Genomic DNA, 72,089 nt, shown 5'->3' on the forward strand with positions numbered 1-72,089 from the left:
ATAGGATGCTAAGGATCTTTACTGAACACAAGAGAGAGAATTAACTCATCTGCACACACATCGGTAAAAGAAGATCAAAGTTTCAAGAACCAATGGGGAAGTTTTCTGCGTCTCCATTTGTAAATCCTAGTCACTAAGTGTGTTGAGATGAAAGTTCTGAAGGGCCTTAGAGATCGATTGACCGCTTATCTATGAAATGTTTTGCACCTCCATTTCAATTGGTGTATTCAAATGTAAAAACAAACAAAGTCAATCTTGTTCGAATGGGAAATGCATCTTCATCCTGCATGTTGCATTCACATAGGTCATGTCTAAAATTCATTTGTCTCCATATGCATTCTATAGATCATCATGTCATACAGGTTTGCACACTGGGGGCATAACTGAAAAAATCCAAAAAAAAAAAAAGAAGATAAACTCCTGAAAAAATACAAAAAATTAGATAAACTCCTGAAAAAATCCTAAAAACCATATAAGTCCTGAAAAAATCCTAAAAAAAGTATAAAGTCCTGAAAAAATATCCAAAAACATTGAAAAACTCAAAATCCAAAATCAACCAAAAAACATTCAAATACGATCCTGAAAAAATACCCAAAACATTCATATAATGTCTTGAAAAGATCAACCAAAAACATCCATATACGATCCTGAAAAAACTTAAAATCCAAAAACATTCAAATATGATCCTGAAAAAAAAATCAACCAAAAACATTCAAATACGATCCTAAAAATCATACAATCAAAAACATTCAAATATCGATCTACATAATCCAAAAACATCAAAAACGCTCTTGGAAAAGAAGTAAAAGTAAAAAATCAATCAAATCAGAAAAACTTGCAATAAAATGTCTTGTGAGAAACAAATACCCTACCAGATATCCAGTAAACACTTCGCACAAAGTTAACAAAGGATACAACCATCCAGTCAAACATCTGCAATCAACTGATCAAATTGTCTTATCAATTGTATCATATTTATATCAACGTGATCATTATCTTGTCTTAAACAGAAGAGGATACACTCGAAATCAGACAGGTTAGTCTTAAACGGGGTCCGCAACTTTCTGAGATCAGACATTATCAACCATCACATCAAACAACTGAGAACAAAGGCACAAGGTCAGTATAGCTGCTGAATTTTGTTTAGGCTAATCTTTATCTTTTTATCATTTGGCAACAGATATTGTTCCTATGCTACTCAAGGATGTCCACAAGTGACTAGAGGAGCTATGATGGGCATTATCTTTTTCTTTGTTTGCTGTTTGTGGTGTGAACTGATGAAATTCTAGAGAAATTGCTCTAGTGGGTGTCTGTGATAAGAGCCTTCACATCAAGGTGAAATCGCCACACATACCTCAACCCCTAACGCAATTCCCAGAATGGAGGGTTCACTCCTTGTCTACTACATGTTTGTTTCTTCAATGAGATATCTTTACATCTTGGTTCCTTATACCTTGATGTGCTAAGCTTCATTGTTCAATAATAAGGCTCAGTGATGAATATATATTGATGCAATTAAATATGTGACATAGGTTCATGATTCATTCAATTTCATTCTTATTTTCATCTCATTTGCTTATTGATAGTTTGTTGGCTTCTGATTGCATTATTTCTAACATTCTTTCTATCATCAATTTTTCTCTCTATCATATGACTAACATTTCTTCAAAGTTTATCTGAGTTAAAATTGGTTCTACCATTATCATACAAAAAAAGATTCATTTGCATTGCATTATAGATTCATTTGCATTGCATTATAGATTCATTTGCATTTATAATAAGATTCATTTGCATTCATAATATATTCATTTGCATTTCATTATAGATTCATTTGCATTCATCTTTCATACACATGTTACCATTACACTTAGAATCATATAAAATTCAAATAGATATGCATCATAGAACTCATAAGCATACATGGAAAGCAAAACAATACATAGATCATTACCAAAACCCACATGCTATATATATAACTCAAAAATGATAATGTGTGTGAATACAATAAATAAGTCCAAAGGCTTAGATAACATGATCATCCAACACTGCCTCTATTAGCAGGTGGATCCTGTCCACTAGATCCTGCCCCAGGATGTCGAGGTGGTCCCATAACACCACCAGTGCTAGTCTGTCATGAAGTAGATCTACTCGATCTCCTCCCCATGTATGCACTAAAGATAGGCTCTCTCTGATCCTAAGGGATGACTCTCTGATATGCCTGCCGATAATAAATAGACTCCTGTGCAGTAGTGAAATACCTATTTGCCTGGTCATGCGCATCTGTACCTGCTCTTAAAAGCTAATCGAAGGCATCCATAGTAATCTGACATCTTCGCATTGCCTCATCTCTCTCCCTCTTGAGACGATCTTGCTCGATATCTCATCTAGCGACCTCTTCCTCCAAATTATGAACCCATTCTCTAAGAGTCTCCAACTCATCATCAACCTGTCCTATCCCACTCTCTACGGCAAGCACATCCTCCAACTTTGGCATATCCTCATCATCATCCCCACCATCGCTGCTCGATGACTCTGAAGAATCATCACTGTCCTCACTACTAATAGACTCGATGTCTCCGCCAATGTCTATGTCCTCTTCTCGTTCTCCTCCCTCACCACCTTGCTCATCTCCACCATGTCCACCAACTCTCTCCCCTGCGTCTATCCTCAACCGCTGTCTTGGATGGCGAATCTGTTGTGCTATAATCAAAACATCATGATCAGTCAAATGCACTGGCCTGTGCCTAGAAAAACACGTATCGTACTCTATTGTCATCCCCGGATATGCTCCACCTCTGCCTCAACCCCAAAGTAATGTCTGCAGAGAATCAAACTCCGCAGAAACAACATGTGGCTGAATGCATACACCCCAATAAGATACCTCTCATGAAACACGAGCAAAATATGCAATAACCACAAGTGTCACTTGTACCTCACCTAACTATCTGAGAACCCTCCTAAGAAGATACATCTCTATGATCTGCTGAGTCTCAAAGGTTCTCCCAATGAGATATCTCTGCTATCAGTAGCAAGACAAGTGCACTACATCATCAGGCCAACTGGGGCAATCTAAGTAAGGTCTCCAAATTAATGTTGCAATATATCAAACTGATGTCTCCAGTACAAGGTGTTCCCCAAACCCCTATGTCTGATACTTGCTATATACCTGAAAGCATAAGGCTCACCCAACTACAAGTCTACATCAATAACATGCCTAGAAATAGAAATGTGTTCCCATGCCCATGTCTGAAGCAAAGTAACACCACAACTGATAGAATGGTATCCTAGATACACAATACCATGCATCTGATAATACAACATGGCAAGTAGACAAAGACCCCAAGCATACAATCAACAATGCACAATCATATCATGAAGCACTCTGCCCCATCCAATGGCAAACCCATGACCTCCTCTGTGAGGTATTAGTAAACCACCGACAATACCGCATAATACAACGGTCGAGTCATCATAATCTATTCGGGCCCAATGGATCTCATAAAGGCCACTGATTTGCAAATCCTAAATCTCACACTCAAAAGTGCACATAGTCCAGCAATACAATCATCATGGTCATATACAACTCTCTCACCATGAATGGGAATACATAATATACGCTATACATCCTCTAAGGTAATGGATGCCTCACTAGTCGGAAGATGAAACAAACAAGTCTCAGAGTGCCACCACTCTATCAAAGCTGTAATCATGGCGCTGTTGGCCATAATCTCTGGCAAATGCAAAACAAGTTATAGACCAAGCTGACGGATATGCTCGATCTCATCATTCGGTAAGGCAGCTCGAAGATCAAGATCACTGGGTCTACTCTGGCGACAGTATAACACTCCAATGTTCTCCTACAACGAGAAAATGATCACAATATCAGATATCAGATCCAGAAAAAACCTAAAAATTTTCAAATGCATGACAAAAAGTTACATATACAACGAATGCGTGATAGTTATGACTTATGCGATATAGAAATCACTCATGCGTGATGATTAAAGCTAATGTGTGACATAATGAGCACATGCATAACAAAAAACACTTACGTGTGAAGCTATAAATGAATGCAGCATGTTAACACTATTGCGTGACACTTACAGTGCATGCGTAGCATTTATAGCAAATGAGGTACACTTAATACTATTACGTAAAAATTGATAAGCGATTGCGTAAGGGAAAGCAAAAAATGATCAAGGATTTTTTTTGAAAAAATAGGTATAAAACAGGCAAAAAAAAGGAAAAAATTGGAAAAGTACCATGCCACTTGTCCCAACAGGTCTCTGATATGAACGTACTCGGTCCGACAAGTGCAATCGAGTTCTATAACCAGCCATGATGATCAAAATACTCAGAAACATGCACAAAAATTACAAAGAAACCAAGGAACTACCAAATCACAAATGAGCAAATGAAAACCTAGAATTCTCTATTTATAGCTCAAAATTTAGGGTTTTACGACACCTTGATGCCCGTGGTCCCCGCCAGCTTCAAAAAACTTGTAGCCTACTCAAACGATCTTAAAATAATAGGAAATTTCACACACTTGCTCTTTAAACTGGTATCGAAAACGTGGTCTCAATTTTTGAATTTTTCGACCACTTTTTCTGAGGGGGCATATTTACACTATACAACAATACCAAGGCATACTGGGGCAGGATTTTTCGTTTTCTTTGAAACAATATTGTTCCGACTTTGTCTCAAAGAGGGGTAAATGTAGACAACCTAAAAATGTCTCATTGATCATGTACTAATTATTCCTCTAATTGATTAAATAATCTTTATTATTTAATTAAGTCAATTAAACTTATTCTTCTAAGTTCTTCTAATTTCATATTTCTTCATTATCTTACTAATTATTCTATTTCCTATTCTATCATCATTCTAGTCATTTAAACCATTTTCTAAATGTTAATGAAATATTTATTATTTAATTAATTATGGTTAATTCCCCAATTTAAATAATCTTTATTATTTAAAGAAATTAATTTTCAATTTCTATCTCTAATCATCTAATCATTCAACCCTCTTCTAAATATTAATTAAATATTTGTTATTTAATTAATTATGATTTTATCCTTTAAATTAAATAATCTTTATTATTTAATTAAATTCTATTTCTAAAATAATTAAATATTTTCTTTAAATTATTTAATTACCTAATTAATTCTTCCATTTCCAAATCCCCAAATTCTAATTTCATTTAATTTCATATTCTTCTAATTTCTTCCAAATTCAATTACATGTGCATGATTTCAAAAACCAAATTGAAAATCAAAGTTAAGTTCTAAATATATTCAAGTATTAAATTGAATTAATAAATTCAATTATTTGAATAATATCTCATGCAAATATTAAATTAATAATCTAAATCTAAATGCAAGCACATGCTAAATTAATTAATTAAATCATTTATCTCTTCAACTTCTATTTTCATCTTTCAGTTAGCTTTTTCTAAATTAAGCTCTCTGTGTCATCTTCTTTATTTCCTCCAATCATTCTTTTTCTTTCTTCAGTCAGCTTTTTCTCAATCAGTTGACTTGATTAATCTATTCAATCTATTGAGTTTCACTCCTACAATCAACAGTTCAACTATCAACTTGCATTTGATCTCACCTCAGTTCACACCTCTTGATCAATATGTTCCACCTTTCAATCAATCTTCTCCAATTTTCTATAAATTGAGCATCCAATCCTCACAATTCCTCTGAATCACGAACTTCAAATCTCTGTGTCACTTGCAGGTTACCAGCACAATATCTGAGAGCCATCATACCACGAAGAGGAGAAGAGAAATGGAAGCGATATGCCATCTTGGGATACGGAGTTTTATTGAATGATTTTAATTCCTATTTCTTAATTGCATTCTTTCATTGGTTTTATGTTTGAATTGCTTAGATAGTTAAGGATTTCGTGATTGTCCTTTTTCCCTTTTTAGCATTGATATCTTTGAGCATAGCACATTTTGGTGAACCCAGCGTGAACTGACAACAATTTAACCTTTTTCTGTGTTCTGTGTGATTTTTGCAGATTGTATGGATTGTTCATTTTTTTTGTAGGTTGCACTAATTTCAAGGAAAGATTTTCCATCATGCAATCACATAGACAAAATTATGCATTTGACCCTTCGGGGTCACACATTCTCCCTAAGAAGGTCACGCAATCGCCTTGTCCAGATCACGCAATCACCTTTTCTGGGTCACGCATCCGTAGGGTTAATTGCTGTTTTATTTTTCTTCTGTCTGTTATTAATTCTATATAATTCTATCCTAAATTTGGTTAATCCGGGATCAAAATTTCTTTTTACTTCAAGATTTGATTAACAAATTTTATGGCAAGAAAATTTTAGTTCAAAATTTCAGGTGCGAGAAGGACGAAACAACAAAGGAGGGAAACTAAACGATATCAAAAATTTCTCCAAGTAGAAAAATTGATACAAGATTCAGAAGACCAACTGGCCTTAGACAGATATAATAGCCTAGTTCTTTCTTATATAGTTAAATATGATCTAATCAATATTGAATGGATGATGAGGGATTTGGCTAGGGCTTCACAATTGGTTTCATAGGCTCCTGATCGGGTTTAGTTTTCTTGTATTTTTTTGATTTTTTTGTTGTTTGCATTCTGTCACGCAATCGACCTGTTAGTGCTATGCAATTGAGCAGATAAAGTCACGCATTTGCTGTGTCAAATTTACACATTCACTCTGTCAGATTCACGCATTCACTCAGTAAGTATCACACAATTGCTCAGGTAATATTACGCAGTCACCTCTATCAAGTTCTTAGTTTCTCTTTTTTGTTGGTTTATTTTGCTACTAATCTTCTGTTTGCAGCCTGTGGCGGATTCACAAAGAGGATTAGATTAGTAATTTTGCATGCACATCTCACAACAGTTAAAATTGACATGCATGGATAATCTCACACTTCAATTTTTAGTGCTTAAAATCAACAACAGTTAAAAAGGACATGCATGGATAATCTCACACTTCGTTGTTGGTGTTTAAAATAAACATGGGCTAAAATTGACATGCATGTATCTCACACTTGGTTTTTAGTGCTTAAAAATCAAACAAATGGTTAAAATTGACATGTATGCCTTCATTCTTGGATTTGGTGTTTAAAATTGACATGTACATGCGGATCTAACACCTAAATTTGGGCTATAAAATGAACGTGAATCAGGCTGCATTAGATTAAATCATTTTCCTTTTTTAAAGGTAAAGAACTTTTCATTGTGTCTAGGGTGGACCTACAGTTGCACTAACTGACTTTCTACCGACCATCGGGCTCCTGGAAGAAAGAAGGAAGGTGACAACAACATCCAAATTTTCTTTTATTCTACATAGTGAGGGGTATCTTTGACTGGGGATTTCATCACCCCATAAAGGTACTTCAAATTGGGATGTGTTGGGGATATCATCTCTCCCAGCGTACTCTCGAGCGGGTTTTTTGAGCCACTATATAAATATATTGGTCAGGCGGCTAGAGTTTTGAGTGAATTCAATGTATGTGGGGGCCTTACCTACACCGATAAGCTCAACTAAAGCCTTAAGTGGCTTGCTTTGAGAATCCGTCGTTGGATCATGACCCCTCGAAACCTAATACGAAGAACCACATTAGTTGCCAAAAATCCTACATTCAGTGGTTCCAGGAGTGCAGATCGTACCCCATAGATACCCCTCATGTAACTTACATTATGAGATAGAAAGCCCTCGGTGATAGGAAGTTTGGATCTTCGAGGTAAGAGAGACTGGCATGCCCTTGAAGTGTGTGCCGTGGAGTGGAGCCAGTACTGCCAAACTCTCTATTTGTCCATCTTGTTTCGGTATTTTGGTGTAGGGGCCTCGCTGAATGGTGTCCACTATCCAGCCTACGATTATATTCCATGCTTTTTTATGTATCATTGTGATAGACCAGTATTGAGTTAGTTCCTTGGGCTATTTCAGGCCCTATCCCACGTATCTCTGAATTTTTTGAGATTGTATGAAAATTGAGTCAGTCAGCTATACATACCTACCAACCATTGTTCTTAGACTTGGAAAACTGCAAAACATTGTCCTACACATGAAGTTACCAAAAACAAAGTCCATTTTGAAACTGATTCTCAAAAAAACATCCTTACATACTTGTGACTATAGGTAGTCCCATTTACGTCCTCATTATCGTCCATAGTCTTTTGCATAGTCCCATTTACGTCCTCATTATCGTCCATAGTCTTCTACATAGCCCCTTTTACGTCCTCATTTATATTAGTTGCATAGTCCACCATTTATCATATACGTCTTCACCTAGGTCTCATACACGTCTAAGTCCATTACTAGTTATAGGTTCATAGCATGTGCCTTCATGGGTCTCCCAGATGATGGTTTGCTCCCCTTTGAGCAACCTAATCTAGTTCCAAATGGCGGTCAATGAGAAATCATTGATGGTCTAGCTAACTTAGCTTGGGATTTAAGAAGAAGCACACCCCAGTATATGGGAGTTATATATGAGATAGATATTGATTCTAGGATTGCCCATACGATTGATAGAGAGATTGAGGCCGAACAACTTCGTCAACAAATGGAAAGACTTGCATTAGAGAAAGTAAGAAAGGCTAAAAAGGTCTTAAATCAAAATCCTCAATAGAGCGTCTAGTGTAGTATTGCATACCTCATATTTACATGTACTGTGTAGTATTAGGTCATCATCTTGTATAGAACCATCATCATATAGGCAATTTTAGATTCCCATCACAAGGTCCCAGAAAGCAAAAGGAATAATGGACCCAAACAACATATAGTCTATAAACCCTACTTGGAATATGGATATGTCAATATGTCAACACTCAGGTACATAGACAATGTCCACCATAAACAAATCACAACAACATCTGACAAAGGAAGAAATTGAGTCCACACAGCAAGACATGCATGTCCTCATGATCCTAGATGCACTTATACATAGCGATAGGGACAAGTACCTTTCGTTATTAATACAAAATGGGGCAAAATTACCTGAGGATTTTGATGTCACAAAGATTTTACCATGAGGAAAAACTTTAGGTCAGGATAATAGTCAAACACCACCCTTGATGCAAATACAAGCAACGACCTCCAGTCTTCCTCAAAACATATCTCTCCCAACAAATGTCAATACAAATGCAAACTTTCAAAGAAGCATGTCATCTTCAATGACCAATGCTAGTATACAATCACAGAGCATACCAATAATTTCAAGTGTCTTAGCACCTATTCAAACGCAATCAACGAGTGTAACCCAACCTCTAGTTTCATATTCTATGAGATCCATATATGGTTATCAAAATGAAAATCTAGGTATTACTAATACAATAGGAACAACTCAACCAAACATGTGTTCACATATCACCTATTTCATAGTACCTACTGGAACACACAACACACAAGGTTATAATCTTGGTACCTTTCCGCAACCTCCTACTTATACAAGCACGAATCCTTTTGTGGGACATACATATACACAAGGTATACCTTTGACATCAACAGATATTCTGACACATCAAGTACAAAGTTGGAAGCATTAAAGATGACATAAATGCAAAAAGATATGCCTACGACATCCTCCTTACGAATAAAGGATATGGGTTGTGGAGAGTACTCTATTGCAAATACTTTAAATGGGAAACAATTGTCTATTTCTCCTAAGTCCTTTGGGAAACCTCACACTATAGTACAACAGAAAGACAAAGGAAAAGAAATTGTTAGATACTCAGACTCATGCTCTTTCATTAGATGAGGAGACTTAGAGGAAGAATCCTTGAATGAAGATGTAAACCATTGGACATATAGAGAAGAAGATCATATGACAACACCCAGAATACACACAGATTAGTATGGAAATGGATTCAAAATACTCCAAAGAGATGTATATGATGGTACCATAGGCCTAGGGTTACAAAAGCAAGGAAGACTAGAACCTATTGTTCCTAATGATAATCCAGGAAATCAAGGATTGGGATACAAACATGTACAACATATCAGACAAGCCAGACAATGTACCCTTGATATACTAAATCAACCAAGCAAACCATCAAATTACATATCACAAAGGAATTGGTCCACACAGGCTCTTCCATCTTCATCTCAAACAAGCAATTAGGTACCTACATCACCATGCACAGAATTAGATGGGGAAGACATGAGACAACTCTTGCAAGAACCCACCACGGAGTTACAAAATGATGCAATTATTGACACAATAGTACAGGCTAATGTGGCAATAGATGCAGGATTACCGCCACCACCTGAATCCCACCCATGGTTATTGTCACTACTTCTACCATGAGAGGCAACTCAGGCTCAACCTAATGAAACAAATGAAGAAAGATTACAAAGACTTATACCTGGCTTAAGAAGAGTCACTAATGTACAAAGAAGACCAGTCAATCTACAACAGAATCAGGGATAGGAACAAGAAGAAATAAGTGATGATAGCCCATATGATGAAACATATATTGATAGTGAGACAGATTCGCATGACTAGGAATTCTTATCACTCCATGATTCTAGCCCACCAGAAAGTGTAATATTAAGGAATCAAATAAGGCTTATACAAGATGAAGATACACAAAGGCAGTCAAACAATCAAGTCTTCATGTTATCTGAGTCTACTAAAAAAGGGAGTAATGATTTACCCCTAGAATATTCACACTTGATTGATTGGGGGCAAGAAGGAAAACCAACGCTAGATTGTTTTGAAAATGACAAAGCAATTTCAGAATTTCTAGGAGTCAGAAAGGGATTTCCTCAAGGTGATCATAAAGAAAGGTTTTCTATAGACCTAAATAGAACAACATACTTTGGAGAAGAAAGTACTTCTCAAACAGAAGATAAGGATCAAACTACCCCTAATGACTTGGGAAGTCTTCCTATGGAAAGAGAAAGTTCAACATTACTTACAGAGGAAACAAAAGAAGTAAATATAACAGAAGGGGAAGTTGTACATAACATCCATCTGGAAAAATCACTGAGCAAAAAAGAAAAAGACAGATTCATTCATTTTTGCAAGCAATGACCTATCAACTTTGCTTGGTCATATTCAGACATGTCGGGCTTAGATTCTAAATTAGTGTTGCATCACTTACCATTGATACAAGGAGTTAAACCTTACAAGCAAGAATTAAGAAATATGCATCCAAGTATTGCATTGTTGGTTAAAATAGAATTACAAAAGTTGTTGGATGTAGGTTTTATTAGACCTATTGACTACGTGGAATGGATATCCAACCTGGTACCTGTGACTAAGCCCACGGGAGGCATCAGAATCTGTACGGATTTTCAAGATCTAAATAAAGCTTTCCCTAAGGATGACATCCCACTACCTAATATTGACATGATAGTTGACCTCACAGTTGGAAATGAGATGCTATCCTTAATGAATGGTTTTTCAGGATACAACCAGATTAAAATTCCACCAGAAGATCAACATAAAATGGCCTTTACATGCCCATGGGGAACATACTGCTGGAATGTGATTCCATTTGGTCGTAAAAATGCCGGAGCAACATACCAAAGAGCCATGACAACATTATTTCATGACATGATCCATAACATAATGGAATATTATGTGGATGACATATTGGCTAAATCACAAACTAGAGAAAGTCACCTTGCAGTTCTTACACAGATATTTGATCAGTTGGAATAGTATAATGTCAAATTAAATCCAAAAAAATGTGTGTTTGGCATAACAACAGGTAAACTATTAGGGTTTATAGTATCAAACAGAGGAATTGAAATAGACCCTGCTAAGGTCAAGGCAATCATTGATATGCAACCTCCATCAACACTTAAACAACTCAGAGGGTTACAAGGAAGATTGCAATCCATAAGGAGATTCATAGCACAATTGGTAGATAAGTGTCACCCATTCCAGCATTTACTCAGGAAAGGAGTTACTTTAACATGGACAAAACAATGCCAGGAAGCTTTCCAAGCTTTAAAAGATTATCTTTTGAACACACCAGTGTTAATATCTCCTACTCCAGGACAACCTCTATTGTTATACATATCAGCAACGAACTCAACTCTAGGAGCTCTATTGCCACAACATGACAAAAATGGAAAAGAAAGAGCCATTTATTATATAAGTAGGACTCTGATTGGCTATGAGCTTAATTATATCCCCATAGAGAGAGCATGCTTAGTAGTAATCTTTGCATACCAAAAGCTCAGACACTACATGTTGAGTCATAAGGTACAGCTCATTGCATGGTTTGACCCACTTGAATACCTATTGAGCAGAGCAACATTGACTGGGCGATTGGCCAAGTGGGTTATGATCTTGAGCGAGTTTGATATAGAATACATAGATAGAAAAGCTATCAAAGGATAAATCATAGTTGATCAATTAGCAGAGGCTCCTATACAAGACAATCACCCATTGCTGATAGACTTTCTAGAAGAATCCGTGTTTACACTAACTGCCTCAGTAATGTGGAAGTTATACTTTGATGGGTCATATACCAATCATGGATCTGAAGCAGGTATTCTCTTCATTACTCCTTAAGGAGATGTTATACCCAAGTCATTTAGGATCAATTTCCCATGCACCAACAATATGGCAGAATGTGAAGCTCTCCTCATAGGGCTTCGTACAATGGTGCAATGGAAAATACAAGAGTGATAGGTTTATGGTGATTCGCAGTTAATTGTAAACCAGGTCAATGATGATTACAATATGAAGGATGACAAAATCATGCCTTATAAAAAGTTGGTCAAAGATTACAAGGAGCACTTTAGCAAAATTACCTTCGAACAAATCCCCAGAATACAAAACAAGGCAGCAGATGCAATGGCAACCATAGGATCTCTTCTGAATATGCCTGCTAATGAAACTCAGTTTGAGTTTATCATAGAATAGTTAATGCTACCTACATATGAGACTCCCTTATCAGACTATGTATGTGCAATTGTGGGTCTAGAATCACCTTGGTACAATGAAATATATACATATTTGCATACCCAATACATGTCACCAGATCTGTCCAAAAATCAAAAGAAGACCCTTATTCGTCAGACATCTAGATACACCATTATAGCTGATACTATGTATAGAAAGGGTTTTGATGGTACTCTTCTTTGATGTCTGGATGAGAATGAAGCACACCTTGCTTTAAAAGAAGTCCATGATGGAATTTGTGGGGCTCACCAAAGCGGTTTGCCATTATCAAAGAAACTACTGAGAATAGGGTATTACTGGCCAACGATGGAAAAAGATGCTTACAAGTATGTACAGAAGTGTAAACAATGCCAAATGCATGAAGACCTTATTCATGCACCAGCACAAGATCTTCAACCCATCACATTACCATGGCCATTTTCACACTGGGGATTAGATCTAGTAGGTAAAATCAACCCTACTTCGTCCAATGGGAACAAGTTTATCTTGACAACCACTGAATACTTTACAAAATGGGTTGAGGTGATTCCTTTAACATACACCACTGCAAAGCAGATAGCAAAATTCATGCTCAACAACATTATATGTAGATACAGAATTCCAATGTGCTTTGTTACATATAACAGGCATCCATTTAAAAACTAGGAAGTGAAAGAGTTGTGTGACAAATTCTACATACAACAGAGATTTGCCATGCCATATTATCCACAAAGTAATAGGCAAGCATAGGCTAGAAATAAAACAATATTGAAAATTCTTAAGAAAGTAGTCACTGACATAGTACTAGACTGGCATCTCCAGTTGTATCCCGCTCTTTGGGCCTACAAAATAGGAGTACGCACAACTATAGGATCAACACCATATTCTTTGGTCTATGGTACAAAAGCGATACTCCCCATTGAAATAGAAATACCATCTCTAAGAGTATCCTTACAGAACATTATATTAGAAGAAGACTACAGGGTAGCAAGGTTGCAAGAACTAGAGACCCTTGATGAAAAATGACAAACATCATTCAATCATTTAAAAGGATATCAAAATAGACTGAGACGAAGTTATAATAAAAGGGTCCGCCCATGAATATTTCAAGTGGGAGATCTAGTACTTAAAGAGAATCAAAGGATCTTAGGATCTTAGCAGAATGAGAAAGGCCAGGGAAATTTGCACCTAATTGGCTAGGTCCTTTCATTATAACAAGGGTCATAGGCAATGGTGCCTATCATTTTGCCACCATGAAGGGAAATCGAATCTCTGACCCTATGAACAACATGCACCTTAAGCAATATTATACCTAAGGGCTGTGTAGTTTAGGTTTTTCTTTCTGCATTGCATATCATATCATTTAAAACACTGCATAACATGTAGTTTCCTTTTTAGATGCATTGCATTCTTAAAGTTTTTCTTTCTTATATAGAACCATCAAATAAAACAAGGTGACTATTTAAGTTTATCATTCTTAGGCATCTAAAGAAAACAACGGTCATCGCCTTTCTTAGATATTTGGACATGAAGTCTTTGAGGTTCTAAAGTCATTCATTCTCAACATTACCCTGTAATGACACTTTACTTATGGTTGGGTAGTGGTTTCACTATTTGAGAATTGTTAACCTACAATCTATCAATTGCTATACCTCAAACACAATAAATCTCTAACTCATTCTAGACACCTAGTTGATCATATGACTAGTGAAAAATCTAAAATTCTACTTTAGCTCCATTGTAATTGTCACACCCATGTAAGTTTCATTACTTACAACTCAAGGCAAGAAAATAAAAATAAAAATAGCTATTCCAAATATCCATCTGAAGGCAAAAAGAGCAATGATATATAACTGAAATATCATGTATACAAATGCGATAAAAAGCTTGACTATGGGAACATACAAGTAACTCCATCAGGGCTATGAATTCCTATTGGCAATGCAACAATATTTGAGAAATTATAGTTTATAACCTCGTCAAAGCTCTCAAGGCTTGCTAGCAGTGAGGCTCTATTCAAGATGCTTTTGAAGTTAGAATAATCCATGCAGCTAGTCATATAGGATGCTAAGGATCTTTAGTGAACACAAGAGTGGGAATTAACTCATCTGCACACACATCAGGAAAAGAAGATCAAAGTTTCAAGAACTAATGGGGAATTTTTTCACGTCTCCATTTGTAAATCCTAGTCACTAAGTGTGTTGAGATGAATGTTTTGAAGGGCCTTAGAGATCTATTGATTGCTTATCTATGAAATGTTTTGCACCTCCATTTCAATTGGTGTATTCAAATGCAAAAACAAGCACAATCAAGCTTTTTCGAATAGGAAATGCATCTTCATCCTGCACGTTGCATTCACATAGGTCATTTCAAAAATTCATTTGTCTCCATATGCATTCTACAGATCATCATGTCATACAGGTCTGCACACTGGGGGCATAACTGAAAACCCCCCCCAAAAAAAATCAGATAAAGTCCTGAAAACATACAAAAATACAGGTATAGTCTTGAAAAAATCCTAAAAACCATATAAAGTCCTGAAAAAATCCTAAAATCTATATAAAGTCCTAAAAAAAATCCAAAAACATTGAAAAACTCAAAATCCAAAATCAACCAAAAAACATTCAAATACGATCCTGAAAAAATACCCAAAACATTCATATAATGTCTTGAAAAGATCAACCAAAAACATCCATATACGATCCTGAAAAAACTTAAAATCCAAAAACATTTAAATACGATCGTGAAAAAAAAAATCAACCAAAAACATTCAAATACGATCTTGAAAATCATACAATCAAAAACATTCAAATATTGATCTACATAATCCAAAAACATCGAAAAAGCTCTTGGAAAAGAAGTAAAAATCGAAAATCAATCAAATCAGAAAAACTTACAATAAAATGTCTTGTGAGAAACAAATACCCTACCAGATATCTAGTAAACACTTCGCACAAAGTTAACAAAGGATACGACTATCCAGTCAAACATCTGCAATCAACTGATCAAATTGTCTTATCAATCGTATCATATCCATATCAACGTGATCATTATCTTGTCTTAAACAGAAGAGGATACACTCGAAATCAGACAGGTTAGTCTTAAATGGGGTCTGGACCTTTCTGAGACCAGACATTATCAACCATCACATCAAACAACTGAGAACAAAGGCACAAGATCAGTATAGCTGCTGAATTTTGTCCGGATCAGTCTTTATCTTTTTATCATTTGGCGATAGATATTGTTCCTATGCTACTCAAGGATGTCCACAAGTGACTAGAGGAGCTATGATGGGCATTATCTTTTTCTTTGTTTGCTGTTTGTGGTGTGAACAGATAAAATTCTAGGGAAATTGCTCTAGTGGGTGTCTGTGATAAGAGCCTTCACATCAAGGTGAAATTGCCACACATACCTCGACCCCTAACGCAATTCCCAGAATGAAGGGTTCACTCCTGGTCTGCTACATGTTTGTTTCTTCAATGAGATATCTTTACATCTTGGTTCCTTATACCCTTATGTGCTAAGCTTCATTGTTCAATAATAAGTCTCAGTGATGAATATATATTGACGCAATAAAATATGTGACATAGGTTCGTGATTCATTCAATTTCATTCTTATTTTCATCTCATTTGCTTATTGATAGTTTGTTGGCTTCTCATTGCATTATTTCCAACATTCTTTCTATCATCAATTTTTCTCTCTATCATATGACTAACATTTCTTCAAAGTTTATCTGAGTTAAAATTGGTTCAACCATTATCATACAAAAAAAGATTCATTTGCATTGCATTATAGATTCATTTCCATTTATAATAAGATTCATTTGCATTCATAATATATTCATTTGCATTTCATTATAGATTCATTTGTATTCATCTTTCATACACATGTTACCATTACACTTAGAATCATATAAAATTCAAATAGATATGCATCATAGAACTCATAAGCATACATGGAAAGCAAAACAATACATAGATCATTACCAAAACCCGCATGCTATATATATAACTCAAAAATGATAATGTGTGTGAATACAATAAATAAGCCCGAAGGCTCAGATAACATGATCATCCAACACTGCCTCTATTAGCAGGTGGATCCTGTCCACTAGATCCTGCCCCAGGATGTCGAGGTGGTCCCATAACACCACCATTGCTAGTCTGTTGTGAAGTAGATGTACTCAATCTCCTCCCCACGTATGTACTAAAGATAGGCTCTCTTTGATCCTAAGGGACGACTCTCTGATATGCCTGCCGATAATAAATAGATTCCTGCGCAGCAGTGAAATACCTATTTGCCTGGTTGTGCACATCTGTACCTGCTCCAAAAAGCTGATCGAAGGCATCCATAGTAATCTGACATCTCCGCACTACCTCATCTCTCTCCCTTTGGAGACAATCTCGCTCGATATCTCATCTAGCGACCTCATCCTCCAAACTCCGAACCCATGCTCTAAGAGTCTCTAGCTCATCATCAACCTGTCCTATCCCACCCTCTGCGGCAGGAACATCCTCCAACTCTGGCATATCCTCATCATCATCCCCATCATCGCTGCTCGATGACTTTGAAGAATCATCACTGTCCTCACTACTAATAGACTTGGTGTCTCCACCAATGTCTATGTCCTCATCTCCCTCTCCTCCCTCACCACCTCCCCTATCTCCACCATGTCCACTGACTCTCTCCCCTAAGTCTATCCTCAACCGCTGTCTAGGATGGCGAATCTGCTATGCTATAATCAGAACAACAGGATCATTTAAAGGCACTGGCCTGTGCCTAGCAAACCATGTATTGTACTCCGCTGTCATCCCTGGATCTGCTCCACCTCTGGCCCAATGCCAAAGTAATGGTTGCAAAGAATCAAACTCTGTAGAAGCAACATGTGGCTAAATGCACACACCCCAATAAGATACCTCTCATGAAACACGAGCAAAATATGTAGTAACCACAGGTGTCACCTGTACCTCATTGAACTATCTAAGAACCCTCTGAGGAAGATACATCTCTATGATCCACTGAGTCTCAAAGGTCCTCCCAATGAGATATCCCTCCTGTTGGCAGAAAGACAAGTGCACTACATCATTAGGCCAACCGGGGCATTCTAAGTAAGGTCTCCAAATGAAATGCTGCAATATATCAAACTGATGTCTCTAGTACAAGGTGTTTCCCGAACCCCTATGTCTGATACCTGCTATATACCTGAAAGCATAAGGCTCACTCGACTGCAAGTCTACATGAATAACAGGCCTAGAAATAGAAATGTGTTCCCATACCCATGTCTGAAGCAAAGTAACACCATAGCTGATAGAATGGTATCCCAGATACACAATACCATGCATCTGATAGTACAACATGGCAAGTAGACAAGGACCCCAAGCATACAATCGACGATGCACAATCATATCATGGAGCACTCTGCCCCATCCAATGGGAAACCCATGACCTCGTCTATCAGTTATCAGTAAACCACTAACAATACCACATAATACAATGGTTGAGTCATCATAATCTAATCGGGCCCAAGGGATCTCATAATGACCACTGATCTGCAAATCCTGAATCTCACACTCAAAAAGTGCACATAGTCCAGCAATACCATCATCATGGTCATATACAACTCTCTCACCATGAATGGGAATACGTAATATATGCCATACATCCTCTAAGGTAATGGATGCCTCACTAGTCAGAAGATGAAACAAACAAGTCTCAGAGTGCCACCGCTCTATCAAAGCTGTAATCATGGCCCTGTTGACCGTAATCTCTAGCAAATGCAAAACATGGTATAGACCAAGCTGATGGATATGCTCGATCTCATCATCTGGTAAGTCAACTCGAAGATTAAGACCACTGGGTCTACTCTGGCGATAGTATAACACTCCAATGTTCTCCTACAACGAGAAAATGATCACAATATGAGATATCAGATCTAGAAAAAACCTAAAAATTTTCAAACACATGACAAAAAGTTACATATACAATGAATGCGTGACAGTTATGACTTATGCGATACAGAAATCACTCTTGCGTGACGATTAAAGCTAATGCGTGACACAATGAGTGCATGCGTAACAAAAAACACTTATGCGTGAAGCTATAAACGAATGCGACATGTTAACACTATTGCGTGACACTTACAACGCATGCGTAGCATTTACAGCAAATGAGGTACACTTAATACTATTGCGTAAAAATCGATAAGCGATTGCGTAATGGAAAGCAAAAAATGATCAAGGATTTTTTTTGAAAAAATAGGCATAAAACAAGCAAAAACCAGGAAAAAATTGGAAAAGTACCATGCCACTAGTCCCAACAGGTTTCTGATATGAACGTACTCGGTCCGACAAGTGCAATCGAGCTCTATAACCAGCCATGATGATCAAAATACTCAGAAACAGGCACAGAAATTGCAAAGAAACCAAGGAACTACCAAATCACAAATGAGCAAATGAAAACCTAGAATTCTCTATTTATAGCTAAAAAATTAGGGTTTTATGACACCCTGACGCCCGTGGTCCCTGCCAGCTTCAAACAACTTGTAGCCTACTCAAACGATCTCAAAATGACAAGAAATTTCACATGCTTGCTCTTTAAACTGGTATTGAAAACATGGTCTCAATTTTTGAATTTTTCGACCACCTTTTCCGAGGGGGCATATTTACACTATACAACAATACCAAGGCATACTAGGGCAGAATTTTTTGTTTTCTTTGAAACAATGTCATTCCAACTTTGTCTCAAAGAGGGGCAAATGTAGACACCTAAAAATGTCTCATTGATCATGTACTAATTATTCCTCTAATTGATTAAATAATCTTTATTATTTAATTAAGTCAATTAAACTTATTCTTCTAAATTCTTCTAATTTCATATTTCTTCATTATCTTACTAATTATTCTATTTCCTATTCTATCATCATTCTAGTCATTTTAACCATTTTCTAAATGTTGATTAAATATTTATTATTTAATTAATTATGGTTAATTCCCCAATTTAAATAATCTTTATTATTTAAATAAATTAATTTTCAATTTCTATCTCTAATCATCTAATTGAATTCAACCCTCTTCTAAATATTAATTAAATATTTGTTATTTAATTAATTATGATTTTATCCTTTAAATTAAATAATCTTTATTATTTAATTAAATTCTATTTCTAAAATAATTAAATAGTTTCTTTAAATTATTTAATTAGCTAATTAATTCTTCCATTTCCAAATCCCCAAATTCTAATTTCATTTAATTTCATATTCTTCTAATTTCTTCCAAATTCAATTACATGTGCATGATTTCAAAAACCAAATTGAAAATCAAAGTTAAGTTCTAAATATATTCAAGTACTAAATTGAATTAATAAATTCAATTATTTGAATAATATCTCATGCAAATATTAAATTAATAATCTAAATCTAAATGCAAGCACATGCTAAATTAATTAATTCAATCAATTAATTAATTAAATCATTTATCTCTTCAACTTCTATTTTCATCTTTTAGTTAGCTTTTTCTAAATTAAGCTCTCTGTGTCATCTTCTTTATTTCCTCCAATCATTCTTTTTCTTCCTTCAGTTAGCTTTTTCTCAATCAGTTGACTCGATTAATCTATTCAATCTATTGTGTTTCACTCCTACAATCAACAGTTCAACTATCAACTTGCATTTGAGCTCACCTCAGTCCACACCTCTTGATCAATATGTTCCACCTTTCAATCAATCTTCTGCAATTTTCTATAACTTGAGCATCCAATCCTCACAATTCCTCTAAATCACGAACTTCGAATCTCTTTGTCACTTGTAGGTTACCAGCGCAATATCTGAGAGCCATCATACCATGAAGAGGAGAAGAGAAATGGAAGCGATATGCCATCTTGGGATAGGGAGTTTTATTGAATGATTTTAATTCTTATTTCTTAATTGCATTATTTCATTGGTTTTATTTTTGAATTGCTTAGATAGTTAAGGATTTCGTGATTGTCCTTATTTCCTTTTTAGCAATAATGTCTTTGAACATAGCACATATATGTGTGTCACTTTTGGAAATGTACATCAAGTCAGGTTTTGAGATGCTTTACAAAATAATATTTTTAGTGATTAGGATACACACTACAATCATGATCCAAGTCAACATCACACAATTCAAGATGTGAAAACCAAACCACCAAATGAAGTTACCAAAAAGTCAAAGAAACTAGAGGAATCCGAAGCACAAGAATCTACTCATCATAGCACATGTGAACATACAACTAAAGCATGACATCCAAGAACATCTTTCGAAGCACAAGACCAAATGACACAACAAACACCAAAAATTCTCACATCCATACACTCATGTCCTCCTGATTCCAGAGCAATAGTAACAACAACAACAACAAGGATTTACAATTTGTAGTATTTATACCTATTTATAACTCAACATATACAACATCAATCTAGACCAATCTGGATCACCAAATTTGACATCAATGACAACTTAGATAAGTAATTCCAACAATCTCCCCCTTTGTCATTGATTGCAAAATACTTATATCAAAACTTGCAATAACTCCCCCTTAGATAATGCTTCCAAGATTCCCAAAAAGAAAAACTCAACATTTCTCCCCGATACACAATATTTCTCCCCTTTGACATCAAGGGCAAAGGGTAACAACAAAAATGGGTCACTGAAACAAAAACTATATTGCAAAAGAAAGAATGCTTCACTTACGCTTCTGAAAGATTATCTTATACTTCTCCTGCAATTTTGGAAGTAAAGTCTTCCAAGACTTTATCGCCAAATCGATACTCAAGCTCAAACTATTATTTTGCATAATTACATCAACAACATCTGATAATGAATAGAGAATAGAGATGTTCTGCTTACACTTCTCAACTTCAAAGAGAATACCAAAAATATGCTCCAATAGAGGCTCAACATTCTCTTTTACTTTCAAAAATATACTCACCACATCTTTTTGTTTCTAATAAAATATAAGATCTGATTGCAAGGAGTTTGTCTTCCTTCTCTGTGCACCATCAAGATCATTGCAAATATCAAACACCTTACCCAAGGAACACAATTTCTATTCAATAGAGTCATTTTTTTGCTTTGAATTGTTCCACAGCTGCGGGCCACTAGTGTAGACACCTAAAATTGTCCTGTCTAATTAAATAAATATTTTTATTTATTTAATTATTTTATCCTAAGTCTTCTATTAATTAAATAAATTATTATTTATTTAATTAATTCATTAATCCTCTTCTAAGCATTTCCTCATTTAAATAAATACTTTTTATTCATTTAAATTGTCCTTTTTCTAAATTAAATAAATATTTTATTTATTTTATTGACCCCACTTCCTCTATTAATTAAATAAATTTTTATTTATTTAATTAATTCATTAGCCTTTTGTGCCCATGACACATGTCACTCATCCATTAATTCTTCTCTTACCTACCTCCTTTATCATTTAATTATTTCCTCTACCTACCCTTTAATCCCAGTCGACCATTTATCTTTACACCTCTTAATCTTATCCCTCCATTTTATAAAGTGTCTTCTATATAAGAGGATACTCTCCTTCATTATCAAACATAATGAGCATATTAATGTTACAATCAAGCCTTTTTGTGATCAAGCTATCAGCCACATTTCGGTTCTTTGTTGAGCTCTTGTGCACACATAAAATCTGAGAGTAAATATATCAAACAAGATTGATGGAGATAGGAAGAGATGAAGATTGAAACCCTACTAGACATGTGAATGGTATATTTGGTTATTTGGTTTATTTGCATGGTCTTAGGTATCTTCATTTTTGTATGGTGGATTGCTTTCATTGTTAGGCTAGGGTTTTGTGGTTGGATCCTTGTTAGTCTTTTAATATTGTTGTTTTTCACTATCCATTTTCACCAATACATTTTGGCACACCCGGTGGGACTCTTGTCCCTTTATCTTGACATCTTGTTTGCAAATTTTGTGTTTTTGAAAGTTGCAGATTCAACATTGCGACGAATCTGCATTTTTTTTGTGTCTGTGACAGATCTGATCGTGTCTGCATTTTGTTTCCGTGTCTGCGACTATTATTTTTGCGTTTATGATTTTTTGCTATTTTTGCAGATTTGTCACCCTGAAATTATGTTTGTGTAGCATATTATCACTTTTTTGTTTTCTTATCATGTCTGTGTTGCATACAGCTATGTTTTTGTTTTTGGCAGGGTTTTTTTGCTCAGTTTGCAGTTTCAGTTCTCTGGAATCGCATCTGTGAACAATATTATCGTTTCTGTGTCTAGATCTTGTGTCTTTGTAGGTTTCTATCATGTCTACATTTTGTTGCTTGCTTTGCAAGTCTTGGATCTAGGAAACTGCATCTCTTTCTCATCTTTTTGCATTTGTGATATGTTCTTGCGCCTGCGTCTGTGTTTTCAGTTTTCCATTTTTGTTTTTGTTTAGGGTTTTCAGATTTGGTTTTTAGGGCTAGCTTTTTTTGATCCAAATAAAGAAGTAGTGTTGCTGTTTAAAAAGAAGAAAAATGTCTTGTCAAAGGCCCCTATTTCACAAAGTCTTTTGGATCTTAAAATGTACCTAACTTGTGTGCTTGCAAGAGGGGTATTATTTCACAACTACTAACAAGTTTGGTGCAAGACCTTTGGCAAATATTTGATTTTGAAATTTCTTACTTTGTCTTCTTTAGTTTAGCAAACACTTCAATTGGTTCTCTAAAATTAACAAGTGTCTTTTATGTCTTGAGCAATAGGCTCTTTGTGTTTTTCCTTTTAGAGGGTCTGCCTCCTGAGTAGCCCATAAGGCCAAGTGAGAGGGAATGACCCAAGTGGTAACGAGATAAGCCAAGATCTTCCAAGCCACTATAAATAAAAGTGTTTGTGACAAAATATGCAAGCAACGAGTGTTACATGTTGCTATAATAATGTTATGACTTCCAATAAACTCTATAGAGTGCAACCTCTATAGGCTGGGAGGCCTTCCATTTAATGGATTGTAACATGCTACTGATTATAGCCACTCGAATGGATGCCCTTACATCAAACCTTTTGTGTTAGAAGCCAAAAACTTTCTAGTTGTTGGCGCAAGAGCTTTGAAGCGACTCACATTCTTACGGTTTTTAGTAGAGATACAAAGTTCACCACAAGGAGTTTTCATGGGGACTGGTGCTTGGCTACCTTGGAGAAGCGAGCACTGAGGGTGGAGCTAGTGGGGTCAAGCATATAAGTATCTACTCTAAATTGCTTAGCCTCGGGGTAACCCTTCAAGTGATATTCAACAACTATTGTCTTGACCAACCATAGGATTTGTGCTTTCATGATCAAAACACTCAAAATATTTTCAAGCAAGACAAAGAAACATTATGTCTACCATGTTTTCCAATGTATGCAAAAATATTTCACATTTGGAAACGTTTTTATCCTTTGGACAAAAAACTTTCAAACATTGAGACTTTATTGTTATTGTGTCCTCTTGCCACAAAAAGAGTCAAAACATTGAGATTTGGTCACATTAAACAACTTCACAACTAGACAAAATTGCACAAAATATCATAATTTTGTTTGTGACTGGTAAAAACAGGTCTGTGTTGGGAAATCATGTATGTGCAGAGCAACATTGCATTTTTTATTTTTAGGATAAAATTGTCATTATCATTAGGAAACCACGTCTGTATTGAGAAACCATGTTTGTGCAGAGTAGCATTGCATTTTTGATTTTTAGATTAAAATTGTCATTATCACCAGAGAACTGCATTTGTGGTTACTAAAACTGCATCTGGGATCAGAAATCATGTCTCTGTTGGTTAAAACTGCGTTTTCATTTAAAGTTGAATGATTATAGAAAATTCTTGAGAACAAAATGAACTTAAGTTTTTAGATTTAAAGAGATTCTAAGGCTACTTCATATAGGGCTTCATTATTCAATCAACCTGTCTTGGTCACACATAGTCAATCATTTTCCTTCACTTGCATTTCCCTCACACATATCTTCTAAATTTTTAGTAAAATGGTTACTTTTCTTGTCCTCATCACACTTTACAAGCAAACTAAAACACAACACTAGGTGATTCCTGCATCAAGATCTATCATCTTAGGGTGTCAGTCTTCTTGAGTCAACGTCAACCTACCTCATCCAAAGATCCATCATCTCTTTGGAAGCCACACCTTACTCTCAAACATACATATCTTAAACTTACACTCTTGGACATTGCAAGTTTACCTTAGATTCATCTACACTTCATACACCTCTTGGTCTTCCATAGTCTTTGCATTTTCATACTACCTTTCATTTTGGTCAAAACTTTAGTCCATGGTTGAAACCCGCTCACAAAGGTCTAGAAGGGAAGCCGAAGAAGCTTTAAGGTCTTTAAACATGAGTACTTATGAGTTTTATGGAGATGAATTTTACAATCCATTTGACACCCACAGTAATATACTAGACAATGACAATAACAATGGAAATGATAGTGACAATGACAATGTATCCGTGGATTTTGCAGAAGTTGAGGAAACTATCATGGATTCCCATTTTAATAAACTGGTTAAAGAAATCATGAAGAGGGATAGAAAATATTTCCTACAAGTTATGGTACAAAGTGGAACAAGATTACTTCGTGATTTTTTATATGTCAAAATTTTTGGAGGATGATACAAACCAAATAAATCAAGTTAAAACAAGACAAAGGAGGCCCAATAGTGGTCGTAATAGGAGAGAGCATCTCATGCTTAAGTCACCTTCCTCCCTATTCCAAAAACCTGAAATTTGAAACATATACACTCATTCTCATGCTAGTTATGATAGAACCTCTCACGAACAACCCCATAGTGAACCTTTCCCATGGAGGAGAAGTACCACCACACATCCTCATGATGATACCCAAGATCATACCAATGCATACAATTACACTCAATCAAACATTCAAAATCATGACACGAGGAGACCCCGTGTCAGATTTGGGGGAAATATCCAAGATCATTCTTATGACACCTCCTATCCTCATGGTCATGATATGTATTGGCCTAGACCTGGTGATCCTCATTATAACACCATACCAAGTGGTCCATATGCAAGCTACAACTATGTCCCTCCTCCATATGAACACATCTATGATCAATACCATCCATACATGCATTATGTCCCTCCTCCTCTACCTGGTGGCTCAAGCGTGGGACTAGCTCAAAGAGAAAAGATACCACCCAAGAATGACTTACAACAATAGATCAAGGATTCACAAAAGCAAATGGTAGACATGAATACACCACAACAACAATATACAATGAAATATATGTCCTTACCCATTAGATAGAAGCATTCAAATGCCTCCATTCCCTCCATATTTTGTGACACTGAAGTTTGATAAGTACAAAAGAAAAGGGGACCCTAAGGCACACATAAGACAATATTTCATAGCTTGCATTGAGGTTGTAGGAGAAGAAATGTATTTGATGAGATTGTTTCCACAAAGCTTAGGCGAACAAGAAATGGAATGGTTCTCTGAACTTCCACCTGGAATTAAGTCATGGGGTGATTTAGCAGAGGATTTTATACATCACTTTTCATACAACATTGAAACAGATGTGTCCGTGGCTACATTATGCAATACTAAACAAAAAAATGGAGAATATTTCTCTTTATTTTTACAGTGATGGAGAGGTCTTGCTAGTCGATACTCTTGTGATATCCGACAAAAACAAATGGTAGAAATGTTCACTCAAAATGTCAACAAGGATATTGGATATGAGCTAAGAAAAGCTTGTTTGTCTACCTTCAAAGAGGTCATTGAGAAAGGAATGGGAACAAAAAAAGTCCTTATCGAACAAGGTGTTATTAATATATTCAAATAGAACAAAGAGGAATCAGATGGGAAAGACAAACCCTGCTTTCAAAAAAAGAATAAGAACACAGTCAATGGTGGGGTAGTAGATGCAAACATTGTGAAACCTAAGATAACTTTCCTTGGTGCAAGATTCTCTAATACAAACAATGAAGTGAACAATCAAAGGCAACCAAACTTAAAAGGAAATACAATCCATTGGGAGAACCGATTGAAACAACATTCAAGAAGTTAGTAGAAAACAAGCTCATAACACTACCAGATAATCCACCATATGAGCCAAAAGTAAAACCAAATTGGTGAAATGATGATGAATATTATAATATGATGAAACTATAAAGATCCGGTCAACTATTGAGAGGGGGGGGTGAATCAGTAAATAGAAAACTAACTAAACTTTCACCAAACTTATTTTCATCTAAGAATCAACTCACAAAGTATACCGGTTTAGATACTTTAACAAGCAGGTGCACTATTAAACCTTACCGGTTGACCTAATACTTCGATGATATAAAGGAACAGATCTCAAACTTAAATATCCTTTGACCAAAACCTTAAACCACTTCACTAATACTAGTAATAACATATTTCAGATCATTTCTAGTCATTTAAATATATCTATGCAGATTTACCAATCATTCATATTAACCATACCAAAAACACATCCACAAAATCATTCACCACTTGACAATGATTTTCACATGGAAACCCAAATGGGAAAAACCATGGTGGGGATGAATACCCACAAATATTTTGAACTCTTTTGAAGTTCGCCCTATTAGGAGCCAAGCCTTGTTAGAAGCTTATACAATAATGTTTTGTTAGGAACAGATCCAATTAAGGACCACCTGGTTAAGGGATTGACTACAAATACCCTGTTAAAGGTAACCTTAGTGGAGGATTTCAAATCCAAGCTAATGGATCACCTGGTTAGAGGATTTCAACAACAAGCCTATTAAAGCTTACCTGGTTAAGGGATTTTACTACTGTAATGGTTAGAGAACAACAGGTTCTTTGACGGGTCTGGAAATAACAATTCCTTTCCAAATCAGATCCTTTACTGCTCCTATCTTTCTTCACATCATTCTGCAGACACACCTCTTGGTTCGGCAACAATCTCTTTCACACTTAATCAAATTTTCCAAAAACTCATTGAATCAAATCATCAACCTTATAAGAAAACACATTAGGTTGGTAACACAACATAAACCCTATAGTTCTCATAGAGATTACAAAAACATCGGTTTAATCTTGACCATTAGAATACATGCAATCAACTTCACATTCTTCTAGGTATCTACAACCGCTCCTAGATTGTCACACTTTGAATCTTGTAACACATCACGCATTTGTCACTTCATACTATGCATTTGATCATTCCCAAGATAAACAATTATCTTTACATGCCAAAACCTTTTCAAAACTCATCACGTGTAACATGCTTACGTGGCATCTTCATCACCGACAATCATTCCGTCATAGATCATCACAACCGATCTCCAAGCTTCATCGGTTAGGGATCTACTTCTCAACTGATTAGGGTTACCAGTTGATCTTAATTGCTTCATTATCGGTTGCTTTATTGCTTCATTACAGGTTGCTTTACTGCTTCATTATCGATTGCTATACTACTTCATTACCGGTTGCTATTGACCTCAATGACAGCACTATACTTCTTCAATGCAATCTTCATGCAATGCCAATAGAATATTGTGAATATCACAAGAGTAAAGGGCATTTAACTAGGAATTGTCACAAATTGAAGAATATCATACATGATCTCATTGATAGAGGCAATATAGAAGTTGATGGTCACACCTCCAATGAAGAACATGCGATGTTTAAGGAGCCATTTTCTAAACATGACAAAGGAAAAGCAAAAACTACAAATAATTAAGCTAATTATACCAAGATGCCTTATGACTATGATTCCACTATAAATCACATTTCGATGGATAATCATGTCTCTACCATTATCATAAAGGAAAAAAATATTGAAGGGTCTACCCAAAGGAGTAAGGTTGTTTTAAAAGGCATTGGACCATCTTCCTCATCTGCTAAAGATGAAACCTCCAAATGTAATGTTACAACTTGTCAAGGTAAAGTTACCTTGCAAGGCATCCCATCCAAGACCACAACCTCTTCATCTACCAAGAATGAGTATGACCTTGTAGATCAGTTAGGGAAAACACCTACCCTCATTTTCATCCTTGAGCTTTTATTTATATCCCTTGCACATAAGGCCATCCTTGATAAGACTTTGAGAGAGACTTCCATACCTACTGATCTGAATGTGGACCAGTTTCAAGCCATGGTGGAATACATTTCTATTCTGCATACCCTGACATTCATAGAAGTTGATGATGCATCTATAACCCAACCTCATAATGCACCTCTACATATTGAAGCCTTTATATATAAAAACTAAATAAAATGAGTCCTGATAGATGGAGGAGTAGGTCTGAACATTTGTACATTGAACACTATTAAACAATTGGGATATTCTGAGAAGGCTGTGAATTCTACACATGCTATCACCATAAAAGCATATGATGATGAAGAACGCTCATCCAAGGGCATGGTCACTTTACCTCTTAGAGTTGGGTTAGTTACAAAGGATGTGGTATGTCAAGTCTTTGATTTAGAGCTCACATACAATATGCTCTTGGGATGCCCATGGATTCATGAAATGAGAGATGTTCCTTCTACATATCATCAGTATATTAAGTTCTCACATAATGGAGTTGAAGTGATCATTAATATTGATCCAAATTTGTTCATATATTGCAACAACATGCAATCAAAGTTGGAAACAATAATACCAATCAACAGAGAGGTAACTCTGTCATCTGCATATATTGATCCCGAATCATTAAAACCTTCAACATCAAAACAAGGCGAGCTTAAAGGGAATTGTCACGATAAGGCATGGGTGAGTACACTCTAAATCAAACTATGTACCTAAGACAACTAATGGATTCTCCAAAAGAATATGGATGACCACATCCTTCTAAAAGGGTATCTATCATTGCACTAAAATGGGATCATACTATATTCCAAAAGTGGGGTGAGATGGAAGAAGAGGACTTATATAAAATGCTTTATAAAGAACCTGAAGAAGATACACAAGATCACTTCAAGATACCATGTGAAAAGTATGGCAAAGGGTTTAAGATCTTACAAAAATTTGGATATGATGGTAAGATCCCTCTTGGCTTAAGAAAAGAAGGTATCACTCAACCTTTGAAACCAAAATTGACATTCAAGAATCAACGCTCCAAAGGACTTGGCTTCATACCTTTTAGGTTAGGTACTTACAAACATCAAGAAGCATTGCAAATCATTGACTCTACTTATCAACGATAAAAATGCTATTCCACCGATTCCAATAAGTGGGAATGGGGTTCAGACAAATCATCTAGTGATTATGAGCTCACCGAAACATTCAGAGAACCATGTGAGCCCATAGAGAAAGAAGAATTCAATAGGAAATTCAGGGTTGGTCAAACTACTTTAAAGTCTACATCACAAAAAGAGGATAATAAAGGAAAAATTCCCGAGGATCCCAAACAATCTTTATTTCTAGATTTTAGGTCAAAATCATGAAGAGTGAGGACTCCCATTGCCGAATGCATCTTTAGTGATGCTAATTCAGATTCATTCATGATTGAGGCAGATGAGGAGAGTGCTAGCGATTACCTCGACAATTACCTTGATATACCTAAAGACAATTATGTCTTAACCCTTACTCCCATTGACTTTGAAAACATTGATGGCCTTCCCATCGTTCATCCATAACTCATTGATTGGGACCACAAAGGACCTTTACAATTAGACACATTTCAAAATGATAATTCTTTCATAGATTACTTGGGCATACGAGATGATCTTCCGCTTGGGGACCATAAAGTGGGGTACACTATAGAACTCAATAACATGGCATTCTTCAGTGAGGGTGTTGGGCCTTCTAGTCGCAAATATATAAAAAATAAAAACAAATCATGGGTCTTATGGTGAAAATCATACTAGGGTGCTATCTGACTCTAAAAAAGTAAAAAGAAAGGATGTATCTGAGGGTGAAAACCTCTCTGAGGCACCCAAAGATGGAAGCCTCGACATCCTCCCAACATCATATGAGGAGAAATCATCCATGTTGGTGGAGGAGACTATCAAAATAAACATTGGTACATAAGAGTCTTCACATAACATATTCTTAACACAATCCCTGACAAAAAAAGAAAGGTCAAAGTTCATAAGTTTCTTCACAGAATGACAAATCAATTTTGTATGGTCATATGTGGATATGCCTGGACTAGATCCTGATCTACTAAGAACCATTTGATAGTTACACCAGGAGAAAAGATAGTGAAATAGAAGTTAAGGAAAATGCATCCACAAGTGGCACTATTAGTAAAGGTATAACTTGAGAAACTGCTGGACATTGGATTCATAAGACCAATTGATTGCTTCGAGTGGATCTCTAACTTAGTACATGTCAACAAGCCTGATTGCAACATCAGAATATGTACAGATTTTAGAGACATCAACAAAGCTTGTTCTAAAGATGACTTTTTGTTGCCGAATATTGACTTAATAGTAGATCTTACAATTGGTCATGTTATGTTATCATTGATGGATGGATTTTCTCGCTACAACCAGATAAAAATCGCACTTGAGGATCAACACAAAACAACATTTACTTGTCCTTGGGGAACGTTTTGCTTGAATGTCATTCCCTGTGGACTAAAGATCATGGGTGCCACATACCAAAGAGCTGTGACTACTATTTTCTATGATGTTATGCATGTTACCATGGAAGATTATGTTGATCATCTCTTGGGCAAATCATTAGAAAGATAAACACATTTGGCCATTCTTTCAGTGGTCTTTGATCGGTTAGAGAAATACAAAGTAAGATTAAATCCTAAAAAGTGTGCCTTTAGAGTAACCTTTGGGAAGCTACTTGAATACATTATCTCAAAGAGAGGAATTGAAGCTGATCCAGCAAAAGTCAGAGCTATATTAGAAATGCCTCCACCAAAGAATATTAGTCAACTTCAATCTGTATAGGGAAGACCATTCTATATGGATATTCATAGCTCAACTTGCAGATAAATGTCATCCTTTTCAAAATTTACTCCAGCAAAACATCAAATTGAAATGGGATGATAAATGTCAGCAGGCTTTTCTGACACTCAAAGATTATCTCCTAAATCCACTAGTTTTGATGCCACCAATTCTAGGAAAACCTCTATTACTATACATATCAGCTACACAAACAACATTGGGGGCACTCTTGGCACATCAAGACAATGAGGGCAAAGAAAGAGCAATACATTACATCAATCACACTTTGGTTGGTTATGAGCTCAACTACACACTGATTGAGCGTGCATGTCTTGCTGTGGTTTTTGCCTTGTAGAAATTATGACATTACATGCTAACTTATAAAACCAAGCTCATTGCAAGGATAGATCCACTAAAATATCTTCTCAATAAGGCAACACTCACTGGAAGATTATCTAAATGGGTTATTGATGCAAGAGAATCCTTGATTCATAGCAATCTTGCATCAACCAAAAACATTTTCCTTTCTATTTTTATTTTTGTTTGCAGTTTCAGTTTTCCTTTTTGCGTGTCTTGGTTTTGGTTCACCAGATCATGTGGAGTTGGATTCTACTTGAAGACTTGACCATCTTTCTTTCCTCCAGACTGCATCACATTTGGATCATTTTTCTGGCAAGCTATCGCTACCAGTTTCCATGACAATTTCCTGTTACTGGTTGATAGTCCTTTGTTACCAATTGCCTGGATCTATTCTGGTGATCTACTGAAACCCCTTTTGAAGCTTGTGGAGCCTTGGGAATTTATTTTGATGTTCCTTGGCATATGACGGACCTTTTCCCATGATCTACGTTTCATCGTTTGGATTTTCTGGAGGAATCTCTTTGCGGAGGCTGACCTTGTTATTTTACATGTTCGGTCTTGTTCTTTGGGTTTTGATCCCTTTTGGGCCGACTGGATATATATATATATATATTTGTAGTTACACATTAGAATATAATGAAGGAGAGAATCAGGTAGCTAAACTGTGTGTAGAAGTTAGATATTAAGATTCAAGGTCCCGATTGTGACCTATTCTACTAGGCTTGTGAGTTGGTATGTTGTAACCTGGTTGTTACCAGTTGGATGTAATCAAATTTCATGCAATAAAATAATCTATTCTACATTACCTCCATTATATCTTCCTATTTCCGTTGTGTTTACTCTTGTTGACCAGTCTAGATTAATCTCTTTGAGGTCCCTCCTCATCGATGACTGCTTCAATTACGATCCTAAGTGAATTCAACATTGAATATGTGGATATAAAAGAAATTAAATGACAAGATATCACAAATCAATTGGCAGATGCACCCATGGTTGATGATACTCCTATAACTTTAGAGTTTCTAGATGAATCCATTCTGATGGTGACACACACAAAGCCTTGGCAATTATACTTTGATGGTTCATACACGCAACATGACATAGGAGCTAGCATCCTCTTTATCACACCTCAAGAGGATTCAATTCCTAAAACATATCGGTTGTCATTTCCTTGCACTAATAACATAGCAGAATATGAGGCATTAACAATAGGTTTATGAATTGTGGTTTAGTGGAAGATCCAAAAAATTCATGTTTTTGGGGACTCTCAACTTGTAATTCGTCAAGCAAATGATGACTACCAAACAAAAGATGAAAAACTATTGCCTTATAAGAAAATGGTAGATGACTTCAAACAAGACTTCACAGAGATAATCTTTGAGTAGATTCCAAGGGAAAACAATCAAGTTGTAGATGCCATGGCTGCTATTGCTTCATTGATTGATCTACCACATAATAAGACCCGCTATGAGTTCTTGGTGGAAAACCTTTTGGTTCCCTCATATGTGATCACTCATGCTGGGATGATATGTGTCGTTGGTCCCGATTCCACTTGATACGGTGCCATTTTTACATACCTTCGCAACAATATCCTTCCTTCTGACTTATCCAACAATTAGCGTCATACTTTCATCGACAATTCTTCTCGCTATGTCATTTTAGCCAATACCCTATGTTGTCAAGGTCTAGATGGCACTCTTCTTAGATGTTTAGAGAGTGATGAAGATCAGATTGCATTACGAGAGGTTCATGAAGGTATATGTGGTGCTCATTCTAGTGATCTGACCTTAGCCAAGAAACTCATCAGGACTAGATACTACTGGCCCAATATGGAAAACAATTCATATCAGTTTTGTTGGCATTGTGTTTTCATTGATGTCAACCGGTATAGAAGGAAAACTGGTATGGGAATAGAGTTGATGTGCAGTCATTGATGTCAACTAGTGCTACAAGTCACCAATATGGAAGAGAATGTCATTCAGAGGAATGATCACTGGATTCACCGGTATACAAGTTAGTCTTTGACTTGTGTGGATGAAATGGATAGGTTACCGATACAGTCTATCCAATGATAAGGAAAGGATATCAACTGGTAAGAGTTGTGTTGACAGTGATTAGCTGCTAATCGACAAGCTTATGACTAGTGTACAAGCAGAGTGGGCAAGATGTTGAGCTGTTGTTTATGATGAAGAGGTAGAATGTTACCTAAATCACATCAACACAGGAGGAGAAGAATGTACATGTCATCGGTATGCTGTGTGGATACAAAATAATAGGACTCCCACTAGATAGAGATGCAGCCACCATGTGAAGAGATGACTGACAGTGAATGTGCCCACACCGGATCACATGTGCCTATTTAAAGATATGCTGGACAAAAAGGGAAGCCACATGAGTGCATTGCAGGATGCAAATGACAAGGATTCACTACCACCGGTAAGTGGAGCTTATCTCCTATTATGCAAACTATGCATCATAGTTCTGTGAGATAAGGAAGAAGTGTTAAAGGCAGCTATTTGAAGGCTCACACCGGATCCACCAGTGAAACACTAAGATGCCTCAAGTGCATGAAATCAGGGATATTAACTAGATTGACATTGAAGGCATGTTGAGCTATGGGAGCAGATGAAGTGTGATGGGTTTGTCACTTTGACAAACCGATTGAGATATGGTTTGGGCTGATGAAGAAGAAGGCAAGGCTAAGTAGCTGTAGACAGAGGAAAATGGTTGGATTGAAGATGGATTCAGTTGAAAGTTGATGACAAGTTGTCATCAAGAATATTTACCGGTATGTATGTCCGCTAGTAATATAGACAAGGTGCAGATGTAGAAGACTCCGATCTGATGAAGATGTGCATAAGGTAGGTTAGCAAGAGTGTTGATCGGTTGAGTGTTCCACCAAAAGAGAAGCAGAGTGCAAGGTTGATGACAAATCAGTTTGAGGGTTTGATCGACAGGGTTAGTAAGCCGATAGATGAACCTAGTAATGGAGTTGGTCGATGATCCAATCCATATCGACACAGATTTTCAAACAAAGGTGGATGATGACATAGTTGCCACATGGAGATGAAGTGGCATGCATGCATAGGTCGGTATGTTGAGTCGGTGAAGTGTCAGGCGGTGAGGTAGATGGTGACAGTTTGATATTTATGTTGACTATGAGATTCATGGTATGCAAATTAGGGGTTTGTGACTCAAGGTCAATGGACAACAGAGATCCAACATAGATTGTTTGAGTAGATTGAGGAAGGTGAAGGAACCGCAAAACCAATCTTGGTGATCAACCAAGAAATCCACTGACAGGTCAAAAGCAGGTTGCCAAATGGTCAGATTGAAGATGGATTCAGTTGAAAGTTGATGACAAGGTGTCATCAAGAGTATTTACCAGTATGTATGTTCGCCAGTAATATAGACAAGGTGCAGATGTAGAAGACTCCCATCTGATGAAGATGTGCATAAGGTAGGTTAGCAAGAGTGCTGACTGGTTGAGTGTTCCACCGAAAGAGAAGTAGAGTGCAAGGTTGATGACAAATCAGTTTGAGGGTTTGATCGACAGGGTTAGTAAGCTGATAGATGAACCTAGTAATGGAGTTGGTCGATGATCCAATCCATACCGACACAGATGTTCAAACAAAGGTGGATGATCCAATCCATTTGTAACAAGGCTATTAACTTGAAAATGATTATGTTTTGTAATCACTGAGTTGGAGCTTGGTGCAGGGGTTGTAATTCCTTGGGTTGGTGCCCTAAAGTCAGGGGTTGGTGCTCCTTAGGTTGGTACCCTAAACATTGTAATCAAAGATCTATTGTGAGGCTAAATTAGAGTAGTAGACTCCAGCAACATTTCTCACCAAGGTTTTTCCCATCTTCGGTTTTCCTTGTATATGCTCATGTTATGAGATGTCCCTTTCTATGTGTGAGTGCATTTGAGTTAGTCTCCCATCTAACTGGTAAGTCTGCATTCTATTGGATCTATTAATTAGTATACTCACATAGGCTAGTTAAAGGGAAATGTTTGAGAACCACCGATTCACCCTCGTCTTAGTGCTTCATTGTGTCTAACAATTGGTATTAGAGCCTAGTCAGACGAGATTTATATAGCTTGGGTAGATTCTGGCTTAAGGACACAATGGTTTGTTTAGTGTCAATCCCAACTCTGATGTTTAATGGGTCTAACTATTCCATTTGGAGTTGTAGAGTGGAAGTTCACTTATCCTCTCTAGGGTATGATGTATGGATGTCTGTTGTAATGGTTGCCCTAGTAAATTCAGTCCTCCCACTGATTCAGATGCAAAAGAAGAAACCAATGCAATGAAGCAACAATGAAGGCTATACTCTGTGGGAAAATGATGTCTCCTCTCAGTCAGACATATGCAAATCAACAAAAAGCTTATGGGAGAGATTGAAGAAGATCTATGGAAATGAGCCAACTACTACAAAACTAGTTTGTGATGATAGGATGAGAAATGCATCTATGTATCTGCAGATGATGAAGGTAGATCTACTAGTAGCTGTAACAATGATGATGAAGAAACCCACCTCTTCATGACTCAAGAATCAGAAGATGAGAGGCAAAAATTTGAGAATGATCATGCAGATCAACCCTACCGGCAAGATGTGTTTGGCAGTGATAGTGAAGGTGAGGAAGAAGAGGAAGCAAAATTTGATCTTGAAGGTGAGCTTGTAAATGCACTTAAAGAACTCAAAAGAGTAAGAAATGAATACAAGCTATTCAAGAATGCTGCTATAGTGGAGCAGAACTAGTTGATAAAATTCCTTGAAGAATCTGAGAAATATATCTCAGAGTTGAAGACTCAAGAAGAAAAGACCAAGACGTGTCAGTGTAAAGATCTAGAATCTAAGCTAGAGGTAAAAGATAAATAATATCAACAGCTGCTTGAAGAAATGGAGGTTCTTTGAAATGACCTTGAGAAGTGTCGGGATGAGCTCAAGGTAAGAATCCGGTTTGATGGCAGCAGTGGTGCCTTGGACAAAATATTGAAAAAGCAAAAGCATGCTAAGGACACTAAAAGTTTAGGAAGTGGTGCTGGTAAATTCTCCACCAGCAAGAATATCCCCCACAATGACATTTTGTTTGTCTCCTCAAATGGAGAAAACAAGGGACATATCTTCACAGTTAGAAATGATCCCTAGAAGAAGGTTGACGTAACCATAAGTAGTGAAGACTTGCAGACAAGAATGAAGACCGGTGCTGCAAGAAGGAGGAACAATGCAGATTCAAAAGGAAAAGGGAAGATGGGAGAATATAGCTTCACCAGTAGCAAGAACATGAGAAGACAACAAAGAAGACCTTCTACCGATAGAAGACAAGGAAGTGATACCGCCCATAAGATAAAACAAGTGTGGGAGAAAAAGAGATCAGATGAAAGAAATGTAAAGAATGAACAATCCAGGATCCATCCTCAAAGAAGGAGAAATGGAGATGCCAGACCGGTAAGATCTCCTCATGCATAGTAGAATAAATTTGTAAATCATATGCCATCCTTTACTGGTTATTACTTTGCATGTAATGATCATGGTCATAGGGCTAAAGAATGTAGAAAGGGATCTAGAAGGAATAATCTAGGATCTCATAGATATCATGCAGATAAGAAAAATGTATCAAGGAGTAGATACATGCATATCCCCTCTCCCGGTTATGCAAATATTATTTGTTATAACTGCAATAGATTTTGCCATAGAAGTTATGAATGTAGGAAGAAGGACCTGCGGTCACATATAGGCCGTTATAGAAACTATGCTCAACAAAGAAATGGATGTAGAGTATATGGAAGTCAGAGACCTGCATGGAACCAAAGGAGAAATGTCTCTGTAGGATCAAAAGGCCCACTGGTTCTAGTTACCTATCAAGACAACATGACTAGAAGAAGATGGTCAAACCGACATGTTAAGAGATTCCCCAATCATGAAGTTGGGATGGATGTTGTGTTCTTCTATAGCACTACTTCCAATTATGATGTTGAATCCGGAAATGAAAGGACCCATCAGTAGAAAAAGGTAAGACCTGCTCCCATGACTAAAAATGGGAAGAAGAATGAGACCAAGCAAGTATGGAGGAAGAAGACAATGGACTGACACTATGCATTCAATGCACATGTGATATCTCCTAAGGCCTAAAGGAGATGCAAGACCTTAGGGGGAGTAACATATTGACTAAGATCATTCACCCCCTCAGTGAAGAAGGGCACTTGGAAGAACAAGATGCAGCCGATATGAAGGATGTATATAAGAAGATAAGTGTGTGTAGTGGCTGCCTTGGCTACACACCTACAGATGAAAGATGGATCACTACTGTTGTGTCAATGGATGGAGATTAACATCTAAAATCAGATGCAAAGTGACAAGAAGGTGCTCCGGTGGTGATGATGAACCTGTACAAGAAATTGATATGTACATGATGTTACTGATATGAATGCTAATAGGTACTTGCAGGTTATGTAAGACAATGAGGTTGGAGATCATTGCATTAGCCTCGGTAACATGGAATGGGGAAGTTATGTCTCAGGTGGTGTTGATGAAGACTTGAAAGACATATGATTGCCTAGTTGTTGACCATGCTGGCATGCATGTTTTTGGGCTAACTAGTTTAACTCTTGGCATGATGATGACATTGTATGGCATTGTGTACATTTAGGGTCATGTCATAGGCTATGGTGAATACAATGGAGCTGAAAGATGATCAAATGATCATAGTTGCATAGCTCAACTAGTATATGGAGATGATTGGTGCCTCGGTATTGGATTTGACCAACATTATGGACCTGAGATGTATGACTTAGGGGGAGTTCAAGTGCTTATGAAGAAGAAATGGCTTGCTTGAACTTGTAAGTGTACTGACTACCTAAACTGTAGATGATGGAAAGTATTGTAGGAATACCCAGGAGAATTTCATGATTAAGGGTATCCATTGTTCATCTAGTTGGCTATATTCATAGTACAATCACACTTGATTCTAAAGAAATTGGGGATCAAACAGGTAGTGATGCAGTTTGATCGACAGGCAAGTAGTATTCACTAACACATCCTTCTGCAATTGAGTGCTTTAACAAATAGTATCAGATTTTCATGCTTAATTGGTGTGAGTTGATGGTTGAGTCCTCCGTCTCAAGAGTTGTGACTTGAGAAGATGTAACAAGTAGTATCAAAAGAGGAGATACATCCAGTAAAGAAAAAGGGGAGAAATTTTTTTGTGAGTGTCTGGTAGATACAAGGAGGAATGATATCTTGATAGTGCCCTTTGCCATTGTTGTTAAAGAGGGAGAAAGACTCATTAGTATACCACATACTACATGTGTGGGAATTCATGGATTATACAAAGGGGGAGAACTAGAAATGGATCACACAAAGGAGTAGAGAGACTATGCAGTATGCCAAATACTACATGTGATGACATCAATGCCAAAGGGGGAGATTGTTGGCATTGTGTTGTCATTGATGTCAACCGGTATAAAAGGACAACCGGTATGGGAATACAGTTGATGTGTAGTCATTGATGTCAACTAGTGTTGTAGGTCACCGGTAAGGAAGATAATTTCATTTAGAGGAATGATCATTGGAGTCACTGATACACAAGTTAGTGTTTGAATTGTGTGGATGAAATGGACAGGTTACCGGTAAAGTCTATCCATCGATAAGGAAAGGATGTCAACTGGTAAGAGTTGTGTTGACAGTGAGTAGATGCCGACTGGCAAGCTTATGACCAGTGTACAAGCAGAGTGGGCAAGATGTTGAGTTGTTGTTTATGATGAAGAGAAATGTTACCTAAATCACATCAACACAGGAGGAGAAGAATATACTAGTCATCGATATTCTGTGTGGATGAAAAATGACATGACTCCCATTGAATAGAGATGCAATCTCCATGTGAAGAGATGAGTGACGATGAATGTTCCCACACTGGATCACATGTGCCCATTTGAAGATATGCTACACAAACAGGGAAGCCACATGAGTGCATTGTGGGATGCAGATGATAGGGATTCACTACCACCGGTAAGTGGAGCTTATCTCCTATTATGAAAAGTTTGTATTATAGTTTTATGAGATAAGGAAGAAGTGTTAAAGGTAGGTTTTTGAAGTCTCACACTAGATCCATTGGTGAAACACTAAGATGCCTCAAGTGCATGAAATCAAGGACATGCACTCGACTGACAGTGAATGCATATTGAGCTACCAGAACATATGAAGTGTGATGGGTTTGTCACTTTGACAAACTGATTGAGATATGGTCTGGACTGATGAAGTAGAAGGCAAGGCTGAGCAGCTGCAGACAGAGAAAAATGGCTAGATTGAAGATGGAGTCAGTTGAAGGTTGATGACATGGTGTCATCAAGAGTGTTTACCGGTATGTATGTCCATCGATGATATGGACAAGGTGTAGATGCATAAGACTCCCATCTAATGAAGATGTGCGTAAGGTAGGTTAGCAAGAGTGCTAACCGATTCAGGTGTTCCATTGGAAGAGAAGGAGAATACAAGGTTGATGACATATTGGTTTGAGGGTTTAACTGACAGGGTTAGGAAGCTAGTATATGAACCCAATAATGGAGTTGGTCCATAATCCAGTCCATACCGACACAAATGTTCAAGTGAATGTGGATGCTGACATAGTTGCCACGTAGAGATGAAGTGGCATGCATGCACAGGTTGGTATGTTGAATCGGTGAAGTGTCAGGTGGCAAGGTAGACGTTGACATGTTGACAATTATGCTGATTGTGAGATTCATGGGATGCAAAGCAGGGGTTTGCAGCTCGAGGTCAACGTATAACAAAGATCTAGCACAAACTATTTGAGAAGATCAAGGAAGTTGAAGGAAACCACAAAACCAATATTGGTGATCGACCAAGAAATTTGTTAATAGGTCAAAAGAAGGTTGCCAAAGATAGAAGGTGTGATCAAGAAGACATGACAATGGTAGGATTGATGATGAGTTACAGTTCATCAATTGAGGTGATCAAATCAAATGAGATCTGATTGGATTTGGTTTGTCTCGAGGTTGATGAGAAAACCCCAACCGCTTGAAATTTGAATTGGCTTTTGGCGGGAAAGCCACATTATAAATATGCAAGCCAAAATCATTAAGTGCTGCCACTGGATGAGGGAGTGTTGCTGCATGCAAGGAGAAATCAATCAAGTTCTTATCAAGAAGAAGAAGAAGAGACTAAGTGTGAGGAAGAACAGGGTTGAAGTGCTCAATGAGTAGTAGTGAGAAAACCAATAGTGACCATACCGACAACGTAGAAGTGCAGAAGACTGTAGAGAAGGTAGGCATAGAACTGACATAAGATAGTACCGATGGAGAGAAACAAAGTAGCTGAGTGGAGAGCAGTACCAAAAGAGTGCTAAACCAATAGGGAGTAGAACTGACAAAGAGGGAACCAATAGTGAACTAGATAGAAGATCCATCAGAGAGATTTGCAGAAGTGTTACAAAATCTATTTGTAAGAAGGTTATTAACTTGAAAATGATTATATTTTGTAATCACTGAGTTGGAGCTCGATGTAGGGGTTGTAGCTCCTTGGGTTGGTACGCTAAAGTCAAGGGTTGGTGTTCCTTGGGTTGGTGCCCTAAATCAATGGTTGGTGCCCTAAACATTGTAATCAGAGTTCTATTATGAGGCTGGATTGGAGCAGTAGACTCAAACAACATTTCTCACTGAGGTTTTTTCCCATCTTGGGTTTTCCTCATATATGTTGGTGTTATGAGATGTCCCTTTTTATGTGTGAGTGAATTTGAGTTAGTCTCCCATCTAACTGGTAAGTCTGCATCCTATTAGACCTGTTAACCGGTATACTCACATAGGCTAGTCAAAGGGAAAAGTTTGAGAACCATTGATTCACCCCCCTCTTAGTGGTGCATTGTGTCTAACAAGTTTGTCAATAAATGTAAGCAATATTATATTCATGGAGACCTTATTCATGCACCAACTCAAGAACTTCAACTGATCATGACTCCTTGGCTCTTTTGTCAATGGGGACTTGATCTCATAGGCAAGATTCACCCTCCTTCTTCCAATGGCCATAAATTCATTATCATTGCCACATAATATTTCATAAAATGGATTAAAGTTGTTCCTCTCACCTAATTTACTAGAAAATAGATTGCTATATTCATCCTTAACTACATCATCTGCCACTATGGTTTCCCTCTTTCTATCAGCACAGATAACAAACGTCCCTTCAAGAACCAGGATGTTCATGAACTTTGTGATCACTTCCATATTAACCACTGGTTCTCCACTCCATACTACCCCTAAGGTAATGGTCAAGCTGAGGCATCTAACAAAACCATTCTCAGAATCCTCAAAAAGACAGTCAATGATGTTGGCCGAAATTGGCACATCAAAATTAACCCTACACTTTGGGCTTATCGTACAAGTGTTCACACACCTACTAGAGCTTCACCTTAATCACTTGTGTATGGTGTAGAAGCTATCTTTCCTATTGAGGCTGAGTTACCATCCTTACGAGTTTCTTTGCATGATATAATCAATGATGAAGACTATAAGGTCTCTTGCTTACATGAACTATAACTATTGGATGAGTGACAAAAAATTGCTTTTAATCATCTTAAGGCTTATCAATAGAGAATGAGTCACAACTATAATCACAAGGTAAAGCCTTACATATTTGAGGTAGGCGACTTAGTATTGAGGGAGAATCTTAAGAATCAACAGGATCGAGAAAAGAAAGGAAAATTTGATCCCAATTGGCTTGGTCCTTACATCATCACAACAATCCATGGATCAAGTGCATATCAACTCTCAACACCATATGGAGAACCTTTGGAGGATCCTATCAATAACATGCACCTTCATAGGTTTTACACATAGCTCTTTAGAATAGCCTAATTCCAAAAAAAAAAAGAAAATATTAAAAATACAAAAAAAAAATCATAGAAATAAAAAAAATCGTTACTTGGTGAAAACTTGGCAAACAGGCACCTTGTGACACAAAAAAATTTGAAAAATAAGAAAAAATAAAATAAAAATCCATCCAATGGTGTAAACCACTTCGATGGCACCTTGGGCAAGTACTGTGGTGAAAACTGGGTTACCGACGCCATGTGTAGAGACATTGCTCCTCCCTCCTTTAGGATTCAATCCCTTTTCCACTTCACTTTGCACACACTCACAACCTATACATCCATAATAAACTTACCCATTCCCATCATGACTTGTATTGATCTACCTAAGATTGGTTAGCCATTCATAATAAACACTTCCCTTTTCACGATTTCATTCCATAATTAGTTAGGTCCAATCTGTAACTGAGGCAAAATCCTAAATCTAGTGATGGAAGTGGTACCCTAAGCATCACATGTTTTGAGGAACATCATCTTTTCATCCCTCCTTTTCAGGCACAATCCACAATAAAAGATCACTTTCATCACCAATCCGCAATAAAGTTTTGTTCTTCTTCGCAATAAAGTATTAGTTTCATGGATTCAGTCAGTTCCAGATGAGACAACAACAACAGTGGGCTTTCAACAAATAATTTTTTTTAGCAGACTTTGGCAACAACATGGTTTTCAACATGATGTATCCTTTATCAGGATAACAACATCGTGACAAAATCAAACATGTTAGCATATGTGGCAAGAAACACAAATAACTTGAGGATTTCATTGTGTGTTGGTGTCAAGTCTTGGTTTTCTTTTGATTTTATCTTTTGGTGACATGTCTTTTAGCTTTACTAGGATGTCTCTGACTAGAGATTTCATCTCCAGGATGTCTTTGACTAGAAAGGCGAGGACCGGGTATGTTCACTTATTATTTTACTGTTTGTGGATTATCTCTTAGTAATGCTATGAATTGTCCAAGGATATGAGGAATTTGTGAGTCTAGTGTGAACTGGGGCACTCCTTGTTTGTGACTATCTAATCTCCATGCAAATGGGTACAATGACTTTCTGGGTTGAACCTATAGCTCGATTGTTATAACATATTTTCCATAGTAAAGCTCAATGATGATAAAGTACAATAATCTTTTTCACTTCCATATCTTCTACCTTCCACCCCTCTTTCGTGATTGACCTCCACTATCCTTCCCTAAGTCCGTGTAGCCTGCTATCACATGACTGAGTATAATGACATGCCAAAAATATCTGCATTTCATGTAGTTTGCACTTGAATCATCACATGCTAGCATATCTCATTTCATACATACATATAGATATCACAATCACATCACATCTTGCATAAATTATTAGTTAGTATCTTCATTCTCATATAAAACATAAAATACCAAAATAATAACACATCATGCCTCTCATCATGTAAATAATCATATCATATCATTACCATATACTCATATATATTTAGTACATCCACATTTGCATATAAACCCCCAAAAAGAACAAGAATATATTGCATTTCATCATGTACAGGTTTGCATCCATAACATAAAATCATCATATAATATCATAAACATCATAACATCATCATAAAATCATCATAAGCATCATAAAATCATTATAGGAACATGCATACATAAACTACATCATCATAAAATATATAGAGCCTCACATAGATACACATGCATATAGCTGCCGCAATGAAGGAGTCATCTCACATATATATCAAAAAATAATAAGTGTCATAATACAATGATGTGAATATCCCATAAGGATATAAAATCACCCAAAGGTGTGTATACCATCATACAAAAAATTGATACAAAATCGATCCTAAAGGGCTATGATGAAGATCCTCCCTTGGAACCAGCTGGCCTCGAAGGAATCCGAGCTCACCTCCTCTGTCTCCTCCTCCTGGTGGTGTGAGTGGATCCATAACTCCACCACTAGATGCATGTTGTCTGTCCCCTCCCCCTTTGGTAGTAGTCTTGGAAGCTCTCATGAAGCTCCTAGCCCTAAACTCTGGAGGCACAACTGCATAGTATAGATCCCTCCAGTAGGCTATCTCCTCTCTTGCTTGTAGGACATATGCATAGCCAACCCTAGTATCCTCAACTACTCTTCTGCCTACCCTGAGTCCCTCCTTGACCTCAGTATATCATTGGATGGCCTGATCCCTCTCCCTCTACATCTCTGCTAACTATCACTTCAATCGAGTCACATCTCTCTGGAGATCCTTGATCTCATCGATCTATCTTGCTGCAATCTCTCACAATGCTAGCAACTCATCCTCCTCCTCATCTCTACCCTGGGCACCCTCCTCCTATCTGGGCTATCTCTATACCTTTTCAGGTACATCTCTCCCTGGTGCCTATCCTTCTACCTATCCACCAACCTTTAACACCTGTCCTCCTCTACCCCTTGGTGGTCTCCCTGCATATGGATCTTGTCTCTCCTCACCCCTCTCTCCAACATCTCTCTATCCACCCCTGCCCCTCACTACCCTCATTTCTTCTCCTCTCCTCCATCTCCTTCGTATCCATCCACCGCTATCATCATCATCCTCATCATTGTCATCCTCCACTGCCACAGACTCATTTGGATCTGTCAACCTGGGTACTGGATGTGCTAGAAAATAAGCATCATACTCTACATCTGTACCTTGGTCAACAACATCTTGTAGTAGATCCTAGGGCATTGACACCATCTTCTCAAACTATGTCATTGCAACATCATAAGATAAAATCGGCCCCCAGTGAGCCTGTTCTCGCACTGCCCATGAAAACTTGCCAAATCTACGAGGCATCCTCTACTACCACTCAAACTGCCTGCATACCCTGTCAATCTAATGCCTATGTAGTATATAGGGCATCTGCCTGATCAAATACCTACTCTTGAAAAACATAAGGTAGCTCTGTGGCATCCTCCTTGCAGTCCTCGCAATCCAGATAGGGTCTCCATATGACACTATCTATGTCATCTATCACCTGTCTCCAATAGTCCACCTTACCAATCCATGGCTGGGAAGTGATCATGCTATACAAATGTACAAATAATTATCCATGTCCTCTCCCTTTGAAGTGCACTGGTCTCATGACTGCAATATGCTCATAAGACCACACCTGCAATAGAATCACCCCGCAACCTAACCCACAACCACCAAGGTACACAAATTGGTGAAGCTCATGATATAAATGGGCAAGTACACATGGGCCTCATGCATATCTATTATGATGTGTGACCAATGTCTCCAGAGTCTGTTCTCAACCAATAGCCATACCTCATGTCACCCTGTTCAGACATAGGTAGCCACTAATCACCCCTCTGACTACTATCGGTAGTTTGATTCTAGTAGCTATCATGACATCTCAACTAACATTACCTGATCTCAACTCCAGCTCTGGGTCTCCAAAGACTCATCTTAGTGCATCCCTATCTCCCTCTCTATCATATGACACTAGCTCATCAAGGATTGGTATCCTCATAATCTTGTAAACATCCACTAGAGTGACTGACATCTCACCGGTCGGCAAATGAAACAAACAGGTCTCAGAGTGCCATCTCTCTGCTAGAGCAATCAATAATCCTCTATTTGCTCGAATCTCAGGCAAATACATGATGTGTCTTAGTCCCATACCCTTGACAACTACCCTCTCCTTAAAGGTCAACTCTGGTCGCAACCTCTGTGTCATAGGGAATCTCTCCCGTGACTCTATCTGGGGCAAGTACTACATCCAACCAAACCGATAATGTCAATCCTATTGGTACTCATGTCTATGACATAGTGCTACTTATATCCTAGTGCTTATGTCTATCACATGGCGCTGCATCCTAGTGTATATGTTCATCACATTGCACTTGATCCTATTTAGAGGCCCTGCTTGAGTGTATCCTCTCAGGAGCTTATCCAATTGGAAATGTATGTTCATCATAGAATTGTCAATTCTAGCCTCTCTCACTTTGTCTTCCTAGGGAACCTTCTTGAGTGTATCCTCTCAGCAGCTTATCTAGTTGTCAGTGCATGTTCATCACAGAACTATCGACTTGTGCCCCCTAAGACACAAACACATTTTCACAATGCAGACGTGGTTTCTATCAAACCAAATGTGCTTTCCTTCCCTAGATGTTCCTAAACAACATAGATGTGCTACTGTCCTACACAAACACATCTTTGTGACAAAGATGTGTTTTCTATACATAGACACAACCCTATTGAACCTGGATGTAATTACATTCATAAATGCACCCAAGCGTGACCTAAACATGATTATCCATCACAAACGTGTTTGACACCAACCTAGACATGTTTTTAGTGCAAACACCAATTTTGTGTTTTTTTTAGCTACTCTAAAATGCATTAATGAAAACAATAAATGCAAAAATGTACAAAGTGGCTTTGAGGTACTTACCGTATCACTCATGTCATTGATGGTATGATGAAAGAATAAGGATCCGATAAACTACTGAGAGGGGGGGGGGGGTGAATCAGTAGATAGAAAAACTGAGAATAACTTTCACCAATCTCAGAATGCAAACATCCAAATACTTTATCGACATAAGTAAATCCTCATTTCAGATTGTTGCCAATTAATCATAACTTATCAAAGTGGATTAAGTAGTTAAGCAATTCAACCATAGTAAACATAACCATAAAAACATTCACCACTTGACACAATTTTTTTGACATGGAAACCCAAATGGGAAAAACCATGGTGAGATGAGACTCGCAAGTTAACTATCTGAACTCTTTTGAAATTCGCCTTGTTAGGAGCCAAGCCTGTTAAAGCTTTACATAAAGTCATGTTAAGAACAAATCCTGTTACGGACCACCCGGTTAAGGGATTAACTATAATTCCCTATTAGAAGCAATACCCTATGAGGAGTAACTTTCGTAGAGGATTTGAAATCCAAGCTAATGGACCACCTGGTTAGACGATTTGAATAACACTAAGCTTGTTAGAGCTTACCCGGCTAGGGGATTTTACTGCTGTAATTGTTAGAAAACAACAGGTGTTTGCTGATCTATTTGAATAGAACTACACTTTATTGTTCAGATCCTTTTCATAGTCCTATTTGCCTTTACACAAACTCCAAATACATCATCCAGTTCAGCAACCACTTACTCAACTAAAACTTTTCCAAATCTGAAACAAAATAACTCATCGACCTTATAAACAAACCACTAGGTCGGTAACACAAAAAAAACCTAATTCTGTCATACAGATTACAAACAAATTAGTTCAATATGACCACTAGATTACATAATAATCTCTACACATCATTCAACATAGCCTCGAGTGCTCCTTGATCACCGCTTCATCGAACTCAGTAACTCATCACGTGATTTGAATTACATGCAATATACTTGCTCATTCCCAAGATAAAAACCATTATCTCAACAATCCAAAAACACTTTGAAACTCTTCTCATACAATATGCATACGTGTCATAATCATTATCGCTCATCATTAGATCATAAACCAATATAACAAATTTTATCGGTTAGGGTTTAACAAATCAACAGGTAGGGTTTATAGGTTCAACTCTCCAATACTTAGAAATACCGGTTCACTCCATAAACTCACCTACTGATTACAGTTCCTTCACTAACTCTTCCTACTGGTTACAAAACAATATTATAACAACATCATTATCGGTTAATTGACATTAATGACAACATACCATTTCATTAATGCAATCTTCATGCAAATGCCAACAATCTCCCCCTTTAGCATTGATGGCAATACAAATATCAATACCATTGATTGCTATGATTGTGAATAGGAATCTTGGTTTACATTTTTACCATGTATTCTTCTTGTCTTCAGCTGGTAGATGGCTATAGATCTTTTCTCTATCAATCATACAATTCTTCTCCCCAATAATCATATAGTTCTTCTCCCCCTTTCACAGCAATAACAAAGTGAAAGTAAAACATGCAATGTCAAACTTCACTGTTCAACATCAACAACCTACAACTTGATGCTCCCCCTGTGGAATAACTCCACTCTACACCAATCCTGTTATAAAATTATGCAAGTAGCTATGGGACTGATGTACTCTATATCATGCTGAATTAACCTCATGAAGGGGTACAACCCCTAGCTAACTTCTAAGATACTCAAAAGTAGTCTTAGGCAGAGGTTTAGTAAAGATATCTGCAAACCACTCCTTGGTAGAAACATGCTCCAATATCACATCTTTACTCTCCACTTTTTCCCTCAAGAAATGACACTTCAATTCAATATGCTTGGTTTGTGCATGCAAAATAGAGTTCTAGGAAATATTTATGGCATTGATATTGTCACATAAGATCTTTATAGGTTCTATAAACTTCATCTTGAAACCTTCCAGAATGTGCCTCATTCAGATAGCTTGGGTATAATTCACATAAGCTGCAACATACTCAACTGTAGCAATAGATTGTCATATACAACTCTGCTTCTTGCTACTGCATGAAACAAGTCTTCCTCAAAGAAAGAATTCTCCACCGGTTGTGCTTTTCCTATCATCAACATTACCCACCCAATCTACATCTGTATACACCTTCAAGTCAAAGTTACCTTCATATGGATACCATAATCCATAGTCAATAGTACCTTTCAAATATATGAATATCCTCTTGGTTGCTATCAAATGTGTTTCCTTTGGATTCTTCTGAAATCTAGCAACTAGACCAACTGCATGAGTTATATCTGGTCTATTATGAACAACATAGTGCAATTTCCCAATCATTGACCTATACTCCTTTTCATCAACAGATGTGGCTTCATCTTCCTTAGGCAATTTACATCTTGTAACCATTGGTGTCCCATCTAGTTTACAATCACTCATACCAAATGTATTTAATACCTCTTTCACATACTTAGACTGTGTGATGAAAATGCCACTCTTCATTTGTTGAATTTGCAAGCCTATGAATTTTTTTATCTCTCCAACTAGAGACATTTCGAACTCACTTTTCATTTCATTTGCAAAGTCATTGCTCATGTCATCATTGCCTTCAAATATGATATCATCTACAAACACTTCACTAACCAGTATCATATCTCCTTTAGATTTGAGATATATATTGCTATCTTCATTGGTTCTCTAAAAACCTATCTTCATCAGGTGTGAATGAATCCTTTCATACCATGCTCTCGGTGCTTGATTCAATCCATATAGTGCCTTGTGCAACTTACATTTTCATCAGTCAAAGCATAACCATCTGGCTTCTCAATGTATACTTCTTCTTCTAGTATTCCATTAAAAAATGTTGACTTCACATCCATTTGATATACTTTGAATCCCTTATGTGCTACAAATGCAAGTAAAGTTCTGATACCTTCCAGTCTACCAAATGGTGCAAAAGTCTCACCATAATATTCTCCTTCTTCCTATGCATAACCTTTGCAAACCAATCTAGCTTTGTTTTAGATTACTATACCATCTTCATTCAGTTTGTTTCTGAATACCCACTTAGCACCTATCACATTTTTATTCACCGGTCTGGATAATAGGGTCCATGTGTTCTTTTCAATTTGATCAAGCTCCTCCTCCATAGCTTTAATCCAATGATCATCTCCAAATGTTTCCTTAGCAGTTCTTGGCTCAATAGTGGAGATCATGCAAGAATTCTCTCTAATTCTTCTTTTGGTTAACACTCTAGCATCCTTATCTCCAATGATCTGGCCAGGAGTGTGATTGAGTCTCACATACCTTGGAATAACATGATCATTATCTTTAGGTTCTTTTTCTTCATTATCATCTTCTTCTTTTGAATCTACCTATTCTGGTTGAATTGGTACAACAACATTCTCTTTACCAGTTTCAGGTTTCACAGGTTTTGGTTCCAAAATAAAAATGCAAGAATCTTCATCCTTTTTCTCCATACTGGTTTCCCCTGAGACTTTAGGATACTCATCCACTTTAACATCAACACTCTCAATGATTCTCTGTGTCCGGTTGTTGTAACATTTATAGGCCTTACTCTTGGTGGAATAACCAAGAAATATAGCTTCATCATTTTTAGCTTCAAACTTGCTAACATAGTCACCTCTCTTAATAAAACATTTGCTACCAAATATCTTAAAATGACTAACATTGGGAGATCTACCATACCAATATTCATAAGGAGTCTTATCCTTACCTCTTTTTACCAAAATCCGGTTCATACTGTAGACAACTTCTCTCCAAAAAATTTTCACTACACCTCCTTGTATCCACATCATCCTAGCAGCTTCAACAACTGACCAGTTGTTCCTCTCTATAATACCATTTTGTTGTGGTGTCCTTGGTGCAAAAATCTGCCGTTTGATACCAATTTCTTCACAATATCTAGTAAATTCCTCAGAAGTAAATTCACCACCTTGATTAGTCCTTAGACACTTTATCTTCTTGCCACTCTCCTTTTCAGCTAAGGCCCTGAATGCCTTGAACTTACTAAATACTTCTATTTTATCCTTCAAGAATGTGACCCACATCATTCTTGAGAAATCATTAGTGAAAATGATAAAACATCTGTCACCTTGAATACTTTTGGTCCTTATTGGTCCACAAAGGTCTGTATGAACCAAATCTAACAGATGTTCCACTGAAAAATATTTTCTCTTAAAAGTTGAGGATGTCATCTTTCCCAACTAACATTCTTTACATAGAGCATTAACCAGTTTGTCCAACTGAGGCAAACCTCTCACTCTCTTGGACTTACTCACTTTAACAATATTATCAAAATTTATATGACAAAATCTCCTATGCCAAAACCAACTATCATCTACTTTAGCAATTAAATAGTTGTTGACTTTAGGATTCAGGTGAAATAGTTTACTTTTAGTCTGCTTGCTAGTTGCAATCAATTCACCTTTACTCCCATATATTTTGCACATATGATTTTTAAACTCCAATGGGTATCCTCTTTTATTGAGTTGAGCAACACTCAAAAGATTGTGCTTTAGTCCTTCAACCTAGTAGACATCATTTGCACTGCTCTTTCCATTAAGCGAAATAGTTCCCTTACCTTTAATCATGCAGGGTGATTCATTACCAAATCTCACAAATCCTCCATCAAATTCCTTCAAAGAAAGATATTTTCTCCAGTCACCGGTCATGTGATGTGAACAACCACTATCAATGATCCAGATGTATCCTCTTTAATGACTACAAAAAAACAATGTCTTCATTAGCACCACCCTCTAATTCCTCATCAGTGATACCACCATCAACTACAATAAGACAATCTCTTTTGCCTTTTCCCTTGTACTTCTTGAAATTCTCTCGCTTGTGCTCATTATCACCATTAGGACAATTAGCTGCAATGTGTCCAATCTTGTTGCATGCAAAACATTTCAAAGGTAATTTACCTCTGTATTTACTGGTACCTCTAGGCAACCACTTGGCCAACAATGCTTCAAGCTCAACCAAATTGTCTTCATCATCTTCTCTATTGGATCTAGATTCATAACTGTGACTGAAATCTCTATTTTTTCTCATAGATGGGTTAGAAACCGAATCTCTAAATGAAGATTTAGATTTCTGAACACTACCATCATAACCATTTAATTCTAAAGCGGTAAGTTTACCAATGATGGAGTCAAGGTTTACCTTAGTTCTGTCAATTGACTTTAGCTTCTGAATGGCTGTAACTTGGATAGTGTAGACCAGTAGTAGGGTTCTCAACACCTTACTAATCACTGTGGCATCTTCCACTTTGCCACCTGCACTCTTGATCTCACCAACTATCTCTTTTATCCTCTGACCATACTGTTGGATATTCTCACTATATACACCTAAAAATTGGCTATGAGCAATTAAATAAATATTTAATATTTATTCTTCTATTAAATAGTTAATTCGAAAAGATTAATTAATTTAATTCATTTTCATATCTTTCTATTAATTAATTCATTATCCTATTCTTCCGGGTTAATTAAATATCTAATATTTAATTATCTTATTCCTCTAATTAATTAAATATCTAATATTTAATTATTCCTCTAACCAAGTTAATTAAATATCTAATATTAATTATCTTATTCCTCTAATTAATTAAATGTCTAATATTTAAATATTCCTCTAACCAAGTTAATTAAATATCTAATATTTAATTATCTTTTTCCTCTAATTAAGTTAATTAAATATCTAATATTTAATTATCTCTTCCAAGTTAATTAAATATCTAATATTTAATTATCTCTTCCAAGTTAATTAAATATCTAATATTTAATTATCTTCTGCAAACAATTAAATATCTAATATTTAATAGTTATTTCCTATCTTATAGTCTCAAATATTAAATAATTCCTAAATTATTTAATCCCTTTTTCCAACTCACTCTCCATCGCCACTTCATCTTCCCTTTGCCAACTCATCAAACATGTGGCTAAAGAAATTAATATTCCTTAAATATTAATTCATGATTTATCTTCAACCTCCAAAATTAATGAAATTGTGTACGTACACACATTTCATAACCATTTCCTATATTCTCTCCAACACCCCCTACATCTTGGGAAGGACTTGAGTCCACTTGTCCTACCATGCCTAAATTTCCTCCAGCCATCCCATGATAAAATTTTTTAGGGTTCCTATTTTCTCGGAGAATGGTAAAACCCTAATACGGCTATCTTTGGAAGTTGCCCTAAAAAGGAAAGCGTATAAGCTTTTTTTTTTAGGGTCACAGACTGTGATACGAAACGAGGGTATTATTGGTATAATAACATGCTACTGGATTTTGTCTTGAAGTGTCGATTGTCTCCTGAAAGAACTTGCATTGCAAGTGTGTTGTAACCGTTGTGTTGAAGATAATACATTGTGCAGGTTTTGGAGTGCTGGGGTTTTTTACCGAAAGGTTTTCCCCAGGGTAAATCATTGTGTCATTCTCTATTTTCTGTATGCATGGTATATGGCTGCAATATCTTTGTTAAAGTAGTTAACGAATCTGAAATTGTAAGGATTTAAAAAGAATTTGCACAATACTTTCCTCTAGAGATTAGTGTAGGAAGCTGTTTCCGCACCTGAGTTTCCTTACATATTGCATTAGCTCCCCAGTCACCGAGATATGCAGAATCCTGTAGACATCCTCTAGGGTAACACTAATCTCACCCGTCGGTAGGTGGAAAGTGTTATGCTCACTATGCCATCTCTCGGCTAATGCAGTCAACAAACCTCTATTATGCGTAATCTCTGGCATAAACAATAAATGACGTAAACCACAGGCATCTATGTGTCTAATTTCAGCCTGGGACAACTCTGGAACTAAATGACATATGATCGGTAATTTCTCCGGACACTGGAGAACATCAAGTTTCTCTCATTTTTCCAGAGAAAACAATCAATCAAATCAAACTGACTCAATCATCAATCAATCAATCAAATCAAGCTATCAACCAATCAAATCAATCAATCAAATCAAATTGAAGCAACTTAAGCTATCAAATCATTTTAAACCTATCAACCATGGTTTATTATCAATCATTGAGTTTGATCAAAAACTCTGCTAAGCTCTTGCATTAGAAACTAAATCGATTTCTTAGATCTACTCAATCAAGCTAAACAAAGCTATTCAATCATCAAATCTATCATTCAAGCTAAACAAAGCTAATCAATCATCAAATCTATCAATTAAGCTAATCACAGCTACTCAATAATCCAATTTATCACTCAAGCTAATCAGAGCTACTTTATTAATCAAGCTACTCAAAGCTACTCAATTAAGCAATCAAAACTATCTATCAATCATGCAATCACGCAATCAAGACTCTATTTCATCCACAATGCATATTACACATTTTAAATCTAATCATCAAAAGTGATTTTAAACCTTCGCACTTATCAAAAATTCCAACTTTGAACAAAAAAGCTATCCTATCAAGCATATGCGCTAAACAACAATGCATATGCACTATTATAAGCAAAAGCGCTATCTTTTCAAGTATATGTGCTAAACAACAATGTATATGCGCTATTCTATGGAAAAGCGCTACCATTTCATGCTTTTGCGCTAACAAATCAAACAAACGCGCTAAAACACACAAAAGCACTAACAATCTATGCATTTGTGCTAACATACAAAGCAAAAGCTCTAAATCAAGCATTTGTGCTAACCAAAATTGCAAATGCGCTAATCTAAAAATAAAAAAAATCAAAATTTTCAAAAAGTCAAAAAAGAGCGCCTAAAACATGAAATTTTGAATGAAAACTTGAAAACAAAGCTCGGGATAAGATACATACCGGATACCTATACTCGGCTGGCCGCTGATATCGTCGAACTCACTCGAATCGATGACACTCCACTGGAATCACCATTTTGGCCACCTCAGCAAGAATATTCTCTCCAAAAGCTGACAAGGATAACAATGAAGTTAAAATTAGCCTTGGTTAATTTTATATTTACTATTTCAAGAGTAATTAATTTCAACAATGGGGCAATTTAATTTGTTTTTTACAAATAAATTTAATTGACTATAATTTTTAATCACATTATCATGAGATTAATCATTCACACTAAAATTTTTCGATAATTTTATGATCAATCTCCTGAGGGGGCACACAATCTGGATTTTCAATTTCTATCAGGCATTATCGAGACTTGATTTAATCTTTGAAACAATGTTGTCTCGACATCATTTCAAAGAGGGGCAAAATGTATACACCTAAAAATTGGCTATGAGCAATTAAATAAATATTTTATATTTATTTAATACTTATTCTTCTATTAAATAGTTAATTCGAAAAGATTAATTAATTAAATTGATTTTCATATCTTTCTATTAATTAATATTTTATTAATTAATTCATCATCCTATTCTTCCGAGTTAATTAAATATCTAATATTTAATTATCTTATTCCTCTAATTAATTAAATATCTAATATTTAATTATTACTCTAACCAAGTTAATTAAATATCTAATATTTAATTATCTTATTCCTCTAATTAATTAAATGTCTAATATTTAATTATTCCTCTAACCAAGTTAATTAAATATCTAATATTTAATTATCTTATTCCTCTAATTAATTAAATATTAGATATTTCATTATTCCTCTAATCAAGTTAATTAAATATCTAATATTTAATTATCTCCTCCAAGTTAATTAAATATCTAATATTTAATTATCTTCTCCAAACAATTAAATATCTAATATTTAATAGTTATTCTCCTATCCTATAGTCTCAAATATTAAATAATTCCTAAATTATTTAATCCCTTTTTCCAACTCACCCTCCATCGCCACTTCATCTTCCCTTTGCCAACTCATCAAACATGTGGCTAAAGAAATTAATATTCCTTAAATATTAATTCATGATTTATCTTCAACCTCCAAAATTAATGAAATTGTGTACGTACACACATTTCATAACCATTTCCTATATTCTCTCCAACACCCCCTACATCTTGGGAAGGACTTGAGTCCACTTGTCCTACCATGCCTAAATTTCCTCCAGCCATCCCTAGATTCCCTCAGTCAGCAAACTAGTCAAGGTGAGATGAGTGACACTTGTCTTCTCCTTCCTCCTTTCTCTCAACCTTCACCTTTGCTCACAACCATTCAAATCTGCAGATCTGATCATGACCCTTGATCTGAGCCACATCATCTTATCCTCTCAAAGTATATAAAACCAAGAGCTTCAATTGAGAGGAAAAGAGTCTTCAAAAAAATAGTTTTCAAGCCAATCTTATGCATCTGTGAGTTTTTGAAGCAATTAGCAATTAGCAAATATCATTTTAGCAATATTATCATATAGTATCATTTAGCATAATCATGTAGCTTTGCATATCATACTATCAATTAACTACAAGTTATCAGTCCATTCTTCATATGCCATCTTGGGAGCCAATAGTGCATTGTCTGAGAGCACACCATCTGCAACAAGGAAAAGTGGAGTTAGGACACAATGAGACATAAGCCATGAAGGTAAAATAATGATTTATTTTGGTATATATTTCATGTAGTTTCATTGGTAGATTTTTGATTTCCTGTATGCATTTCCATTGTATTTTGTGAAACTAACTTATTATAGGTAACATTCTAAGGATGAAATTAAAGCTCACACACTCACCTTCAGCCATTCGCATGTCATCAAAGTTTCTCCTTAGACTCTCTTCCTTGGCAATCTTCACATGTTCATCACCATTATAAATCTCTTCAAGTTTCTTCCATAGCTCATATGCAGTCTCCAGACCATGGACATCTACATACTCTGCATCAGACAAAGAACTGATAATAGCCTCCAATGCTTGATTTTTTTCTTGTTGCTCTTTCTTTTGATCATCCGTCATAATCCCACTAGGTGCAACATATTGAGTACCAACATGTTCCTAGTATTGACTTACTAGACTCTTGATATAAATTTTTATTCTATCACTCTATATTCTATAGTTCTCTCTATTAAACTTTGAACCTTCCTTCTTCATCATTTTCTACAAGATCTTTACCTCAAGCTGTTAGGCTTAGACCTTAGAGGACTTGAGAAGCTCTGATACCAATTGATGGTATGATGAAAGAATAAGGATCTGGTCAACTACTGAGAGGGGTGGGGGGGGTAAATCAATAGATAGAAAAATTGATAATAACTTTCACCAATCTTAGAATCAACCTCTCAAAGCAAACTATAAACTGAAAAGTTAAACCACTGAACTATAAATGCAATATAACTGTCAAGTTTAACTGGTTGACTGTTACAACAGATTAACTGAAACTCACAAACATCCAAATACTTTACTGACATAAGTAAAAAATCATTTCAGATTGCTACCAGTTAATCATAACTTATCAAAGTTGATTAAGTAGTTAAGCAATTCAACCATAGTAAACATAACCACAAAAACATTCACCACTTGAAACAATATTTTTGACACAGAAACCCAAATGGGGAAAACCACGGTGAGATGAGACTCACAAGTTAACTATCTGAACAGATCCTTTTAAGGACTACATGGTTAAGGGATTGACTATAATGCCCTATTAGAAGCAATACCTTGTGAGGAGTAACCTTGATAGAGGATTTGAAATCCAAGCTAATGGACCACTTGGTCAGAGGATTTGAATAACACTAAGCTTCTTAGAACTTACCCGGTTAGGGGATTTTACTGCTTTAATTGTTAGAAAACAATAGGGGTTTGCTAATATATTTGAATAGCACTACACTTGCTTGTTCAGATCTTTTTCATGCTCCTATCTGCCTTTACCCAAACTACAGATACATCATCCGGTTTGGCAACGACACACGCAACTAAAACTTTATCAATTCTGAAACAAAACAACTCATCGACCTTATAAACAAATCACTAGGTCGGTAACACAACAAAACCTAATTCTCTCATAAAGATTACAAACAAATCAGTTCAAGTATGATCGTTGGATTACATAACAATCTCTGCACATCATTCAAGATAGCCTTGACCACTCCTTGATCATCACTTGATCGAACTCAGTAACTCATCATGCGGTTTGCATTACATGCAATATACTTGTTCATTCCCAAGATAAAAATCATTATCTCAACATGCAAAAAACACTTTGAAACTCTTCTCATACAATATGCGTATGTGTCATAATCATTACCGCTCATCATCAAATCATAAACCAATATAACAAACTTCATCGGTTAGGGTTTATCAAATTAACAGGTAGGGTTTACCGGTTCAACTCTCCAATACTTAGCAATACCGGTTCACTCCACAAACTCACCTAGCGGTTACAGTTCCCTTCACTTACTCTTTCTACCGGTTATAAAACAATATTATTACAACATCATTATCGGTTAATTGACATCAATGACAACATAACATTTCATTAATGCAATCTTCATGGAAATGGCAACAGTCATTTGGTCTCTAATATTGTTAGACTTGATCAAATCTGTGAACTCTATCCATCATCGCTAACTGCTCTAAGCTCTTTCTCTGCACTCTGATCTCTTAGCTGTGTGGATGAAAATGAGGATGTTTTCCTTGTGGCCTTATCTTATAGGCTACTTAACCCTACTCTCCCGTGTTAGTCTTTTTCCTGCGTGACCTTATCACTCTATCTTGTCAGTCCTTTCTAGATTTCTTTCTTATCGAGAGATTGTTTGCAACCCCTTTGACTCTTTCTATCCAATCTTGAGGGGGCATATCATTCTCGTCATGGGGAAACTTTGTATCAGTTTATCTTATCTTCTTTGAGCCAACATGACAAGCTGCATTGTCTCAAAGAAGGGCAAAATGTAGACACCTAAAATTGTCTTGTCTAATTAAATAAATATTTTTATTTATTTAATTATTTTATCCTTAGTCTTCTATTAATTAAATAAATTTTTATTTATTTAATTAATTCATTAATCCTCTTCTAAGTCTTTCCTCATTTAAATAAATACTTTTATTTATCTAAATTGTCCTTTTCCTAAATTAAATAAATATTTTATTTATGTAATTGATCCCACTTCCTCTATTAATTAAATAAATCTTTATTTATTTAATTAATTCATTAGCCTTTTCTACCCATGACACATGTCACTCATCTCTTAATTCTTCTCTTACCTACCCCCTTTATCATTTAATTATTTCCTCTACCTACCCTTTAATCCTAGCCGACCATTTATCTTTACACCTCTTAATCTTATCCTTCCATTTTCTAAAGTGTCTTCTATATAAGAGGACACTCTCCTTCATTATCAACCCTAGTGAGCATACTAATGTTACAATCAAGCCTTCTAGCGATCAAGCTATCAACCCCATTTCCCTTTTTTTCTGAACTCTTGTGCACACATAAAATCTGAGAGAAAATATATCAAACAAGATCAATGGAGACAGGAAGAGATGAAGATTGAAACCCTACGAGACATGTGAATGGTATATTTGGTTATTTGGTTTAGTTTCATGATATTAGGTATCTTCATTTGTGTATGGTGGATTGCTTTCATTGTTAGGCTAGGGTTTCATGGTTGGATCCTTGTTAGTCTTTCAATATTGTTGTTTTTCACTATCCAATTTTCACCATATACAACAAGAAACAATATTTATATACTTTTCTTGCTTTGGCCACACAAATTCTGATATTCCTTATGTCTTCAGATAAGCTATTCTAAGCATATAGACACTTCTCCTCCATGTCATCCTAAATATCTTCTTCAACAATCGGTGCCTTAACATACTACTTCATTTGACCTCTAAGCATTTCACACAGGATATCTAATAAGATGTTTGCAATACTATCTAGAGAAATACAATTCTAGACTAGAAAAGCTATTAGAATATTCTCAATTTAACCTTTGATCATAGGAGGGATTCTCAAGCCATAATTTACTATAATGGTGAAAAATTAGGGTTTCCACTATAGAAGGAAGAAACCACTAATTTTATGACTTTAATTCCATTACATTCAAAAGAGGGTCCTAATCCAATATATCTGATCACAAACTAGCAAGGATTAGGATTGAAAATTCTAATTGGATTGGGGGGGTTGATGTGAATTGATAAACCCTCTTTTGTAAGTCGAATTGCTAAAATTAGGGTAAAAGTAGTCGAAATTGAAGTAGACATGCATAGATAGTAAGCTACAATTGTGAGATTGAGTTATGAACCTTGATCTAAGTAATGCAATCAGATTCAAATCTATTCCTAGAAAGAACTCCTAAAATGTCGGGACCATGGTGGTGGTCACCTTGGTCCTCTAAATGTTTCATACTCCAACGAGGTATTAATTTGTCATTGTATATAATAATTATTCTAAAGATCACAACTCTATACCTATTTCCTGTACATAGAAAAAAGGAGAAATAGGTTGGGATTAGGGGTTTGCCTAAGTCAAACCCTGATTTTTGAATTAACCATGAAATAGAAATGAAAGATAATTGAATTTCTATAATGGAAGTATTCTCCTTTTGAGGGAGATGTTGAGTAATGACTCAAAAAACAAATGATATACCACCTTGTGAAGTTTTGTTTATCTCCACATGAAATTAGGGTTTTATGAAGTCTTCAACAACATAGAACATAAATGCTAACTCCAATGCTTAAAGGAAGACTAATTTATTTCTCACTTGACTTGAATGCTTGATTTCTTGATCTTGAATTGAATTTCATGTGTGTGTCCTCTTCAAATGATAGGGGAAAGCCTCCTTTTGTACTTGCCAATCAAAATATATATTAATTTTTCAACATGAGCCAACATGGGGCTAGATTTCCTGCTCAATTTTTGTAATGACCAAGGGGCCCAAAGCAAGATCCTAATTGTGAGGACCAAGACATGGTGCCTTGGTCCTATTGCAGACCAAGGCACCATGCCCTAGTCTTACCTAATTTAAGGGCCAAGACAAAGGGTTTAAACGATGCATAAGGTCAATATGAAGTCAAAATTTGCATGACATGAGAAAAATCAAGTCCTCATCAGGCCTAGGGGTGCAAACGCTAAGGTGAGGACCCAAAAATGGTCAAAATTGTAAGGGAGTACAATTTAGGATGCTACATTCACCAACCTTTTTCAATCCAAATTTTTCCTTTAGCTAACTTTGAATATTATCAACACTACACAGATCATCTATTAAAACAACCAGTGGACAACTGAGAGGGGGGGGGGGGTGAATTAGTTGTCAACAGATTATATTAATCAAACCACTTTATAACCTTTAACCAAGCACACAAACATTGAATATCGGAATAGCAAAAACAGACACCGGTAAGCAATAAAACTTAAGAATCAAACAAAAAATTAACACAATGCAACCATACCACATAACACCATGATTTGTAGGAGACCTATTAATAAAGTAGCAAGTAGTGGTAACAACTTCAACCCAAAATTTTTGTTCTATACTAGCACCACTTAGCATACTCCTAGCCATCTCCATAAGTGTCTTGTTCATTCTTTTTGCAACTCCATTCTGTTGTGGAGAATAAAAAGTTGTCTTCTATATTTTAATGCCATAGTCTTTACATAATCTATCAAAATCATTAGAGCAAAATTTACTGCCATTATCAGTCCTTAAATATTTATTTTTCTTTCCAGTTTGAACCTCAACCATTGCTTTAAATTCTTTAAAATGACTGAAAACTTCATATTTACTCTTTATAAAGTATACCCATTTCCTTCTACTAAAATAATCAATAAATGAAACATAATATATGGATTTTCCAATGGAAGGAATATCTACTAGACCAAACAGATGATAATGATTAAGATCCAAAACACCACAATATTTATGAGAACTGAAGTAAAACTAAATGCAATTTTGTTTTCCATAAACACAATGCTCACAAAAATCAAAGTCAAGATTGCAATCATTATAAACCTTCAACAAGGTTTTTATTTTTCAAGGTCCTTAGACCCTTTTCCCCAATGTGGCCAAGCCTTTGGTGCTATAACATAGTATTTGTTGTAGGAAGATTTTCTTCAAAAGGTTGAGCACCCTTAGGTACCCAAAAGCCATGTCCATCTATTGAAGTTAAAACTGTCAATTTTTTTGACGATGTATCCACATATTTACTTTTTACAAAAGTGCTATTATACTCAATGGTGTATACCTCTAGCTTATACAAAGTTCCAAACCTGACACCTCTAGAAATCACCATAGCACCCTTAATCATCTTAGTATTGGATATTGTTGAGAATTTTGCTAGAATGTGTTGTTGTCATTGATGTTAACATATTCCTCTTTGTGTCCCAGTGTTGCAGTTAGATTAAGGAAGTTGGTTTGGCTAGTGTGTTGCAGATGAGTTGTTATGGATTAAGGGTTTTGAGATAAGTATCTCTAGTTGATTCATCTAAAATTTCAGTGGTTCACATGGAGATTTGATCAAGTTATGAGATCCAGTATTGTAGTTGGCTTCTCAGTTGTTCAATGTTGATCAGTGTTCTAGATTTTGCTTCATGTTGCAATATCTTGGTTTGTGGATTTGGCTGAGTGTTTGGGACATTCTAGTGTGTCCTCAATTTAGACGGTTAATGATTTGGAGATCTGCAAGTGATTCTTTCATTTTGATAGTCAGTTCCGTTAATGTTATTGAAGTTTGGTATAATAATGATGAATATTCTAGTAAGTAGTGTTGTTCTAGATGATGCGGTGATAATTCATGATGCTTGTGGATGTTTCTAGATTGTGTCACATTTGTGCTGATGGTCTACATTGATCATTGTATGCTTTTGATGATTTTCCTTGATCTGGTGGTGTTCTTCATGTTCTTGGTCGACATGATGATTGTAGCATGTTGCATATGTTCAAGGCATAATTCTGGGAGGTGTTTCATGTTCGAGGCGGTGATTTAGGTCCATTCTATGTCTTAGTCGAAAGTGTTTTGGTCCATATGTAATATTGTAGCATGTATGGTTATTTGTGATGTGTGTTGAGTCGACCTTGAAATATAGGTTGATGATATGTATAAATTAATGTAGTATCATGTTGTGGATGTGTGAGATGTGCGAATAATGTATTGATCTTTCAGAAGCAATGAAATAATGCGAAGAAGTGTGAAGAAGTGCGAAGGAACAAAATATGTGTTATGTGCTTAACTGAAACTATAACCAAGAACGAGGAGATGCTATTCTATTATTTCATGATCTTCTAGATGTAATATGAATGTTCTTGTAAGACAATGAATCTTCCCTAGGCTTCTAGCCCATATTGTTGTTATTTTTGAGTAGTTAGCTCTAGGTAGTGTTCTTGAATGCATGTGCATTCCCCATTGTAATTTTTCATATACTTCTAATAGGGCATCATCATATTGTGGGTAGGTTCCCACCATGGTTTTTCCTTTGACTAGGTTTTACTCACACTCTTCTATGCCTATTTTAGTGCCTGTTGATTTGCCTGTTTCTATGTGTGTGATTGAGAAGGCACCATCTTCTCCTGAATTTGTCACTGCCCCTCTTCTAGAGGCTAGAAGTCTTGTCCTTGTTTCATATTCTTCGAGTGAGTCACCTACTTCTTCTATGAAGGATTTCATGTTTGACTCCTTGGAGGATATCCCTTCCTTGTCCATGATCTTCACGCAATCGTTGAACCTTACCTCTTTGGAGCCTATTAAAAACAATTTAAATGAAGAAGGCAAGGTTGTGATAAATAAAGTAAGATTGGTTTGCAAAGGCTATGCACAAGAAGAAGGAGAATATTATGGGTAAACCTTTGCACCTATGGCAAGATTGGAAGGAGTAAGAATGCTACTTTCTTATGCTGCATTTAAAGGATTTAAAGTCTATCAGATGGATGTTAAATCAAATTTTATTAATTGCATCTGTGAAGAAGAAGTATACATAGAAAAATCGGATGGATTTGCTTTGTCTGAAGACAAAGATATGGTTTGCAAACTACATAAGGCACGATATGGATTGAAGCAAGCATCAAGAGCATGGTTTGAAAGATTGCATGCACACCTGATCAAGATAGGATTCCAGTGTACCAATGAGGATAGTGACATATATCTAAAGACTGATGGAGATAAAGTATTAATAGCTGAAGTATTTGTGGATGACATAATTTTTGGTGGTAATGATGATTTATGTATGGATTTTGCTAAGGAGATGAAGAAGGAATTTGAGATGTCTCTTATTGGTGAAATTAAATTTTTCATTGGGTTGCAGGTCCAACAATTGGATGGTGGAATTTTTATTTGTCCGAGTAAGCATGTCAAAGAGGTGTTGAAAACATTTGACATGGAGGATTGTAACCCAGTTGGTACTCTGATGGTGATAGGCTGCAAGTTGTCTAAACAAGATGATTCACCATCTATTGATGAGAAAGAATACACTATAATTGGTAAATTGCATTATGTCATTCATAGTAGACTAGATATTGCACATGCTGTTGGATTGGTTCTATATTTCAAAAGGATCCCAAGGAGACTCACTTGGTAGCAGTGAAAAGGATATTCCGGTACCTGAAAGGCACAATAGATTATGGTTTATGGTATATTAATAAAGGAATTTTTTCTTTAAATGTGTTTACTGATGCAGATTGGGCAGGCAATGTTGATGACCAAAAAAGCTAGTCCGATGGAGCTTTTCTTCTTGGAGGTAGACTGGTTGCTTGGACAAGTAAGATGAAAACTTATGTTTCATAGTCAATGGCAGAGGCAGAGTATGTTGCAACATCAATGAATTGCACGCAGGCAATCTGGATGAGACACTTGCTTGAAGGATTTAGATTTGATATGTTTGAACCAGTAACTATTTACTATGATAATACTATTACAATTAATATTTCAAAAAACCTTTTGTTACATGCAAGAAAAAAGAACATATAATTGAAATATCATTTTCTAAGGGTAAGAGTACAAGAAACATAAGTCAGAATGAAGTGTATGACAAGAAAAGAGTAGCTAGCAAACATTTTCACAAAACCATTTCTGAAGACAACCTTTCAATATCTCAGAGATAAATTAGGGGTCAGACCCCTACTCAAAAAGGAATAGAATGCAAGGGATGCATCAATCCAGTGGGATTTTTGACTATTTTTCACTTTGGATTGATGAGATGTAGGCTACTCCGTAGGGGGAGCAACTTAGATGAGTTTGTAGACATGTTGAAGACAACAACAATAGATTTGATGATTTGTGATGCTTATGCACCTTTGGCATTGCTGTCAAAGGGGGAGAAGAAATATGAATAGTCATGGGAGAAGAAATATGATTAGGAGGAGAAGATGTGTAATTGAAGATAAAGTGTAATCGATAGATGAGGTGCAACAAAGAAGAGAAGAGTTGCAGAGAAGTTCCAAAACAAAGTGGAACAATATGAGTTGAGTATGTTTATGTTTAGTGTTGCCATCAATGCCAAAGGGGGAGATTGTTGGCATGTTTGGCATAGCTGATATAGATGGAGAATGATGGCTGAATTGGTACAAGACTGTTTGAGATGACATTGTGATGAAGAGATTGAGATTGCATGATGGATGACTTTGAACAGTTATTTGTGGTCATTGATGGAAACTGATGCTTATTCATGTATAATGATGTTTACTTATGTTGTATTGTGTCATCTAAATATTTTGGTCTACTAGAGAGATCTTACCGGTAAAGAATCAAGAAATTGAGAATTAGGAACTTAACCGGTAAATGAGGAAATATTTTGATTATATCTAGCGATTGGTGATGATTGAGGTTTTGTGGTTTTGAATGTAAGTTTTTATCATTGTAACATGTATCTGACTGGAACCGCATCATGTTGTGACACCCAGAAGTTATGTTTATAATTGTTGTTGAGTTTTTTCCATGGTCTAAGAAGGGTTTAAGGACCGGTAAATAATTCTCTTGACCAGTAACGATTTTTGGTTTGGCGGTGATCTACATCAAGTTCATATGTTGATGATAACGTGACAAAAACTGCATGAAGTGTTTGAAATATGTTTTGGCACGTTTGGAGAGCGAATTTCTTGGGAATGTGCAAAGTGCTTAGCAGAATGAGCTAAGGGTTAGACTTTGTACTAGATCAACTTGCTGTTACGACTTATGATCATTCAACGGTTGATATTGATTTGTAATTGATTGTAATGATCTATATGATGATTTGTAATGAGTTGTAAAGATCTATGATGATCTATGTAGTAAGTCTTAGGGTTTTGATGTCGACCTAGTTGTAAAGGTTATTTATGTCAGTAAGATTGATGTTTTGAAGTGTCGGTGATTTTGAGAAGTGTGCAAAGATGAACCAGGGTGTGTGAGGAGATCTACTAGAGTGATGCATACTTAGAAATTAATTGGATCTGATCAAGAAAGTAGTTGAGTGCTATACACATATCATTCACTATTATTCTCTAACAATTACAATAGATAAATCTGCTTAATTGGGTAGGTCCTAACACGCCTCACATTGTAAAATCCCCTAACAGGGTGACTCAATATCTGAGTTCTAAATCTTCTTGCGAGGTTGATCCTAATAGATCAAAGCTCCTAATAGGGTTGAGGTAAATCCCTTAACTAAGTGACTCCTAACAGGGTCTGGTCTTAACAGGGCATCATTGTAAGCTTCTAACTGGGCTTGACTCCTAACAGGGTGCATTTCAAAATAGTGAAAAATATTTGTGGTTACCAATTTCCACCATGGTTTTTCCCTATTTGGGTTTCCACGTAAAAATCATGGTGTTCATATGGTGAATGTTTTTTATGTGATGTTATGTTTTACTTTTAGTTTATGCATGATTAATGAACACTTAATGTACAACATTGATATAACAGTTTAGAAGATGTTTATTAGTAGATACCGGTACTAGTAAATGACTCTAGTGTTGGTCTATATTTGATTTGGTGAAATTTTTATGAGTCTAAGTTTCTGATTTCAAATTATTGTTAATACTGTTTCACCCCCCCTCTCAGTATTAACCGGATCCTCTAAGATTAATAGTTTGTTCCATCCCACAGGACCTAATTTTCTCTGTAGGTGCTTGGATATGGGAGGTTGACTGTCTTTAGCCATTGTGCTCTCTTGGAGGACCCAACTTACTTTGTAGGTGCTCAGATGCAAGAGATTTTTTATCATATATCTTCTTCTATTTGTCTCTCTACTTCTTCTATCTATTGTATCTTGCTTTTTGATATTTAGGGATGATGCAAAGTGTTGGGGGCATCTTTAGCCTTCTTCCATGTTGACCCAAATTTTTGTTTTATCTTTGTCTTCATGTGATCTTCTTCAGATCCGATAACTCTAGTGCTATGAAAATATACCCATCTCACAATTCTCTTAGATGTCTTTTGTCACTGCTATGGGTTTTGATGCTAGACTATCGAATGCCCCCATCATCTTGCATTTCATTATTGATTTTGTGGACATTTATGTGGTAGCACCTACTGGTGACATTCTACAAAAATATCTCTTTATGTTGATGTACCACAACTACTGTTCTCCTGAGAATAACATCGATTTCATTCTAAGAGGGGTCCATCCTATCTATATTTCTGCATGATCTTTATGATCTTTATTTGTCATTTAGCTTCTCACATTTCTATTTCTTGTCATTCACTTTTTCATGTTTTGCCTAGGTGGGGCCCAAACCATTTGATCTTCACTTTTTCATGTTTTGCGTAGGTGGGGGACAAACCACATGATCTTTTCCTTATCATGTTTTCCTAGGTGGGGGCCAACCCTCTTGATCTTCTTTTCCTCGATGGGGGCCAAACCGTCTGACTTATCTCTTTTGCTTGCGTTGGTAGGGGCCAATCTACTACTTACCAAATTTATCTTCAACCACCCAATTGCATGGCTATCTAGTGTATTGCTACCCATCCCGACAAATCTATCTATGATAGTCCTATCATATGGTTATCCCTATTGGCACATCTTATCACCCTCTTGTAGGGTCATCCATAGTGGCATACATGGTTGCCCTATTGTATGGCTATCTAGCATAATGCACTTTTCTATCCATACCAGTGCATCTTATATCACGGTAGTCGTTTATCTTGTATCTTTTTGTAACTAGGGGATTTCCTCCAAAGAAAGGTTTGCTTTTGTTACACTATCTTATCTATTACCAATTTTTAAATCCATCATTTATCTTGCCATCTGATATATTAGACTTCAACTAGCATATTGGTGATGTATCAATTATAAATATCTATTCTAAATCTCATCTACTTCTCGCTGGGGGTAACCTCATCTGATAAAAAAAAAATTGCCTCCCTATTGCAAGTCTCTATCTTCCTCTACTTTAGCTTCTCATCTCTTTGCAAAGACATGGTCACTAAAGTGGGGGAAAAATGTAGTGTCAAAAATCTCTCCCTTCATGATTCAATGCGACAAATGGTGCCTTCCTCCATGTCATCGAAGGTTGGGCATCACCACCTTTGTCCTTTTCTCCACTTGGGATTGTCTCATCAGCTCGAAATTGGTTTCTACCAACTCTACCAACCTGTCACCTTCAGGTACTAGGGCATGGTGTAGAGACATTCATGTGACATGCTAGCATCCTACAAATCTGACATTTTGGAGGTGGCCATTTGAGCATTATGCCTACACCCAGAAGGAATCATAATGCTCCTGCATGTGCCCACTGACATCGGTTTGCCTTCTAGGGCCTATATCTCTCCCATTTGAAAGCATTTTGAGGATATTTTGGTATTTCAAGTATACTCATTGTAGGTTAGAGTTGTTGGCAATCTCTTTGGATGATATTCACAGTCTTTATTGCAAAGTCTATCATTGTTGTAGCTTCACTAATATCTCATGACATCATTTTCATAAGCATCCTAGAAAGGAGAGTTTACTTATCCTTTTCTCCTTTCATTTTACATATTATCATCCTTTGTCTCGCACTATTTTCCAATTCTCTATCATTTATTTTCCTTGTGTCTTTTTCCTGGGTTGTTTGTGGAGGTGTAAACACCAAAAATGGGGGTTTGACTTAGGCAGACCAAAAAACACTACCCCCAACATTTTCTTTCTTTCTTGTGTGTAGGTGGATAATCATAGGAAGATAGTAACCTTGCAGGAGGCTTCAATCATGGACTAGCAGTGAGTCTCTTTCTCTCCTTCTACTTTATCCTAGTTATCTCGTATTCCACATCTATTAGTTTAGTTTACTTGTTTTCCATGTTTTACTGCATTATATTTGCAATTAGAGCTTTATGTATGGGTTTTGTACCTTGTCTATACAAGACAATGCACCATGTTGGTGTCCCATACCTACGCACTCATCATCATGACAGAGGCTTGACAAAGCCTTCTAAGAGTCTCAAGTTGTGGGTAGTTGCTCTAGTTTATCATTTTTATCCCCTAGATCATCTTAGCACCAGTTCAAGTGAGGTTTTAGAGGATCTTTTTGTTCTCTTGGATTTATCATCCTTTGAGGTAGAAAATATCCTCCGTTACATTTTGGTGAACTCGACATGAAATAAACTTTCATCTTGCACTGCATATTCATCATTTAGATCATTGCATTAATCTAATTAAAGGCTCTAAAAAAACACATAAACTCCTCCATATCACATAGTTTACACATTTTGTATTAGAGTTTGTGTCCTCCATCTCTGACATAAACTTTATTAGAAAATAGAATACCTCATGTCCTTGTAGTGTAGTCTTAGCATTGGGAGGCTTGCCTATGAGCTTTATGACCCAAACTACAATAGGAGACATAGTCAGGTGGACTTCTAGGCAGAGTTTCCCTCTTGATAATTATAGTCCTCCTCTACCTAGCACAATTAACAAGGAGACTCTTCCTGATCTGAATGAGTTTCTTACCTTCCATACTCTTCGTATACCTTTCATGGGGGGTTCCTAAGTTGCCAGTTCTCAGAACAATTCCTCGACGAAATCTCCACCACCTTTTCCTCCTACTATTGAGCATGATTTTGTTGTCACTATTTATTTTAACCAAATTCAGTCTTTAGAGGAGAATCTAAGAGACTTCAAAGGGTTTCTTAATTGGTAGAATGTCCTCCCCTAGGTGAAAAATGTAGTTAACACCTGGCTCATCTTGGATAGGAGAGCTCTAGAGATGCTAACAACATTGTCCATGATAGTGAAGTCATGCACCTCTAGTAGATGCCTCTCCTCAGGATGGCTAGTTTGATGTTTGTGGTTCTTATTTGAGTGTCAACGTACTTGGTTTGACAATGCATATTGTTGACCTTGAGCCTACCATCTATGGAAGCAATGCTTCTACCACTCCCTTGGAGTATACAGGCATGTCTAGTAGTTTGACCTCTTCCTCTATTGTGACTTAGGTCTTTATGGTTAGTGCTAGTACTACCTCTACCAATGGAACTAGTTCTTTCAAAGGTTTTGGTGGAGGTGGTGGTGGATTTGGCCCACCTCCACCTCCTCTGCCTAGCAATTCGGTCTTGAACACCATCTCACAAAACATGGGATAGTTGCAGTTGCAACTCATGAACCTAGCTTCTGCCTTTGGTCAGTCATCTGTGCCCACATATTATAGAAAGAGTCCCCTCGACATCAGCATCCTGAATAATATATTTCCTACCATGGTAGAGTCATTGGAATTTGATAGGTTCAATGGTGATGGGGACCCTAATGTGCACATCGATTCTTTCATGACCATGTGCAATGATTATCATAGTTTGGATTTTGTGTTGCTTAAACTATTCTCAGGGTCCCTTAAGGGTACCATGTTAGAATGGTATAACTCTTTGCCGGATCATTCTATCCACACCTTTGATCATCTTATGGACCTTTTCCTTAGATGATTTTAGGCTAACATTGGTAGCAGGGTCACTATCGTTGACCTTGTTCATTGCAAGCAAATACTTAATGAGAAGGTCATAGATTTCATTTCAAGATATCAATCGATTTCTACCAAAATCCCCTTTGCCATGCCAGATAGAAATCTATAGAGGATATTTGTCAACAATTTGCAGTCAAAATTAAGGGAAAAGTTATCTCTCAACTGATATCAGAATTTTGCCTAAATGTGTTTGGCACTTACGGACTACCATGAAACCATTTCATAGTTTGGAGATTCTACTTTGAACCCTTATGGTGGGTCCTTTCCAGGCACATCCAGGGAAGGGTCTAGAAAGAATAAGGCAGTAGCTAATTTTGTGACTATCCCTCTAATAGCTATCAAATAAGGCTCTTAAAAAAATAGGGTCTTCATGAAATTGAATCTCTTATTTGAGAATAATGTAGTGATCATTGAAAGACAATATAATCACCCTTCCTAAAATTAAACGGTTGTCTGGTAGTAGACCCTACCCACAATGGTATGATGGGTCAAAGTTTTGCCCTTACCATCATGTGCCTGGTCATGAAACTGAGTGGTGCTATCATCTTTAGTATATCATCTAGGACCACATCGATAGTGGTACAATCAAAGTGGATGCACAAAAACATAAGCAAACAAGTTCGTTCAAGGACTTTTCCTTCGCATTTGGCAAATTTCATCTCTACATCAGATCCTTCTTTGGATGGTTGTCGATTCATGAAAATAGTCACCACTAATCCTATTTTCTCCTTCTCTAGAGCCACCCCTCATCACTTCTCTATCGAGCATGCCTCCATTGTCTTGACCTATTAATATGTTGCATACATAGGTGGTGTCTAGCACAACTCATTCTGCTCCCCCAATCTCACAACCGTTCCAACATCAGATATTTCCTGACATCCTTTAGCTTGCTATGGTTGATAGGAGACCTGCTTCTCCTATCTGACCTAAATG

The sequence above is a fragment of the Cryptomeria japonica genome, chromosome 6, assembly GCF_030272615.1.
Source record: "Cryptomeria japonica chromosome 6, Sugi_1.0, whole genome shotgun sequence".
NCBI classification, from domain to species: Eukaryota; Viridiplantae; Streptophyta; class Pinopsida; order Cupressales; family Cupressaceae; genus Cryptomeria; species Cryptomeria japonica.